General features: G+C 37.3%; 4 protein-coding genes across 7 annotated transcripts in view; 3 read left to right on the top strand and 1 right to left on the bottom strand.

The window, feature by feature from the left end:
- The first annotated feature begins 4,938 nt into the window (after positions 1-4,938).
- LOC144976151 (solute carrier family 22 member 19-like) lies at positions 4,939-8,370 on the top strand. The gene is made up of 2 exons (XM_078920334.1): positions 4,939-5,073; positions 6,645-8,370. The coding sequence occupies exons 1-2, from the start codon at positions 5,064-5,066 to the stop codon at positions 8,198-8,200; spliced, it is 1,566 nt and encodes a 521-aa protein (XP_078776460.1). The 5' UTR covers positions 4,939-5,063; the 3' UTR covers positions 8,201-8,370.
- A 15,687-nt stretch (positions 8,371-24,057) lies between these two features.
- Positions 24,058-28,932, top strand: LOC144976727 (organic cation/carnitine transporter 2-like). 3 transcript variants are annotated; one of them, XM_078921096.1, is made up of 2 exons: positions 24,058-24,076; positions 27,246-28,932. In XM_078921096.1, exon 2 carries the CDS (start codon positions 27,338-27,340, stop codon positions 28,847-28,849), a length of 1,512 nt encoding a protein of 503 aa, XP_078777222.1. In that variant the 5' UTR covers positions 24,058-24,076; positions 27,246-27,337; the 3' UTR covers positions 28,850-28,932. The 3 variants fall into 3 exon arrangements, with proteins under 3 accessions (XP_078777222.1, XP_078777219.1, XP_078777220.1); XM_078921093.1 differs by lacking the exon at positions 24,058-24,076 and adding an exon at positions 24,891-25,469; XM_078921094.1 differs by lacking the exon at positions 24,058-24,076 and adding an exon at positions 24,891-25,474.
- A 7,264-nt stretch (positions 28,933-36,196) lies between these two features.
- On the top strand, positions 36,197-55,140 carry LOC144976726 (uncharacterized). Its single transcript, XM_078921092.1, has 7 exons — positions 36,197-36,307; positions 41,302-41,611; positions 42,033-42,179; positions 42,746-42,890; positions 48,753-48,864; positions 51,137-51,292; positions 52,324-55,140. The coding sequence occupies exons 2-7, from the start codon at positions 41,380-41,382 to the stop codon at positions 53,752-53,754; spliced, it is 2,223 nt and encodes a 740-aa protein (XP_078777218.1). The 5' UTR covers positions 36,197-36,307; positions 41,302-41,379; the 3' UTR covers positions 53,755-55,140.
- A 10,839-nt stretch (positions 55,141-65,979) lies between these two features.
- LOC144976725 (uncharacterized) overlaps positions 65,980-72,089 on the bottom strand; it is an 18,278-nt gene continuing 12,168 nt past the window's right edge. For both annotated transcript variants that reach the window (XM_078921090.1, XM_078921091.1), the window contains 3 exons: positions 70,197-70,259; positions 69,346-69,534; positions 65,980-66,868 (listed from right to left, as the gene is read on the bottom strand). In XM_078921090.1, coding sequence (XP_078777216.1) covers positions 66,654-66,868; positions 69,346-69,534; positions 70,197-70,259 — 467 coding nt within the window. In that variant the 3' untranslated portion in view covers positions 65,980-66,653. The remainder of the gene's footprint in view (positions 66,869-69,345; positions 69,535-70,196; positions 70,260-72,089) is intronic.

Below are 72,089 nucleotides of genomic sequence, written 5' to 3'. Positions count from 1 at the left end.
GGGAATCATAATGAAATATAAATGAACAAAGTTCATAATTTACTCACATCATTTAAAATATAACACGGCCAAACTATCAACAAAAAATGCTGTAACTTACATACTTATCCATGGCATGCGCTTATACGCACGTTGCCTATTACATACCTCCACAACGATCTATCTTCTGGCTCCCTCATATTCTCGGAGAATGTAGGGATGTTGCTTGTTGACAGCCTCAAACTGGTTAAAAACGTCAACCTCTGACGACGACGAGCTCTTTGTCTTGTACATAGATACTAAGTGTTAACTCACTCGACCCTAACACCGACTATATCCGTAGTTTACCCGTATTACTTTTTACCCCATGTCTATTTATTACATTTTTCTGAGACAATTTATAAGCGTAGTATCAAAGCTAATGTTTTTAAAATTTTTACGTGTTAATGGTAGTTGAATAAAACTATCTATGTACATGCTCAGTTTTAATACACTTCTTTCTAAATTTGAAAAGTAGGAAAAATCTCTAGGATTGAGTGAGTTAATCTTTCCAGGTGCCCTGGTCGCCACACATGGCCAAGAAAGCCAATTTGTCTTTTTTTTTCTGATGGTTTTCATAATAGAGAAATTTTCCCTATTCTATGCAAAACTTCTTCGTTTGTTATTCTATCTGACCATTTGATGTCTAGCTACTGTACAAACACTTTTAAAAAGCCTCGCCATCGTCTACAATGCAGACTTCTCACGCGTAGAGGGGAGACAAGAGAACGTAAGATTGGATCACCTTGCATCGTCTCTACAACAAGTTTTGATGAATTGGTCTAAAACTTACGAAAGATGAAGAAAGAAGGGAGATTGAGAAAGCAAAAGATGAAATAATTGTGGGGAAGGGAAGGAGAAAGAGGTGACATCGCAGCCACTCAATAAGACTGAAAGTGAATACCGCTCAATGACAATAAGACTGGTAATCAATGAGAGTTTATGATGGTCAATGCCCACAACTTGGAATGGGTCAAATAATTTGTGACTAGTCGCTTTTACTTATTTTGCGGCGCTCTATTGCGTGATTGATAAAGAAAATTAATAAATCTAAAAAAAAAAGAAAAAAAAAAAAAGAAATGAACTATGAAGAACGTATCCTCGTCACTTAACGAGAAGATGCATTTAACGTATTCAAAATGTACATTTTTGAATGATTGAGGATCTTTCATTCATAACCAGCGTTACAACCAGATTTAGATATTTTGATGAGAACAGTAACAGCTTTAATTGATGCCTGTTACTGTAACCAGATTTAGTTTTTAGAAGTTTTAATTTATTCCTGCCGTTATAACCAGATTTAGATAGATATTTGATTAGAGAGCATTAGAAGTTTTAATTAATGCATGTCGCTATTACCATATTTGATGAGAAGATAATTTTGGCTGACGTTGACTTATTTGTTTAAAAAATACAAAACAAAGAAAATATTATTTTATAGAGCGATGTCAGCACAACGTGTTCAAAGCGCTTTACAAACAAAAAACTTGAACATTTATATAGCGCAATATCCACTAAACGTGCTCAAAGCGCTTTACAGGGGGTCCCTGGCCAACAGCAACACGTAACATATAGAACGAGACATGCCGCCTGTTAGGCAATATTACATTTTTTCCCAACATAGAGAACGCTGTAAACGGTCAGGTATTAATTTTTCACCCAAGTGCGGTGAGAGAATGTCAGTAAGGAGCCTTTTCCAAGGACTCACCATTCGCCGAGCGAGGCTCGAACCCAGGACCTTTCGATCCGAAAGTTAGTGTCATCACATAGCCGCACATAGGGTCCTTGAGCAACAGCAACTCGTAACGTGTAGAACGAGACATTACGCACGTTAGGGGATATTACATTTTTATCCGGCAGAGACAACGCTCTTAACGGCCAGGTTCTTATTTTACACCTAAGTACGGTGAGAGAATATGAGTAAAGATCCTATTTCTAAGGACTCGACTATGCGCAGAGCGAGTCTCAAAACCAGGACATTCCGATCCGAAAGCCATTGTCATACCACAAGACTAAATAACCGCACAATAACAAAATATAGATTTTTTTCAGTTTGAGGTTTGCTTGAATTAAGACAAATTAAGTTGAATCATTTTATGACTTGACTTAAATCAAACTGGTTTGATAATAAATGTCAATTACAATAATTATTTTGTAATACCTGTATGAAATTGATAGTCTATATCAGCTAGTTAATTGTCGTACTCTAGAAAGACATGTATTAAAAAATTTGGCCAGAAAACTCCTTCATCAAATATCGATAGATTTAACTAACCCTCGGCTTTAAAAAATTCGCGAAATCCCAGGTTTGAGAGGTTTTTATTGCCACGATTTGGGTCATTGAAATCGATAGATATTTGAAGGACGAGTTTTCTGGCCAAATGTTTAAATACTCGTACGTATCATTCCAGAGTACGCAGAAAACTGGGTCCAATTTTATGTAAGCGGACAAGATTTAATATGTCATAGTCTAGTAAATGACTTGCTAGTCTTAAGCTTAAGCGGAGCAAGTGACGAAATAAAATCGGATTTTATGAACGTTTTCTAGTATTTGACTAATTAGGCTCTTGCTTAGAAGAGGGCGTTGTAAAGACAGTGACTAATCGGCTATTTTTTCATGGTAACATCGAGCTCTCTAGTATACGATGGCAGGTAAGATACCAACCAGCCTTCAAACTTTCAACGCAAAAGATTTCCAAAGAGGAAATTAGCAACACATTCGGTATAGATAATATTTCGTTCCGTTTCAAATTTGAATTTACTTTTGCCACGATGAATCAAATCACGTGAAATTGACTGTTGACTCAAAAACAGAAAGTGTGTTCTAATGAATCACATAATGTCAGTCAGTTACAATGCCAGCAGAATAAATTTTGTCTCCACTATACTTTCTAATCTGTTTTTTTTTTGGTTGTTATTTAAAGCGAACCCTTCCACTTCGAGTCTCCGTTCACTCGCAACTCGCGAGCCGATTAGATCAGGGTATTTTAGAAGTTTTTAGCCACAAAAATGTTTACTTTCGTTCACCTACTCTTATCTTACAGTTTTTAAAAGCCATTGTCAATATCAATAGGACACTTTTGGCCTCTGCCATTCCTAACCGACGTACTTTCCTTCCGACTCGAAACTCTCTCATTTGTTTCCCTGAGCACTACAAACGACAACTCACAACGCGGTGCATGCACTAAACCAAAAATGACGCCATAAATAGGGCCTATAGTCCGTTCCACTACCTGTGCCCACGTTCTGGCGTTGATATCTTCACAACCTCCTGGTGTATTTTAATGATAATTGACTCGAATACTAGAATTGTTAGTGACGTTAGTTAAGCTGATAGTTTTTAATGCGGTTCGTCGCCATCGTTAACTTATAGCCGGACACTAGGACCCACTAGGGCTTATCTTTTTGACGTCATTTTTAGGATTATGCAGAGCCTAGTGAGATGTCGTTAGTTTTGCTCATGGAAACAAGTGATCCCATTGGTTTAACTATTGAATACAACTCATGATTTGTTTTCGTCTGTGGCCAAATACTAGAATTTTGACCTAATTTTTTGACTAGCGTCAGGTTATAAGTTAACGATCGGTTCCAGTATAATACTTTGGAATGGATTTCGATCCCTTTTCGCGTGAAGCGAGTGATCATCTATCAACTGAGCTATCGGGACTCCCTAGTGATGCTATGCGTTTAGGTAAAATACACACCTGTCCTGACAGCGAGATCAATCGAATCAAAACACAAAAATATGCCTGTCCTAATAGTTTTATAATCTAAAAACATTAACATAAAGCCGAGTGACTTTATCTTCATTCATTCATTCATTCATTCATTCATTCATTCATTCATTCATTCATTCATTCATTCATTCATTCCATAGAAAGCGGTTTTGAAAGTAATACGCGTGTATAAAATACGCTGCATGAGGACGAACCTTTAAATACTTTTTTTGGTATGTCAGTGGATATGTTGTACGAGTGCCATGTCGGCGGATCAAAAGAAGGCTGAAATTTGGATATAATGTTAATTTGACCGTGGTGATATTTGTAGATTGAATGAGTCGTGCCTGTTGTCTACGGAAATGAGTGGCAGCAATCCAAGGATCTTCATGTCGGTGTCTCTTATCTCTTGTTGTAATTGAATTTGGCTTTGAGTGCCCTTTATATTTTGGTGACAAGGTGTATCATCTGCAACGAGTCTTACGGTTGGATCATTATAAATATCAGGAACAACAGCGGGCCAAGTACGAATCATTGTGGTATGCTAGACTCAACTGGGATATTAGAGAATTTTATTCCATTTACTAAGACAGCTTGTTTACGATCTTATAGAAAGTTATTGATCCAGGAATTTTATTTTTCATCTTATTCCATAATGTAAGAGCTTATGTACGAGAGACTGTGACTGACTTTGTCGAATTCTTTGTCGAATGCTTTGCTGAAATCAAGGATAACCATATCTTCTTCTCCACCTGCATCTATAGCCTGTGTTATTTCGTCGTTCAGGCCAATTAGCTGCGTCTCAAATTAATGATATTTGCGGAACGCGTGCTTTTGTGGACAAATGATTTTGTTTTGCTCACAGTAATTTGAGATGCTACTGGCGATGATGTGCTCTAAAATCTTACAAGGAATTCAGGATAATGATTTCAGTCGATAATTTTCAGGTTTGCTTCTGCAGCCCTTCTTAAAAATCAGAGTTACGTTGGCGATTTTCCACTCAGATGGTACAGTGGCTGTGCCAAGAGAAGATTGATAAATTTTTGTAAGCACTTGATCCAGTACGGATGCGTGCTCTTTCAATACACGCGGGGATAACAATTGCTTTTTTGGTGTCAAGGTTTTGTAACAAGCTTTTGACATCGTTATGCATAATATAATCAGAGCTGATTGCTCCAGTGAAGTGGCTTCAACTGTATCACGTGATTTTCATCTAGAGATAATATAATTTGGATACCCGAATGCTTTGTCGGGATAGACTCTGACACCTGTCAATATTGATTATAATTGACTCGACTAGCGGATTTATTCAGATTGGATTCACAAAACATGTCTTCAGGTAACGCAAAGTAATTTCTGTTTTTAAAAAAATGATTTTTATGATTTCGACTTTAAAAAATATATTTATTATTCATTACCTATATAATGCATAGTCAGTTTATCGGGTGCCCAAATTCGCTTTAAAATGAATATTACAGCTTCAAAAATGACAAATTACTAAACACAGAACGTTTCGGGCTCAAACCCCTTCTTCAGTCAAAATTAAAACCAATAAAAACATAAGTACATTACTTTAAAATAAGATGCTTCATCTCTGTTTGGCATTGTCTTTGAAGCAATTATATTTATTCATTTTTGTTGATTACCTTTTTACAACCCACAGCTTCTAGGAGCTACTTAGTATCACTAAATATGTTTTAAAACTGAACATTAAATTTGTCCATGTCGGCCATTTTATAGTTTAATTCTCTCCTTACTGGCCTTTCTCAGGAATTTCTCCAATACTGTTCATTTAATTTAACAAACACAACCACATATATTTTTCACACAAAGACAAATACACATGAGATCACGCTAAGCAGCAAAATGAGCTCTACACAGTTTAACTTTTTTACAACTATAACCAACATTTTTCTTAAAATTTTGTGATATACAGAAGAAATCAGAATAAAAAATCCAAACAAATCTCTATTATCGTTTTGTGCAAGTTATTTGTTTGGACATTTTGCAGGATGCTTTTATTCACATCCAATTCTGATTTTTTAAAAACTGCATTTTAACCCTTATGAACTATACTTTGGACAACATGGGTGATTCCTGTTGACAACAGACATCTTGTTTGGTGGATTATCTGTATCCTATTATGAAATGCCTTGACGACAGTATCCAATGATGACGTGGCGGAAGTCGTGATTTGTTTTTAACCAACTATCGGACCATTTTCACATTCATAACCATTCAGCCAGTATTTTTCAAACTCTGATTACTTTTGATCTCAAAATTTAAAGAAATAAATTCTTTTAAAATATATTTGTATAAAAAAACATGACACTTTTGTACAGCTCGTATTGCGGAACAAAGTAAGTATAGCTTAGAATCACTGCTTTTTTGTTTGAGTGAAATTGTTTTGAATGGGTGTAAGTTTTGGGGACAATTTGAAAATGACCGTTAAAGGTAGAATCTAGTTCTATGTCCATACAAATCAAGAGTATTGTCTGGCGTTGTGAAAACTAAGGAGGTTAAAACAATGAAACTCTAGGAAACCTAAAGAGCTAAAGAAGTATATTAATTTATCTCTGTGGTGAATGCTAACACTTTACCAGGAAATCAGATCTGAAACAGTTTGTATGAAACAGTGCCAGGCAAAGCAGAGAGATAAATACAAGATTAAAAACATCTCCCATAAAAAAACAGCCTTCCTCGATAGGGGATCGAACCGTATACTTCATGTCTGTCTCCTCCCGGGATCGAACCTCAGACGTCCTGAATACTTGGTGTAATACGTGTTTTTTAAAGAGTCCGGCAGTATGGACGATGGCTAAACAGGGGCATTGTTGGCATTCCATTAAAAAAATTCTCTTCATAATTTTTGCATGATTTCATCCAAATTTATAATCAATTTTATTCTAGGAAATCAAAACACGGATGACCTTATTCGTCAGCTTGGTGGTTGCAGGCTATTCCAGTGTGCTGTGACTGTATTCGCCGCTCTGATTTATATGAGTGCCTCCATTAACACGATGTTCATGTCGCTTGGAATGCATAATCCTGGATGGAGGTGCTTGGACAATATTACAACGAACACCACTGCTCCTCATATCACCACCATTGACAACAACAAGAGCGTGAGTTCCGTGTCACAGGACGACGTCCCAGCAATGTTTAAGGAAATTGAAAACAATAAATCTGTCAGAGAAGGATTTATCCAAACATGTGTCGGTTTTGACGAGTGTGCCCACATACAATTTAACCAAGACGAATCTACTATTACAACAGAATGGGGTCTTGTCTGCGGAGGATCTTGGAAAGCTTCTACCATTACGTCCATTCAAATGGCCGGAATGACCCTGGGAAATATTGTCAGTGGCTATCTGGGCGATGCCTTTGGAAGAAAACTAACAATGGACATCCACGTGTTTATCCAAGGAATCCTTACCCTTATTTCTATTACCTCCGTATCTTGGGAGATGTTTGCAGTGCTGAGATTCTTTGTTGGTATTTCTAGCGGAATCGTATTCTGCTTGGCCATTGTCTATTCTATTGAGTTTGTGACTCCGGGGTGGCGAGCAATTATTCCTAGTTTGCCCATGTGGGGGTTAGGCTGTGTGATATTTAGTTTATGTGCCATGGCATTCAAAGACTGGAGATATCTTCTTATTGCCATCAGTGCATTTACTCTATCGTTACTTATTCCGTCATACTTCTTCCCGGAAAGTCTTCGCTGGCTTATAGTAAAAGAAAAAGTTAAAAAGTCAAACCAAACTGTAAAGAATATGGAGAAATTGAATATGGTGACATTCTCAGGACAAGAACTTTTATGTGATCTTATCAATCAACGAGCAACCTGCAAAACAGAAATTACAAGATTTTATTCGTTCATTCGTCTATTCGACAAAAAATTTCGAAAATACACTTTGATCTTGAGTTTTGCCCTGTTTGTGTCCGATCTCGTGTATTTTTCAAGTAGTTTTGGAATCGGATTGTTACCCGGTGATATTTACATGAACAGCATTCTCATTTACTCGACAGATTTTCCGGGAAATATCATTGCATGGTTTGCACCGAATCTGGCTGGCCGAAAATTGACATGTATTGTAACCTTTCTAATCAAGGCTCTATCTTTGACTGTTTTTTTAGTCTTCGATATTTTTACAAGTGGAACTATGAAAGAAATCGGAATGTTGGTCTTTGATATAATATCACGGATTTGCTGCTCTGTGAGCTGGTTTGTAACGATTACATGTGTAGGCGAACTGTTTCCCACAGCAATCCGAGCCGCTGCCACTGGGTATATGGTTTTTGTGTCCGGGGTGTCTGTTGCTGTATCTCCATATTTGGTCATGAGCAGTGAAATCATACATGTATCTCACCTGGTCATGGTTGTTTTTAGTTTGGTGTGTAGCTTTCTATTTTATTTCATTCCGGAAACCTTGGCAAGGATTTGCCAGATGACTCGTCGAACGTAGAGTAGAATTTCTGTGTTCGTTGTCAACAAAATACCATCAATTCTATCAATATGTACAGACAAACATATTTTTAAACGTTATAGTAAGCAACTATTCATAACACAAACACCCACACACACACACACACACACACAAACACACACACACACAATATATATATATATATATATATATATATATATATATACGGCCAAAGTGTTCGTTGTGGACAGGTGGCCGTTACATACAGATAAAATGATGGGGGTGGGGGGGGGGGGAGGGGCATGTACAGCATCTTAGCCTCACCTTATTAAAATATTGGAATTTGTCACCATCATTATTTATTATTGTGTGTTGTTATATATATATATATATATATATATATATATATATATATATATATATATATATATATATATATATATATATATATCGATGGCCCATTGATCTAACCTCTGAAGTAGCGTTTTTGCCAATCCGCATCTCCAACTTCTGATGTCAACTTCAGAGATACGAGCGCCCTCTTTTTCTTTTGTTTCATGACGATCAAACCTTTGATGTTAGCTCGGAGCTTTGATTATCTGGTTATTATTTCGAGGCAGACGGAGAAGTACTGCGCTATCCTCTTTAAAGTGATCGAAGTACGTCGTGTAAACGATGTATAGTGGGCTTTCGTGAATTCAAAAGATTTAATTGTGCCAATAATTGCAACCAATATGATTTGGTTCCCATTTTATATACAACCGATATGTTTTGTTTCCCATTTTATGGGGTTGTAGTGACAATGGACTCCAGGTCTAGCATATAATACATTATAATCATTTTGAGCACTCATTAACATCACGGCTGATGAATTATCTCTAAATCTAAAGCACGTTGTTGCTGGGATTAAAACCCATTATTTTCCGGTTGTGGTTCAGATGCTTTACTAGTTATAATGTACGAAATAATGATTGACTTAAAAATAGTAATAGCCCGACCATCTTTTCTCCCCCATCACTATTTTTTAAAACAACTTGGCCCCTCGTCGAGAATATGGAACGATTTTATTCTTGAAAATTGAAAAGAGTAGGTGATGTATGGCTAGTGGTGGACGGTATTCGAGACGAAACGGCTTGTCATCGATGACAGACCGTCGAGAAATCAGTTTTGCTTGGAATTTATCGACATTTCTCAACAAAATAAATGGATAAGGTGGTTGCTAAAAAAATTATAATTTTAAAAATGGAATGCATCTTTAAAAAGTTCAAATAACCACCATTAAGCTTTAAAATTAACTTTATTCTGCTCTTATCATACACAAAAATACATAATATAATGCCTGAATTTATGATTTCACTATTTTAAAGCTCAGAACTATTTCTATCTGCTATTTGGTTCTATTTTCGTCAATACTCCCTCGATACGAGAAGATTTCCAGTCTCGCCATTTATCGAGGAAAAGTGGCTAACAGGAGAACCAACACGGGGTAGCTAAGAGAAATGAATTCTAGAGAGGAATATCTCTGTCACATATCTTAATAACCAACAATAAGCTTTGTATTAGATTTAGTTTGATTAATTACATACATATATTCTTTATAATATTGCTTGAATTTACGAATTCACAATTTGAATTATTCAGAACTATTTCTACCTGTTATTTGGTTCTTTTACGATGGGTACGAAACCGCTTCCCGACTGGAATATTTCTCGATGCCAAATTACTGTTATGAGGTAACTAAGATTTTTTATTAATGGCGCATGTTTTTGCGGTTTTTCTCAGCTGTCCATCAAAAGTTGTAAAAATTTGTGTCAAGCTTTGAATCAATTTGTCTTAACTGATTATAGATATAGACGTCTAGACCTATAAAAAACTACTTTAAAACCGCTGTTATAAAAATAGAGCTTACACTGTAAAAAATGTTAAAAAGTTACGCACCACAAAATTCGACATGAATTCATAGTTTTTCCAAAAAATCTTGTGTTGAAACGTATCTAGTTCCGGCTAGTGATTATGAGATAACGTCATACTTGTTTCCGAATAAAAGCAATTCGCTTTAACTGCAATAAACTTATAACTTATGTAGTTGCCTTAAATTTTGAATTTATGATTTATTGCTTATCATCTACATCATGTCGCAATTACAGATATGAAATCTCTAGTTTTAAATCATTTGAAATACTGACTATAATATACTCAATATAGTCATATTAAACGATGAACGCTGTTTATATAACTTTGAAAAATTGATCTGTGAACGAACGTTTCACAGAACATTTAAAGGATTTTAAAACATATACGCTTTTAAACCATAAGATACGATACGACATTCTCGTAAGCTGCGAAAAGAAATCTACTTGTGTCTATCGATATGTCATTAAAGAGCCCGGCTATGGAATTGAAATTTCATAAGCAACCCCGAGAAGATGATTATCGAAATACGACGGAGAGACCATCAGTGTGGAACGACGTGATTGGAAAAGGATACAAGACAACCCTGATATGGATATTCATCCAAGGATGTATGGAACTATGTGAACGTGAGTTCTGGACAGAGGATCATTGATATTCTTGCAGGTGGTGAAGATACTGGGTATTTAGGAGAATGCCTAACCAAGTAATGGGAAAGATGAGAGGTGGAACATCAAATTTACCCTCACCGACGAGCAATAAATGATATAACAAGGGATTACTGGGAAAAGGCATGCTCCAATCTTAGCAAACTTGAGGAAAATTAGATTTCATTGGATAGAGTGATGCCATGAAATCATTCCATAGTCGTTTCATTTCTCCTTTTCCTCATCCTCGTCATTAGAATGTGATGATTGATGTCTCCAGTATGTCTTTATTGTTGTTGGTCGTGTTGTTGTAGTTGCTTTTATTGCTGAACACATGTACATATTTATATGAAAACAATGTATCATAAATTGATGAATTTCTATTTTTGATCAGTTTACATTAAATTTATGTGATCCTCTTTGGCAAAAACACAAGTTATTTCTATAAATTTTGCAATCAAAAAGATGTTGAAAGTGCGTTATGTTCACGTTCATTTGTTTCATCACTAATGTGTATTGATAGTTATAAAATGTAGATGTCTGATAGTTAAGGATTGCAATCCGTTCCTTCATAATCAGATTACTGAATGTATATCATTTAAGTTTCAATTAACCGAACTTTCCATTTTAACGAATTCCCTCATAATGGATAAGTGGAAAAGTCATAATTTTGATAGTGTAAATCATCTGTGAGTTACGATCCTTACCAGTTATCGATTTTAATATAACTGTTATAAGCGAAATCCTTTCCTATTGTTTAACGATTAAGGTAAAATATTATTTGATTAAGACAAATTGATTCAGAGGTTCATACAAAATATTGCAGCTGTCAATTGAGGGACAGCTGAGAAAAAGAAGAATAACACGCGACATTTATTAAAAATCTAACTATAATGTAAAACTTTCCCGGGTGCTGACATTGGATCGGACCATGTTCCCATCATGGTGAAAATAAAAGTTGAATTAAAAATTCCCAAACAGAAAAGGGACGAACACATAAAGTACGACCTAGCTGAACTTAGAAACGAGGAGCTAAGAGCGAAATATGCTGTAGAAGTAGAAAATACATATTATTGTCTTATGGAAGAACAAGAAGACACAAATAAAGAAACAGAAGAAACGTATAAGAGTAGAATTGATAAACAATGGTCCTCTCTTAAAGGTGCAATAACAACTACAAACGAGAAAATGCTAAACAAAAAATCTAAAGAGGCAAAGAAAGAATGGATGACGAATGAGATTTTGAATCTTATGAGAGAACGGAAACATTCAAAGGGCACCCCTAGGTACAATGAACTGGACAAATCAGTAAAGAAAAAGTGTATCCAGGCTAAAGAAGACTGGCTTGATGAAAAGTGCCACCGTATTGAGAAGCTATCACATGAGAGAAACCCTGGACCAATGTTTGCTGAAATCAAGAAATTCACATGTAAAAACGCTTAATCTGGCGGTTGCATCAAAGATAAATCAGGTAGACTCCTCTTTGAGGTGGAAGAAATCGCCAATAGATGGAAAGAATACGTGGAGGAGCTATTCAATGCGGACAGAGGTGACAACCATATACAGTCCTTTCTACGGGGACCCACAATCCTAAGATCAGAAGTAGAGAAAGCCCTATACTGCATGAAAACAGGGAAGGCAAATGGAATAGATGGGGTGTCAACAGAAATGCTGCAAGCACTGGGTGAATTTGGTGTTGATGTGATAACGGACCTTATGAATGATATATACGAGTCAACGCACATCCCAGAAGACCTTGGCACTTCTATCTTCATACTGCTACCCAAGAAAGCGGGTGCAATTGAGTGTTCGGACTACAGAACAATCAGTCTTATGTGCCATCTACTGAAACTCCTCCTGACAATAATCCTGAAAAGAATCTCGTCAAAAGTAGATCGTGAGATTTCAGAACAGCAAACTGGATTCAAAAAGAACAGTGGCACCAGGGAGGCAATTTTCGACTTAAAAATCCTGTCAGAAAAATACTTAGAGGTCCAAAAAGACATATATGCCTGTTTTATCGACTGCTCAAAGGCATTTGATTCTGTTAGTCATCAGAAACTTATCCAGGACCTTGTGGCAATAGGTGTGGAAGAGAATGATGTGGCTCTAATCGCTAATCTGTACTGGCAGCAAAAGGCTCAGATAAAAGTGCAGGCAGATACAACAGATGCAATTGAAATCAAGATAGGAGTGCGCCAGGGATGTGTTATGTCTCCTTGCTTGTTTAATTTATACACAGAGTCTATTTTTCGGCAAGTAGAAACAGCACAAGGGTTGAAGGTTGGTGGCCACAACATCAACAATCTACGTTACGCTGACGATACTGTCCTGTTGGCGGAAAGTAAGGAAGACCTACAGAAGCTAATTTCAAAAGTGAACGAAGAGAGTAAAGAAAAGGGGCTGTTCATGAATACGAAGAAGACAAAAACAATGGTGATAACAAAAAAGAAAGAGCCCATAGACATAGATATAGAAATAGAAGAGTGTCCAGTGGAACAAGTAAAGGAGTTCACGTACTTGGGGCAGTTGGTAACATCCGATGCAAACTCTGACAAAGAGATCAGGAGACGAATAATGCTGGCCAAAAATGCGTTCATGAAACTAAATCCAATCCTCAACAACACAAATATCTCCATCAGAACACGAATGAGATGCACCAAATGCTATGTGTGGTCCATTTTCTTTTATGGTTGTGAAACGTGGACACTAACCGCACAGACAGAACAACGTATTGAAGCTTTTGAGATGTGGACGTACAGGAGAATACTGAAAATACCTTGGATAGCAAGAAAAACAAACATCGAAGTCCTCGACCTAATGGGCCAAAAACAAAAAGAACTTCTTTTGACTGTGAAGCACAAAAAGCTGTCATATTTTGGACATATGCGAAGACATGATAGTCTCGAAAAAAGGATAATGGAGGGAAGAATTGAAGGAAAGAGGGGCAGAGGAAGACAAAGGAAATCCTGGACAGATGGCATCAAGGAAGCTACAGGACGGCGCATGGCAGACTGTAACGAGGCTGCAATGGACCTTGAAGGATGGAAGGCCATGACATCCGACCTCTGGAAAGAGATGAAACCCGGGTAAGGTAAGTAAGGTAACTATAAATCATTCTAATATAATAGTCGTAGTAGTAGTAGTAGTAGTAGTAGTAGTAGTAGTAGTAGTAGTAGTAGTAGTAGTAGTAGTAGTAGTAGTAGTAGGCATCCTTCCGTCTCAAGAGAAGATGGTTTACGCCCTGTATGGCTTTAGTCTCATCAGTCCTGTTGAGAACAACGACGGGTGTGACTCAGCAGACCAATCCTTGCATGGCAGTCTCTACCGCAGTTGTTGCACGCGTAGTTTGACTGTGTGTTTAATATTTGGATCTGCTGCCTCTCTTTCCTCCTTGCCCTCCTCTCCTCAAACTTCATCTTTCTCCTCTCGTCACCCCTCTTCACTCCCTCCATCACCACATATCTCCAGCCGCTGCGGTCGTCAGCAAGCGACTCCCGGGTGTTTGAGTCGATGCCTGTCAATTTCATGTCTCGTTTGCAGACATCATAGAAGCGCAGAGCTGGACGGCCAGTTGGTCGCCGTCCAGAAGCTAGTTCATCGTACATGATGTCTTTGGGTATGCGTCCATCGCCCATCCTGTGTACGTGACCAAGCTATCGCAAACGTCGCTGGCAGAGCATGAGATGCATACTGAGGGAGTTCGCTCTTTCTAGCACTGCATTGTTAGTGAGTCTGTCCTGCCACCTGATGCCGAGAATTCGTCGTAGACAGCGAATGTGGAAGTTTTCCAGGCGGTTCTCCTGTCTGGAATATGTTGTCCAGGATTCACTGCCATACAGTAGGCTGCTGAGTACACATGCCTGGTATACTCTGAGTTTGGTGTTCAAAGTGAGTTGGTTGTTGGTCCACACTCTCTTGCTCAGTTGTGCCATGACAGCGCAGCTTTGGCGATGCGCTTGTCTAATTCTGCATCAAGTGAGAGGTTGCTGGTGATGGTTGTGCCCAGGTATGTGAAGTGATCAGTGACTTCTAGCTCCTCGTTGTCAATGTAAATTGCTGGTATAGAGGGGACATCCTGACACATTACATTTGTTTTCTTGATGCTGATCGTCAGCCCGAATTCCCTGCATGCGTGGGAAAACCTGTCCATCAGCCGCTGAAGGTCTTCCTCGGTATGCGCGCATAGAGCTGCATCATCTGCAAATAGCATTTCCCTTATGAGGACTGTGCGTACCTTGGTCTTTGCTCTCAGCCGTGCCAGATTGAACAGCTTCCCATCACTTCAGGTGTGTAAGTGGACTCCTTCTGCGGACTCTTTGAATGCAAACTTCAGCAGTAAGGAGAAAAATATACCAAACAAAGTCGGTGCGAGGACACAGCCTTGTTTCACGCCGCTGCGCATGGGGAAGGGTTCAGAGGCTCCACCCGAAATCATCAAATGTGGAAAGCCAGCCCTCTTGAAACCACTACATAAACTCCTGTGTCTTTGCTGGAGAGAAGGCAAGGTACCCCAGGATATGCGCGATGCCAAGATTATCACCTTCTACAAAAACAAGAGAGAGCGTAGTGACTGCAATAACTATAGGGGGATCTCTCTACTGAGCATTGTGGGTTAAGTCTTTGCGCGTGTTGTCCTCGCTCGACTGCAAGTCCTCGCGGAACGTATCTACCCAGAGTCGCAGGGTGGCTTCAGAGCCAAGAGGTCGACAGTGGACATGATCTTCTCAGTACGTCAACTTCAGGAGAAATGCAGACAACAGCAGATGCCCCTCTACATTGCATTTATTGACCTGACAAAGGCATTTGACCTTGTTATTAGGAAGGGCATTTTCCAGCTGCTAAAGAAGATTGGCTGTCCTCCTCAGCAGCTTAGCATCATTGCCTCCTTCCATGAAATCATTCTAATATGAGGCAGAAAAAACGGTTTTTAAAAAGAAAAAAAATTCATATTAGGACTAAAGCAAAGTGCAAAAATAAGACACCAACGGGTAATCAATCATCCTTTGAATAAAGATCAGTACTTAATTTGGCATATATAAAAATAAATAGTGATTTCTATCTAAAAAATATAAATTTATTTATTAATTTGTTTATTTATTTATGTCTCTTTTTATTTATCATTTAATTATCTTTTATCATCAGCATCATCATCATCATCATCTTTACTTCTTCTTCTTCTTCTTCTTCTTCTTCTTCTTCTTCTTCTTTTTCTGCTTTGTTTCCTTTTTTTTAGCTAGTTTATATATTTTAAAAATCAATTTCTTCTTTTTTCGACGGTTTGGTGCTGCTTTACCAGATCATTTGGGTTTCGGGTTTTGAATCTATTTTGCCTTTTGAAAATTCATCGTGAAAAGGTAGCGAAAGAAAAGAGTTTGAACGATATTAAGATGATAAAAGCATCAGGGCGAACGAAAAAAACAAACGCGCGCGAGCGCGCACACACACACCCAAAACAGAAAATAACAACAAACCCCCTCTAAAAAAAAAACAATTGAAAGTCTGAAGACCAAAACAGAGTAGTAGTAGTAGTAGTAGCAGCAGCAGCAGTATCTAGTAGTAGTCGTAGTAGTAGTAGTAGTAGTAGTAGTAGTAGTAGTAGTAGTAGTAGTAGTAGTAGTAGTAGTAATTATAGTAGTAGTTGTAGTAGCAGCAGCAGCAGCAGCAGCAGTAGTAGTAGTAGTAGTAGTAGTAGTAGTAGTAGTAGTAGTAGTAGTAGTAGCAGTAGTAGTAGTAGTATTAGTAGTAGTAGTAGTAGTAGTAGTAGTAGTACTAGTAGTAGTACTAGAAGTAGTAGTAGTAGTAGTAGTAGTAGTAGTAGTAGTAGTAGTAGTAGTAGTAGTAGTAGTAGTAGTAGTAGTAGTAGTAGCAGTAGTAGTAGTAGTTGTTGTAGTAGTAGTAAGGTAGTAGTAGTAATAATAATAATAATAGTAGCAGTAGTAGTAGTAGTAGTAGTAGTAGTAGTAGTAGTAGTAGTAGTAGTAGTAGTAGTAGTAGTAGTAGTAGTAGTAGTAGTAGAGAAGGGAGTGGTAAAGGGCGATTTAAATAAATAGATAATTATGCTTGATGCGCCTATGTGTCTTTATTATAACAGGCTTTGCGGAGCTCATTAATATAGCCAAGAGGCTGTTTTGTTAAACCGACTGCAAGATGTTCAAGAAACCGATTTTGAACATCGAAACCTGAGTCAAGACAGGATATTAACGATGCCAAGTTTCGTCACGACCGAGGTTCTCGTTTCGAGAACACATCATCGAAACGAAACGGCATCGGTATTTTCGTCTCGTCGTAAAAGATGGCATCGTCAACCGGAAATCGTCGATAATGCCCCCTACTATGTTATGGCTCGATCATGACATTTTTAAATGTCATGATTTACATCACGTAATCCCTATGACACATCGACCGGATGCTATCCTGTTAGCGTACCACCTTTAAAACCCCTACTTCTTCCTGGTATCCAAACAGGTGTTATTTTGATTTTAAAAATCTAAAAAATCCCCCACACAAAACCAGCACCAAAGAAGATAATATAAAGAAAAAAAAATCATTGAGCATTTATATCGTGCAATATCCACTAAACATGCTCAAAGCACTTTACAAAGGGTCCCTGGCCAACAGCAAGACTAAAGTAGGACGGAACATGATGGCTGTAAAGAGATGTTACAATTTTTTTCCATACAGAAACAACGCTGTTAACGGCCAGGTACCATTTTACACTTGAATACGGCGAGAGAATGTGAGTAAAGAGTCTTTTCCGAGGGCTCAATTTTATGCTGCTCAGCGCGGGAGTCGATTCTAAGACCTTCTGATCCGAGGGTGAGTATTACACAACATGACAAGATAGCTGCACTACTTTGATTAGTGATGAAGTGAGGGTTTTTTAATGACATTAATCTAGGCCTATTGCTTCGATTCCAAATCCAAGTCAAAGACAAAAGGGAAAAAAATATGTCCGCTTCAAAGAGAAAGAATGATGGTGGAGATGACAAAACGGAATGCTTCGTCAGAGAGACCCTCTCCTGCATTAAAGCGATCAATTGAAATTATAGAGATAATGAATAGTGAGTGGAACCTCCAAGACATCAGCTTCAGTTCAAGCATGCTAGAAGCCGACCTTGATTTTTAGTTTTGTCTTTGGTTCAGACAAGGAGATCGACTACACCACATAACAGCTTTACTGGTGAGGCGGACATCCTTTTGTCTTTGTCTGCCTCAGTCATTTTTTTTGTTGATGGCGAAAAAGCGGGATTAGGTTGGGGAGAGGGGGCTGGGTCACCTAGCCACAGGGGGGGGGGGCGGCGATGACCCAACTAAGTTTGAGAGCCACTGGTCTATATGACAAAAGAGCAACGGGTGAAGATAACATTTCAGTAAAACTTCTAAAAGCCAGTGCATCCGCCGTCACCAAATATTTATATGATCTAATAAATGAATCAATCAGAACAAATGTTTTCCCAGGCAAGCTAAAATTAGCCCAAGTTACTCTTCTTTAAATAAACGGATCCCCTCGATATAAAAAAAAATTATCGAGCTATTAGTATTTTACCAATCATTTCCCAAATAAAATTGAAAAAGTCTCTTTCAACATTTATCAGATCATTTTGAAATAATCTTTCATGGGTATTCATGTGCATTTAGAAAAAAAAAAGCATGGGTGTCAGACAATATTTCTGAAACTAATTGAGGACTGGAGAAATAAACAATATGTGGCGGCAATCCTGATGGACTTATTTAAAGCATTTGATTGTTTGCCACATGACATATTAAATAGCAAACTGTCAGCATATGGCACAAAAATCTACAATATTAATTAAAAGTTATTTATCAAAAACAAAACAACAAATTAAAATTGAAGAAGTTCAGAGTCATAGGGAAGACATTCAAAGGGGGTGCCACAGGGATCAATTCTAGTTCCATTGCTTTTTAATATATTTATAAATGACATATTTTAATCATAAAAGATTCAGTACTGTATGATTATGAAGACGATAACACACTATTCTTCTACCATAAAGATTTTAAAACTCTAATTGGTGTTTTTGAGCAGGAGAGCCAGATCCTTACTAATTGGTTCCATATAAATTGCATGAAGGCCAATCCAGACAAGTCCCAGACTCTAGCGGAAGGCAAAAGAACGCAGAATAAGTGCCCAGTATTTAATAGTGACTCAGTAACAATACCTTGGAGAGACACGTTAAAGTTACTTGGAATTGATATTGACTATCAAATTAAATTTGACTGTCACGTCAAAGAAATATGCAGGAAGGCCTCTCAACAACTAAATGTTTTAAAAAGGATAGGAAGACACCTCTCCAAACTAAATATACTAAAAATTTTCCATACGTTTATTTTATCAAATTTTTACTTTTGTCCATTTATTTGGCACTTCTGCTCAATAGCAAAGTCTAAGAAAATGGAAAAAAGTAGAAGAACGTGCTCTCAGATTCATTACAGTGACTATACTGGCACTTACGAAGAGTTATTAACAAAGGCTAAAGTTATCCCCCTTGAAATCAAGCGAATACAAATTATGGCAACAGAAACATTCAAAATTCTTCATAAATTATCTCTAAAATGTCTAGAAAATTTGGTAACTTTCAAAGAAAGAACATATGATTTTAGGCACACCAATACTTTTAATGTCTCCAACATCAAAACAGCCCATGTCGGTAAAAAGTCCTTTTGTTATGCCGCTGCAGTCTCTTTGAATAATCTGCCAGAGCACATGGGAACGGAGACAGATTTGAATAGGTTTGAAAGACTCTTATGACAAAGGTGGCAGATACTCAAACTAGTTCAGGTCTATTTTCTGTTCCCGTAAGTATATTTGATATTCTATAGATAGTATGCGCTTGGCTAAGAAGCTCATAACATTGCCATCCGGAAGTATAACGGACCAACACATAAAACTGTGTGTATCCATGAACGTTTATAGTCAGGTTAATACAGTTCAGTGAGCATTACTCATAAATGCGGATGGCAAAAAAAAAAAAAAACAATAACAAAGACCTGAGTGACGTCATCTTCGAACTATCTATAGATAGTATGCGCTTGGCTAAGAAGTTCATAACATTGCCATCCGGAAGTATAACGGCCCAACACACAAAACTGTGTTTATCCATGAACGTTTATAGTCAGGTTAATACAGTTCAGTGAGCATTACTCATAAACGCGGATGGCAAAAAACAATAACAAAGACCTGAGTGACGTCATCTTCGAACTATCTATAGATGCTGTGCGCTTGGGTGAGAAACTCAAAGCTATGTGTAATCTTGAACGATTATAGATATAATGAATTTGACGTCATTCGGGTCTTTGTTATTGGTTTTGCCATCCGCGTTTATGAGTAATTCTCACTTAAGTGTATGAACCAGACTATAAACGTTTAAGGTTACACATAATTTTGTATGTTGGTCCGTTATACTTGCGGATGGCAATGTTGAGCTTCTCAGCCAAGCGTACACTATCTATACGGTTAATACCATTTAATGAGAATTACTCAAAAACATGGATGGGGGAAAAACAATAACAAAGACCTGAATGACGCCAACTTCTTTCTGTCTTTAGATAGGACCGAAATTGACGTCAGTCAGCTGTTTGTTGTTTTTAGACAGCCATTTTAATGATAAATTCCCATTAATTTCTTTTAACCAAACGATAAAGGTTACACATAGATTTTGTGTGAAGGCACGTCAACACAACAATGAGAAAAACTTCCTTTCACTATTTTCGTATACACACCCACAAACCAAACACACACACACACACACACACACACACACACAAACACAGCAACTGACACATAATGTAGATGAAAGAATAAATAATAATACTAATTCATTAATACCGAGTGAATAAAGATTGAATTTTTCAGTTAACCTCTCTCAAACATACAGCATTTGCAATCATAGTCAATTTCCAGTCAGATGTTACATTTTGTAAATAATATTGATGTTATCAATGTATCAACATCACCTTGGCTATATTTAACATGATAACCAGCTTTTTAATGTTACTTAATCCTCTTCGGGCCTTGAGGCACATAGGCATCCACCAGACATCTCCATTTTTTGCGATCGGCTGCTTTTGCGGTGGCTGTGTTCCAGGACAGGCCTGCTTCCTTTAATTCTTTCTCCATGGTCCTTCGCCAGGTTTCTTTGGGTCTTCCCCGCTTTCTCTTCCCATCTGCTGTCCAGTACAAGGCTGTCTTGGGAAGTGATCCTTTTTCCATTCTGGCCACATGACCCAGCCAACGCCAGCTTTTTAATGGGAGCGATCTATATTCATGTTTTCGTCCAACTAAGTCATCAATCACATGATTTGTTGCTGTCCAACGATTGGGTATTTCTTCAGAAATGTAAACACGCTGCTTTGTTTATGAAAGTTGTAAGCACACCCATGTGTCAAGCTGAACAAAAGGATCAATCGTGATATTAGATATTTCAAAAACTGTGAACACTTTTCACTATGTGGGTCACTTTGAGCACATATTCCAATGTAACCAGTGACCTCCTTGAGCACATAGATCATGCCCATTGCATTGTGGTTTGCTGAACAGTATTTTATTTCCCTTATTTGACAGGAGTGCTGTTCGGTAATAAAAAGCAAGAAGATCACTATTAATATTAAATTCTATATTGGATTCCTTTACCATTGTGTGGTGATCTTATGCTCGTGATCCTTAATACTTAAACTTCTGAATTAATCAAACACCAAATGTTATGGACCAAATTTCAAACTTATATGCTGCTGATGCTAGTATATAATATTTGTGTTTTATTTGGAGAATGACATGGGCCCAATTCCAAATTAAGAAACTGCTGATGCTAGTATATAATAATTGTGTTTTATTTGGAAAATGACATGGACCCAATTCCAAATTAATGTAGGGATCTCTAGCCGTAAACAATCGTACGGCTACAGTGACCATGGCAATGGTCATTCCTACTTCCGCTCTGCCTCGTCCCGAGCTGACCCGGCTCATATAAAAGCCGAGGGGACCTCTCGAATCTCTCTCTCATCTTACAGACACCAGACAGACTACTCACCCTTTTTTACAGACTCTCATTTTACTCACTCATTTTACATTCTATCAACTACCTACCGCCTAGATTCAGGGTAATCTGTATTTTTTATACTTTGACTTTATGTATTTAATATCTAATTTTAACTTAGTAATTCCGTGATTACCGGCCATCTGGAGACATCCAAACCATGGAGTCCTAGAGCCAGAATACCGAGTTCTGGCAATCACGATAGTTGCTACATTAATAAACTGGTGATGCTAGCATATAATAATTGTTTATTTGGAGAATGATATGGACCCAGTTTCAAACTAATAAACTGGTGTCTGCTGATGTTAGCATAATTAATTGTGTTTAGTTTTTTATTATACAGCTTTTGACCTATATTGGATTTTCGGACCGAGGGATGAGCCCACCTTGGGAAGGCTATGTCCGAAGTTACGAAATATTCAATATTAATCAGAAGCTATGTTATTAACACACCACAAGTGTACAATTTCCTATAAAAATATTCAATATTGGCCAAAAACTGCAGTAAAACACTCCATATATACAATTTCATATAACATCACCATTAAAGTCATTAAATTTGAAAATATGAGAAAAGTAAATATAATTTTCAAGTAAGTCGAGATTAGAAGTATTTCAAATTGACCAGTAAATTTTTGACCAATCAGAACATGAAATTTGTGACACGCTTTCACATGTGCTCAGATAAACCTGGTTGGTTGTTTATAAACAATAAAGTGAATGAATTCGACCATTCTCTGATCATTGTTATTGTTTTCATACAGCCAAAATGGTGGCAAATTATCACACGATTAAAAAGATAACGAAAATCACGATTTAATATAACAAGAGTGACTTTCACTTTACCATTTTCAACTTCAATTGGACCAAAAACCAAGGAACATCCAACATGTCCTCAGGTAAGGTAAATTAATGTTCATACCCTTTAGGAGTCTTATAGAGTTTTTCTGAATAATTCAATATACATTATCATATAGATAGAATGCGCTTGGCCAAGGAGTTCACAACATTGCCACCCGGAAGTATAACGGACCAACACACAAACTCTGTGTAACCGTGAACTTTTATAGTCTGGTTGATACAGTTTAGTGAGAACAACTCACAAACGCGGATGGCAAAAACAATAACAAATGCCTGAGTGACGTCATCTTCGAACTATCTATTATAAACGTTTAAGTTTACACATATATTTCTGTGTTGGTTTTATTCATCAAGCGGCAGAACAGTGGGTATTTTACTTAGACACATAACATCGATAGGAAAACATGTGTAGTTTGCTATAGATAGTATGCGCTTGGCTAAGAAGCTCACAACATTGCCATCCGGAAGTATAACAGGCCTACACACAAAACTATGTGTAACCAAGAACGTTTATAGTCTGGTTGAGACAGTTTAGTGAGAAGTACTCATAAACGCGGATGGCAAAAAAAAACAATAACAAAGACCTGAGTGACGTCAACTTCGAACTATCTATAGTTGATACGTCATATCTGGCTGGAGGATGCTTGAGTATTTCAGCTAAATGCATAGCATTAATATAAGATAGGCGACGCATTCTGTCCAATGGGAGCGATCTATATTCATGTTTTCGTAAAAGCAGGTCATCAATCACATGATTTGTTGCTGTCCAACGATTGGATATTTCTAAATAAATGTAAACACGCTGCTTTGTTTATGAAAGTTGTGAGCACACCCATGTGTCAAGCTGAACAAAAGGATCAATCGTGATGTTAGATATTTAAAAAGCTGTGAACACTTTTCACTAAGTGGGTCACTTTGAGCACATTTTGCAAGTTAATATAGATCATGCCCATTATTTGAAAAGATAGTTGTCATTGTTTTTATCTGTGTTTTTACTTCAATTTGAATGTCACGAGTAATCACGAGACAAAAGTGTGCATGGGAACATTTTCTTCCCGAACAGCTGTGCTGATAGACAAATTGTGTTTGTTTCAGAATCATCATCATCATCATCATCATCATCATCATCATCATCATCATCATCATCATCATCGTTGTCGTCGTCGTCGTCATCATCATCACCATCATTATCATCATCCTTATCATCATCATCATCACCATCATCATCATCATCATCATCATCGTTGTCGTCATCATCATCATCACCATCATTATCATCATCCTTATCATCATCATCATCATCATCATCATCATCATCATCATCACCACCACCACCACCATCACGGTACACTCCATTCCTCAGTGGGGACTTGCCACCTGTCCAACATGTTCCCGTGTTATGGTCAAAAGCCCGAAACCGCAGAGCATCTAGTTGAACTGTGAGTTGCGACGAAGTGTAGCGATGGTTTGCGTCCTGATGGATTATCATAACAAAGTAGCGTGACACCATTAGAGGCTGCTGCCAACATCAAAGCTTAACATGTATGACACTACATGACGCATATTATGTAATGTTACATTTTTTTCCATAGAGACAAGGCTGTTAACGGCCATTTATCGTCCTACATGTTAAGTGTTGTTGTTGGTTAGGGACCTCTTGTAAAGCGCTTTGAGCACGTTTAGTAGATATTACTCTCTACATGTGCTCTGTTTTTTTAAAGAGTGTCACATCCTTACTGGCTTGCAGGTGCAGAATATGAAATTTCCAAATTTTTTGCACTCTTGAGATTTAAAAAGATAAGGCAAAGTTTACTTTAACCAGTTATGTACCGTACTCCGGGGAAAAAAATACATGTTTAAAAATTTGGCCAGAAAACTCGTCCTTCAAATATCGATCGATTTAAATGACCCTCACCTTGGCAAAAACTCTCAAATTTGGGACTTCGCGAAGTTTTCATTACAGTCCCAGGTTAAAGAGTTTTTTAATTTTGTTACATGATGAGGGTCTTTTAAATCGTTTGATATTTGAAGGACGAATTTTCTGGCCAAATTTTTTATTGGGTGTCTTTCTAGAGTAGTCAGTTAACTGGTTGAACTGAACGTTTCCCTTAAGAGTGTTAACAAAACCATGCATGGTTCTATCTATCATGGTTATCAGTTGAATTAATTATCTCTTATAACTGACATAACCTCCCGCACGAGTCTAAACATAATACTTATAGAACGTTCCTATTTACGAGAGTGTCGTAACCGTACTGATTTCGGCTGCAAACCGAGTGCAATCATTTTCCTCTCCTGTCCGTCTTGCCTTCCATTTGACCTTTACTCTCAGTCAATCTCTTCTTTTATCATGGCAAAGTGAGTGGAACTCACTCGTTTTTAGTTGCCGAACCGAACAGGAACCGAACGCGAACATTTTATCTCGGAATTAAAATTCTTTCAGTTTTCTATCTGCAAAGTGTTATTGCTATTAGAGCACCTCTTGAATGATAAGTTCTCACTAATAAATGTGTGAGTAGAAATATAAACACGTATATTTATGTGATGGTATGTTTCGTATGTGAGTAAATTATAGAAAAGTCTAGCGTGTATGACACTGATTATTCCGTAACTGGAACCAAAACGGAGACGAAAATGAATGCACTCAGCTTACTGCCTTTCAGTTGGAGAATAAATAATTTCAAGAATGAAATTATTTATTCATTTGCATAGCTCCACTTGAGATTAAAAAGATAAGGCAAATCACGAGTTAATATAACAAGAGTGACGTTCACTTTACCATTTTCAACTTCAATTGGACCAAAAACCAAGGAGTATCCAACATGTCCTCAGGTAAGGTAAATTAATGTTCATACCCTTTAGGAGTGTAATAGAGTTTTTCTGAATAATTCAATATATATTTTCTTACTAGATCCCCTTGAATAAAATACTTGCGTATTGCAAAGTAATTGGTCAGAGCCTGCCTAAGACGAATAGTTTTGAAGTTAACAAATTATTATTATTATTATTATTATTATTATTATTATTATTATTATTATTATTATTATTATTATTATATTATTATTATTATTATTATTATTATTATTATTATTATTATTATTATTATTATTATTATTATTATTATTATTATTATTATTATTATTATTATTATTATTATTATTATATTATTATTATTATTATTATTATTTATTATTATTATTATTATTATTATTATATTATTATTAGTTATTATTATTATTATTATTATTATTATTTTTATTATTACTATATTATTATTGTTATTATTTTATTATTATTTATTTTATTATTATTATTATTATTATTATTATTATTATTATTATTATTATTTATTATTATTATTATTATTATTATTATTTATTATCATTATTATTATTATCATCAGTATTATTATCATTATCATTATTATCATCACCATTATTATTATTATTATTATTATTATTATTGTTATTATTATTATTATTATTATTATTATTATCATCATCATCATTATTGCCATAAGTTATCAAGTGTGCGTGTGTGTGTGCGTGTGTGTGCATGTATTTGTGTGTGAGTGCGTGTGTTTGTGTGTGTGTGTGTGTGTGATGAAGGAGAGAGAATGAGTCTGGTGCACAGCTGAGTACAGAGATTAAAGATAAGTTGATAGAAAGGAAGGTCAGGAAATTTTTAGGAGTTTGAGACGCTGAAAGAGTTTTAACTACTCCTGATAAAGATTACAACAATGCTGATTAAAGTGAATCAAAGAAATAAAAGGGGGTCCCAATAGCTCAGTTGATAGAGCATTCGCTTCACACGCACGTGGACCAAGATGGATCCCGGGTGAAGTCGAGATTTTTTCCAACCTCCCCCCCCCCCCACCCCCTGTCCACCCAGCAGTGAATGGGTAGCTGAGTCTTTTAGATTTGATGGGAAGTACTTTGCGATAGACTGGCGTCCTATCCAAAGGTTAGCAAGCAATTGCTATTGTCCATTTCACGCTATAGAAACCGAGATAAACTCCGGCTCCAATGGCCCAATGGCTCTGAAGGACTACTTTGAAAAGAGATAAAAGGATATTAATTTTTTTAATTTTTCGCTCAATAACTCTCTGAAGTTTGTTCCGCGGGCAAAGCGAGACAACAGTTGATTTTTTAAGGGCTTTTCCACACTGATTCGACGACGACACGGCACTGCCGTCCTCTGCTGTCTTTCGAATAAAGACATCGGGCACGGACAAAAAACTAATAAGAGAAGAGAAGAGCCGCTAGACCTACCCATACCAAGCACCTGACGTCTTCAGCCGTTTTTTTAGGTGCATGTTATGGGTAGTTCTGGCGGCTCTTCTCTTCTTAATAGACTCTTATAGAGTGCACGGTATCAACAGTAAGGCGCTTTAAATCACATCAACACAAAACATAGAAAGTACATGGTATCAAAAAACAAAAAAAAAAATGCTCTGCGACACCTTTTCTGACGTAATATTACCAGAATGAAGAGATGATTCACATCAATTTCAAGTGTACAACATATGAAATTAAATCTATAATATTATTTCATTAATTTATTTTTATTTTTATTTCTAATTTTTCTTCTTCTTTGTTTTCCTAACAGATGACCTCATTCGCCAGCTCGGTGGTTGCAGCGGTTTTCAGTTCGCTGTGTCCACATTTGGCGCCCTGACCTACATAGTCTCTGCTTTCACCATGGTCTTTATGTCATTTGGAATGTACAATCCTGGATGGCGGTGTCTTGACAATTTAACAACCAATACAGTAATTCCAACACCTGAAACATTCAGCTTGCAAGAAACTCCCTCAACTTCAGAGAGCACGAACTTAATGGTCAACACTTCAAATGACCTTGAATTAAGTTCCGCCTTCACCGACTCATGCATTGGTTTTGATGAGTGTACACAAGTCCAATTTAACCAAAAAGAATCTACTATTGTTACGGAATGGGCTCTTATTTGTGGAGGGGCTTGGAAGGCATCGGCCATTGCCTCAATTCAAATGGCTGGATTGACTGTTGGACATTTCATCAGCGGTTATGTGGGGGATGCCTTTGGAAGAAAATTGACATTGGGAATAAACGTGTTCATTGAAGGAGTTCTTACTCTTGTATCTGTCGCCTCTGTGTCTTGGGAAATGTTTGCCGTACTGAAATTCTTCATTGGCGTTGCCTGTGGCATCGTTTTCTGTGTGGCAAATGTTTACATGACCGAGTTTGTAACGCCAAAATGGCATGTGATCATCCCTAGCATTCCCATGTGGGTTTCCGGTTGTTTATTGTTGAGTTTGTTTGCCATGGTATTCAAAGACTGGAAGTACATTCATGTTGTTAACGGTATTTTTGCGATTTTGTTAGTCATACCAGCATTTATTTTTCCAGAAAGTCTTCGATGGCTAGTTGCAAACAAGAAAGAAAAGAAATCCGCAAAAGCTGTAAGACAAATTGCAAAGTTAAACAAGGTAGATATTTCTGGAATAGGTGTATTAAATCAATTCTTTGAACAAAAAGATTTACACAATATTAAAACCCCCAAAAAAGATGTTGGTGTTTTTGGAATTTTCAAGAAAAGTGCTATAAAAAACACTTTAATTTTTAGTTTTGTATTATTTGTGTCAAATATTTTATACTGGTCAAGTAACTTTGGAGTGGCTTCACTGCCCGGTGATGTATACTTAAACAACGTCATAATCTTTAGTACCGAACTTCCGGCCAATCTTATAGCGTGGTTTGCACCCAATTTTTTCGGTCGCAAATTGACAGGGTCTGTGACTTTGATGGTTCAGGGCATTTCTACGGCAATCTTTTTCATCTTTGATCTATTTACAAGTGGGAGTGTCAGAGAAATCGGAGTGTTGAGTTTTATCATCATTGCAAGGAATAGCATAGCCGTGATTTGGTTTGTGGTCATTACATGCACAAGTGAACTTTACCCCACATCAATCCGAGCAGCGGCAACGGGATGGATGATGTTTCTTAGTGGGTTGGCTGGAGTGATATCTCCATATTTAGTCATCAATGATCTTGTTATGCATATCACCTACATCGTTGTGTCGGTTTTCAGTCTAGCGGGTGGTTTCATGATTTGTTTTATTCCAGAAACTTCGGGAAAGGACTTGCCAGAAGAGCCGGTGGTGAATGATTCTTCTGATTTTCACAAGGCGGATTTCTACCCTCACGAAGGAAAACAACGATCACAAATCGTCTAGGGATGGCAAGTATCTGTGGAGTTGTTGTTTTTGATCCATACATTCATGAGCATCTATAAGTCATTAAAACTTTTTGAAAATGATTCCAGACTTCATAATTTAAAGGATTTTGAAGTGTTGTTTGTTCCATGGGGGGGGGGGGGGGGGGATTTGTTGATTTTTAAAGCTAACTGTAAAGTAGTCCTTCAGAGTCTTTAGGTCCATAGAGCCGGCGTTTATCCCAGTTTCTATAGCGTGGGACGGACAATAGCAATTGCTTGTACCCTTTGAATAGGACGCTAGTCTATCGCAAAGTACTTTCCGCCAGATCTAACATACCCAGCTACCCAATCACTGCTGGGTGGACAGTGGGGTCACAAAAACTTTCGACTGCACCCGGGATCAATCTTGGTCCCTTTGTGTGTGAAGCGAGCGCTCTCGGGACCCCCCAAACCTAACTATAGAGACTACAATTTTTTATTTCTTATGAATTACGAATTTTTAAATTTTCAATTCGGCATTTCTGCATACTGGTTTGATACAGTGATGCTAAAGTTACTTAAACACTTCACTACAGATCTCATTGCTATCCAGCAGGTGTTCAAGCCTCGCAATTTATAGAATCTTGCGACTCAAACTTAATTATTTTGGCTGGAAAGAATTTATTAAGGATGCAATTCCGTAATGCTTTATATTCGACAACCTTATGATAATTTAAATATACCACATCTTTTCCTACATTTTCTCTCTTATTTGTGCGGCTATCTGGTCCTGTGGTCGTACTCCTCTCTTTTATTTTATCTCTTCCGCACTCTTTCTTTCATTCTCTTCTCCAGTCTCTCTTTATTTTAGTCCGCAAAAGTCGTAAAATAAATACCTGGCCGTCAACAGCGTTGTCTCTGTCGGAAAAATTGTAATATCGCCTAACAGGCTTCATGTCTCGTTCTACATGTTACGTGTTGCTGTTGGTCAGAAAGACAAAGGTCGTGTTCTCAGACTGTATTCTCTCTCTCTCTCTCTCTCTCTCTCTCTCTCTCTCTCTCTCTCTCTCTCCCTCTCTTTTATTTTATCTCTTCCGCACTCTTCCTTTCATTCTCTTCTCCAGTCTCTCTTTATTTTCGTCCACAAAATTCGAATTTTTTATCCTTTTGATACTTTACTTGGCATATCATTGATGTCAATAGAAAAAATAAGTGGGCCTAATACTGTTCCTCGGGGTACACCTGGAATGACTGGAAGTGATGATGACATTTTGTTCTCAACCACGACTCCTCGGGATCGCATCGAAAGAAATGATTTAATCCATGCATGGGTGGTTTTTGAGATCCCATAGTGATCAAGCTTGTTCAAGAGGCTTTGATGGTGTACTTTATCAAATGCTTCGCTGAAATCCAGTAGAATGGCATCTGTCTAGATTCCTTCCTTTATTAATCGTATTAGCAAAATCATCACAAGTCGTGATCAGTTGTGACTCGCACGAACGATGTTTGCGAAAGCCATGTTGGAAATCAGCACGTTGTGATAATCAAGGTGTTTCATGATATTGGTGCATATTACGTTTCCAGCAGTTTACATGATATTGATATGAGCGGTACTGGTCTATAGTTTTCAGCACTGTGTTTGTCGCTCTTTTCAAATATCGGTGTAATGTGGGCATCTTTCCAGTCTTCAGGAACATGACCTTCGGTCCAAGGAGACGGTAGAGGAATATATGGATTGGAGCCAGTTCGTTACAAAACATTTTAAAGTATTTAGCTGATGTACCATCTGGTCCAGAGGCCATATTTTCATTGAGGTTTCTCATAAACATGAGAACACCCTTCTTAGAGACAGTGATTTGCTCCATTGGGTCTTCTTTGTTTCTAATGAGTTCCCCTCGACTTTGTTAGATGGTTCAGAGAATACTGATGAAAATTTCATTCAAGAGATCTGCCTTTCTTATTGGCTCTTGTGTCATCTTCAGTTTTTTGTCTTTCAGTGGAGCTATTTCAATAGGTTCTTTGTTTTTACTTTTAATGTACGACCAGAGTTGTCTGCTTCTTCCGGAGTCTTCGTCAATAATTTTATTAATGTAATACTCTGTATAAGGTGTTCGACACTGGTTTCTCGCAGATCCTTTAATATCTATATATTTCTTAAGAACAGTCTCAGATGGAGACAACTTTGCTCTTTTGAACCATTTTTGTTCTCCGTATTCAGCCAAGGTTTGTTTTTTGAGGTAATTGTCACAGTAACGATTATTCACAATTTTTTTATTAAAGTTTTATTTTAGCAAGTACTGAATTCATCTGACTCCAGTTATATTTCGGAAAAACGTTATCTTCTAACATATGGTCATCTTTCTTTTAATAGTCTTCTCTTTGAATTCTGTCACGTAGCCACTTATTATAAACGCTGATCGATCAAATCTTCTTCACTCACTTCTCTCAATAACCAATGCCGTGACGGCCATACTATTCCACCCCTCATATTATCTATGTTTTGGTGATTTTTATCTTACTCTCGGGACTTTGTGGAGCACTTCACTAGTTTTGATTTACACTATCAAGACACCGGATTTTCCTTTGTTATCTTTGCCAGTTCAATCACTGTCAAGAATTTATCAAGCCCGGGCCCGTCGGAGGAATAACTGCAACTTCTCTCAAACTGGAAGTGGAACCCCACAAGTCCGCCCGCATTATCTAACATTGTCTCATCAAGATCGCATAAGATACGTTTTATCATTATATTCTCATTTATAACTGTTCAATTCAATTCAATTCAAATATTTATTTATTGTCGGCATTTTAAAAATGTTTCATAGATAATGTAGTCAGGCTAATAGAAGCCTTTGATCGACATAGGTTATAACACATAGTGCATAAAAATACATAGTAATACATTTTCCTTTAAAACATTCCCTCATCAAGATTCCAATCATGACACACAAAGTAGCAATGACTATGAAAAATGTTTTTTTCTCTTTTTGAGGAAAATTTTTTGTCTAAAATCAAAGCCCTACCTCCACTGAGTAAAAATGTTTTTGAATTTTGAAAATCCATTCATAAATAAACAAGTTATGCAGTTGCAAAGGTGTCATTTATTTGGATGACCCGCAAAGAGGAAAAAAACGCGAAAATGTTGGACGCTTTTTCGGCATTTTTTTTTCGACCTTTGGTTGTATCTTGCATTAGGATGGTGTTTTGTAAAATACGGGAAAAGTACTCGTCATATTCATATGAAATTTTACAACCAAAAAGAAGAAATGTTCATGTATTACCTTGTCAGCGACAAAACCTCCACGCCCGGTAGTTTTAGAAATATTTTACTCCAAAGAGTAAAAATCTATTTTTAACGGTCTTCTGGTAATTGCACGAGTTTTGTCGCTTGACATAATCTAAAATGACCTTTTTTCTAACTGTGTGCCAACTTTCAGTCATATTCATCAATAAACAGCGTCGGAATTAATTTTTTAAAATAGCATATCCGAAACGGCTTCGTCCCATATTTTGACGCGAATTCGGGCACTTCGTATTGCGAAAAAGAGGCCCAAAGATTTGTGCGGGATAGTCATTGCTACACAAAGAAAAGTAACATAATATATATATATATATATATATATATATATATATATATATATATATATATATATATATATATATATATATATATATATATATATATATATATATATGTACGGTTAGATTAATTACAAATATTACATTTGCATGGCTGGCCATTCCATGAGAGGAATATGATTTTTGAAAACATTAAAATTTGAAATTTTCCTGATGTGCTCGGGAAGTTCATTCCAAAGCACAGCAGCAGGATATCTGAAAGATCGTTTGCCATAAGACGTTGTTCTGACCCTTGGAATATCAAGGAGGTTTGAATATCTAAAATTGTATCTGTTATTTTTCAAAATGACCATATCAGATAGACAAGGAGGAGCAATTTTGTATAAAATTTTAAACGTTTCCAAAGCAATTGTTCTCATTCGTCTTATTTGTAGGGAGGGGACTTTGGCCTTTGAAAGTAATTGGTCGTAGGATCTTTTGTCATCTTCATAAATAAAACGCAGTGCTCTTTCTTGTATCTTTTCAAGTTTATCACAATTTGTTTTAGAACAGAAGCGCCAAGCTAGTGGACAGAAATTGAAATTTGACAATACAAAAGAGTGAAATATTGTTAACTTGTTCAATTTTGAAAGGTATTTTCCAAGCCTTTTTAAGACATTTAATTGCTGAGAAGCTTCAGGGCAGATGGTTTTAATGTGTAAATCAAATTTTAGTTGGTAGTCTATGTCGATCCCTAGTAATTTTACAACTTCTTCACATGTAGTACTTGCAGTTCCAATATGGAACGTGGGTTTCTTTGTGTGTGTTTTTGTACCTACTGCAATTGCCTGGAATTTGTCCGGGTTTGCTTGCATGCAATTTATTTCGAACCACTTGATAAGAATTTCGCTTTCATTTTCAATAGTTTTTAAAAGCATATCGAAATTTGAATGAGAATATGACAGGGTATTATCGTCAGCATAATTATATAATTTTCCCTCTCTGATAAAGTAAAATATATCATTTATAAAAATGTTAAAAAGTAATGGTCCAAGAATTGATCCTTGTTGAACGCCTTTTTTAATGCCTGCCCACTCGCTCACAGCATCCTCTAATTTTATTTGTTGTTTTCTTCCGCTCAAGTAATTTTTTGTTCTAGCCCATAGGCAGCTAGTTTAGCAATAAGAATGTTGTGAGGCAAGCAGTCAAAAGCCTTCGAAAGGTCCATGAGGATTGCAGCGACATATTTGTTATTGTCTAATGCCTCTTTCCAATCGTCAATTAAACGCAAAAGTGTTGTTTGGCAACCATGGCCTTTACGAAAAGCACACAAGTAGTCATTAAAAATGTCATCGAAATATATTGATAATTGCTGAAATATAATTTTTTCAAATACTTTGGAAACAACAGGTAGAATGCTAACAGGACGATAGTTTTTCACATTTAGAGGATCTTGTTTTTTATATAAAGGCGTGACTTGTGCTAATTTCAATTGATCAGGAAACACACCAAAAGAAATTGATTTGTTAATTAGATTCGTTGTTGGTTCAGCCAGCACGGGGGAGCCAGCTTTAAGAAGTCTGGCCGGAAAATTGTCAAAACCAGTTGCTTTCTTAATATTGATATTGTTGATAACTTTCTGGACAGTGTGTGAATCAGTTTCTTTGAATTCAAATTTAGGAAGGTCAGGTAAGTTTTCTTTGATGGATTTGATGCTTGGGTGAGTTTCTTGATCAAAAACAACGTCTTTACCAATGTTATTTGCAACATTTACAAAGAAAGAGTTAAAATTGTTACAGATATCACCAACATTATTCAATATCTTATCACCATCTTGAAGTACAATCTTTTGTTGATCTTTGTTGTGCTTCTTCGATAAGAATGGTTTGACCGTTGGCCAGAAATCTTTTGACTTCTGCCCTCCGGTGCACCTTTCTAAGAAGTAAGGTTTAATTGAACTTCTTTTTAATTTTACCACATAATTTCGTTGTTCTTTATAACTTTCCCATGATATTTTTGTTTTGTCTCTCAAGTATTTGTTATGGAGCATTATTTTTCTATATATAGCTTTTTTTTAATTCACTGTTCATGTACGGTACTGGCTTCCTTAGTGGGTATCTAGTTTTGAAAGGGGCATGTTTATTTGAGATTAAAATTACTTTATCGATAAATTCTCCATATTCAGTATTTACGTCGTTTTCCGAATTACTGGTTTTGGTTAGAACAGAATGCAAAATCTTCCTGATAACTTTTCTCGCAAAAGGTCCTAAAGCTTCTATAACATATTTTGTTTTTCTTAATTTGTGGAACATTATGTTTAATATAAGTTGAAATCATATTTTGACAGTCACAGACACCTGTTGAAAAATTTAGAGGTTTAGAAAATAAATGGGGTTTGTTGGTGAGCATAACATCAATTAAAGACGGTTTGCAGTTCTTTTTAAAACATGTTGGTTTACATATAAAATTTACTAAATTAAAAACGTCACATATATCACATAGAGTTTTTGATTTGTTTTCACAGTTCATATCGTAATTTAGGTCGCCAACTATCAACAGATTGTCACTATGTTTGACGCCTTTGTCTACCATGGGACTGACTTGTTTGTAAAATATCTCGTCCTTTGTTGATGGTGGTCTGTAGATGGAATATATAATCCATTTAGCATCGCCTAGATTTATTTCATGGACGATGCCCTCTATGTTGTGTAATTCTATGTCCGGTCTTCTTCTGGTTGTAATGTCAGATCTTATCCATGTTGCTGTGATCACCATTCATTTATCAGAAGACTCCTTTAATTAAATTTCATCTTTCTATTCATATCATCTTAAACAAATCGTCATTTGTTCTTTATTTTTTAAAGTAACTAGTAAATTATGGGGGCTTATTCTTCACATCTTTTTTTAATACTTGTAGTCGAGTTAGCTCGTAAGAACTCATTTAGACCATGACAGTAATTGTTAGTTTTTTTTTTTGGTACATTTTCTTCTTGTATTAAAAGGAGGTTGTTCGTTACACAATTCCAAAGGGAGTTAATGGACATATTTTTGTAACACGTTAGTGTTGTATAGTCTGAATTTGTTTTTCAGTAATGGAATTGTTTAATTACATATAGGTGAAATAGCATAGTCCCAGAGCAGAAGTCCAGTAATTCGTTCCCGCCAGGTTCCTCAGAAGGTTATTGCGTTTCTCTATCTTTCGGGTAATACTTTTGAGGTAGGTAAGGCGGCAGTCCAGAGTACCCCTCACCCCCAGTGCTTCGGATACGGTTCATATGGGAGAACTTGGTCCCCAACAAGGACGTTCAGTTTCGTCAGGTCAAACGTCACGACAGAAACCACGAAAGCACAATAAGACTTGCTTCTCTTCAGAAACTATTATATTATCGGATTCGTCTTTATTTGTTTTCTTTTGTTTAGACTAATGAATGTATTTTGAAGTCTATCATAGAATACTACAGCAAACACAACATACTAGTCGATCATCAACAGCTTTGAATGCACTAGCTCGTCAAAGTAATCTGTGACTGTTCCCTGTTTTGATTGGACTGTATGTAACCGAACATTTGCAGTAATGGGCCTGTGGGGGCAAATACAAGCCATTGAAGATTGTAAGCTTGCCTAGGCAAGAAACGTGAAGGCTTTAGGTAAATAGTGCTTACTATGCTGCTATAGATGGTGCGTGCCTGCCAGTATATTGTCAGTTTCACTCATTCCCCAGCACGTTGTCAGTATCACTCACTCCCTAGCACATTGCCAATAGTTTTAACCCCCGCCCCCTTTCAAGGTACGTATCAATTTCTATCTAGGCTACTGATGTTACAGTTGGAACGAGTTCGATTATAACCAAGGGACACAACTGCAGCAAAGCAAGTTGAACAAACTTCACAAATCCCAGCAGATGAAAATACCAAAATGTTGGTAAACAGACGCTTCTTCAGAGGTAAATTATAAATCAATTCTTTATTCCCTTCACTCGTTGGATGTTCTAGTGATTAATAACATTGACTGTTGTTTAAGCAATGAAATAAGAAAATTGCACTTTTGGCGATTGCGGTGAAATAATTTTGACAACGGACTGACGGCTGCTTTATTTAGCCTACTCAAGACTGGCAACACAAATTACAAAACAGTTTGAATTTTGTTTCTATCTTGATTAGAAATGTAGTTCAAAGTGAAATTTTATACCGATTTTTACCCCAATCATTGCAGCAATTTCAAAGTTATGACCGAAATCGCGTGATGTTAATAAAATAACAGAGTGTCTACGTACAAGGTAGCCTTGCACCTAGCCCCAGAATCTACGTACAAGGTAACCGGGCACCTAGCCCCAGAATCTAAGTACAAGGTAAGTGGAAGTGGAAGTGGGCACCGGTAAGGTAAGGGGTCAGGAAGTCAGCACGAGTTTTGAAAAGAAGTATCGTCTTGAGTGACTTGTATTGTAGTCAAGGATAATGATTTACAGTATCCATTTATGTAGAGAGCTGCGCCGGGGTTACCAATACTTAGCTTCTTTATCCTTACCAATCATTCGTTTGGACAGAAAAATAAAAAAAACTTAACGCTTACCGTTAAAAGCAGTTTAGATTTGAAGATGCATTTGTTTTCTATCAAAAAACATTCGGTACTAGACAATCCTTGATGAATTTCAAAAGTAGTGTTTGAAATTATATCGTAAATTTTTTCATGATTCATTCCTCGCGAAATCGTGGAGGCTTACGTCTGTTTTCAAGGTGCCGTCGCAAAAAAAAAAAACCCAAAGGTTTTTTAAAAAGTTTATTGAGAAAAAGATATGGAAAAACGTGTCCCTTGATAGGTATGCAATTTGGTGCATAAATGCAGTAAAGATTGGTGCGCAAAATTAGTTCGTAGCGGATGCGAGACTCTGTGTGTGTGTGTGTGTGTGTGTCATAGCTCCTCTTTCTAGGGTGTATGGGGCATCTAGCCTCAGGATCTACGTACACGTAAACTGGTTTACCGTTGCAACAAAAACAATAGCTGGTCCTCGCTGTCGTGACTGTGCGAGCTCGTGTGTGTGTGTGTGTGTGTGTGTTATTTTTTTAAAAAATCAAAACATTTTAACCAGTAATGGTGAGATTCCATCTTACACTCCCCAAACTCCAGATCTTAGTCTTAATGTTATCATTAAAAGACAAGCCTTGCCATTTATAGTTTAATTGAAGCCCGAGTTGAAATATACTCTTACTTCTGCTCTCTTGGTGGAAACGATTTAATCTGCATAAGCAATCTGGAGAAAAAAATCAGTGTCACTGTAAAAGGTTAAAATTTCACGAAGTACGCTCCATGAACACCGCTGTAACAATCCTTTGACTATGTCATCAGGCAGCCCATTGTTTCTTTCATCTTTTCCCATTACCCCCTTACTATCCCCCCATCCCCCCATCCATCTCTCTCTCTCTCTCTCTCTCTCTCTCTCTCTCTCTCTCTCTCTCTCTCTCTCTCTCTCTTTCTCTCTCTCTTGTCATAGTGTTATCCCTTCCCCTTCCTATCTCATTGTGAAATGAAAACGTTCTGCTGTTTGCAGATACATGTATGATTGTTTTGTTTTTTCTCTCTCACTAGGCTAGGATTAAAAACCAAGACATCGGGTAATAGGTGTCTAATGCCAAAGTATAGATTCTCTCTTTGGCCAATTTAGTCACGCATATGGCAGCCAGCCCGGTAACCCTGTACGTAGATTCTGGGGCTAGGTGCAAGGCTACCGTGTACGTAGATTCTGGGGCTAGGTGCAAGGCTACCGTGTACATAGATTCTGGGGTTAGGTGCAAGGCTACCGTGTACGTAGATTCTGGGGCTAGGTGCAAGGCTACCGTGTACGTAGACACTGCCAATAAAAAATGGTTAAAACAGTCAATATGGAGTTCTTATCATATATTGTATACCAAATGTTCGTCTTATCGAGAACAATTCATTTTCATTAATAAAGAGGAAGATAAACATTTCAATATTAACACATTATTACATAATATGATGCAAATGTTAAAAATTAAAAGACGTAAGAAACAATTTGCTATATCACTTTGGATTTATCTCCAATATCTCACTGAAACAATTGCAAATATTTCCCCTCTTTGATTTAATACATAGAGAATAAAAAAAGGGTTTGAGAGTATTTAAATGAAAAGATATAAACATGTTGCGTAATGACATAATGAGTTTATTTTTACCTTTGGCAATTTAACTGTATATAAAAAAAATGGTAGATTGAAAAAGTTCAAATAAATTGAAATGGATTCTCTATTTTAATTAGAAGGAAAGTTCTGGCTTTTAATACTTTAAAAAATTGTGCTGAACCATTTTGGGGCCTTGGGTTTATTGCTATTGCTTCATTTGAACTGACAATATAATTTTATTCCCCCCTGTCACAAAGTGACAATGCCAAAGAGTGAGTCAGTGGTCTGCAGAACCTCTGTCCCAGTCAATGGCCTTAAAGGGTTGCTAACGTCCAACAAATTGACCAGCCCAACAGACTAACAATCAAAGAATGATGAGTAAATTTTCATATCTCATATTTATTGATGCAAGTTACTCTCTCACACACTCTCTCTCATTCGCACATGTAATGACGATCACTCAATTCACGAGACAGTAACGATGAACGTGGAACAATGAATAAGTATACACACAAGTCACAAACAGATTTCACAAGAAGGTGGGGCCCCTTACCTATACAGAACACATAGAACAAAAATATGATCTGTCCGTCACAGGTACGTCAGGGCTTCTTCCCCTAGTCTAGATGAGGCAGTCTGTCGTCCTTTCTCTCTAATGTCACAACTTGTAATGTCCAAACTCAAAGAGTGTTCTTGGAATCTAAGGCGTCGGCCTTATAACAATAATACGGTAATGTCCACGGCTTTGGCCGGATATCATCAATATGCACAGATGGATATGATATCGCTGGCATCGGCCAAGGATAAGGCTTTAGATTAAAATGTTCTGGCTTTGGCCACAAATTAATAAGACGACCCAAAATCAACAGGGTTAGTGTTCATTCATTAAATAGTTTCTTTGGCTTTGGCCCCAAATCAACAGGCCCACTAGAATGGGAAAGAAAACAATATATAATTAACCATAGAAAAACCAGAAGAAATAATACTTAAACTAAATCACCTTTACACATATCACAACACTATAAACTTCTTAACAAACGTGGTCACTGCCCCATGTGCTTGGCACAAACTATTGAATCAGAAAATCACTAGTATTAATAAATTCATAATATAAGCAGAAAGATTGAATCAAATGAATAATTCCACCAACCACAAGGCCTGTAACAATTCAAATCACGATTGATTTTAATAAACTGAAGTAAAACTCTTGCAAAACAGCATCGGCTGAACTTTGCCTTTAGAATATGGATACAAATAATAATAAACATATCTAAAATCAAAACAACTGATATTTTTAAAATATCGATATTATTAATATCGAATTTCACAAAGAGTAGAACATTAGCAGCTGCCCCTGTGCCAATAATCATCAGTCGCTATTGACAGTCCCTTGGCAGATAAATTTAATACGAATTCATCATGAAAAGAGTCAAAATAAACTGAAAAAATGTCTGTCAAATTCAAATGCTCAGACTAGACTGGACATGGAATTCTCATGAATCATCAAGCTAGAGGTCTATAGCATTTTTTAAACATTGTTGACAAAGACAGATTGTTCTATCTCGAATACTCCATGGCGCGTTCACTTTTGCACTTCTCGCTGCTCTATCAAAGAGATAATGGAAGTAAACCAAATAACAAAGCCTCAAGACGGGAACAGAGGTTAAAAGTATTAAAAGACATAGATAGCATAAACTCAGGACATAAAGTTGGGAATAAAAGACAGAGCGCCCAAGCACTGGCAAAAGTAACCCCACAAAAATGCATACATATACACCATACACACAGACACTCTCGCAAATAGCCAAAAAAAAATCTTGAGAATGGAAACCGTTTGGAAAAATAGAGAACAAGTTTATTTTTCAGAGCATTGGAGAAATAGTCACTTTGTTTTTATTATCCTTAGACGACAGTTCAGTAGTGTCTGTCACACTGTCAATAAGAAAAGGCCTACAGCAACACTTACATGTAGAAAGAAACGTGATGCCTGTAAGTGTTAGGCGATATTACCATTGTTTCGGACAGCCAATGCTATTAATGGGTAGGTGCGACTCATTTTACTCGTGAGTACAGTGAGGGAATGTGAGTAAAGAGACTTTTCCAAGGACTCAACTATGCCCGCTCACAGAGCAGGGCTCGAAACCCAAGACCTTTGCGATCCGAAAGCGAGTGTCATACCACAAGACCACACAGCCGCACTATTACTGATGATATCATTGTCTTTTGTCATTTACGATGTTTGATATTGTCTTTCAATCATATAGGACACAACTTTATATTGCTTTGATACTGGGTGGATTCCTTTGACCTCCCATGGTGGGCAAGAGGTCACTTGCTGTATCTTTTTTCCCCCTTGTCTGTTTTCTGATTTTCTATCTGTCTATGTCATGGAACGGGATTTCTATTTCTTGGCTTTGTCCTGGCCCTTGCTGGAGTCCTTGGCTTTTCCCTTGTGAATCATCTCTCTGTTGTTCTATGTATTGTTGTTACATTTTTTTTGTTTTGAATATAATTTAATGGTTTATAAACATTTGAGCGTGTTTCTTTTAGTGCGATCATTTGTGTTTGATGAGACTTTTAGGTGATCTTAAACTAAATACACTAAATATACTTATGCTCTTGGAATCTACATTTATTCACTATTTGAACTATTCTCCTTTGACTTACTTTTTCTTGGATGCTTTGATTTTCAGTCTAGATTTTTAAAGCTTTTGCCCCATTTTCCTCATTTTTACTGCCGCTGATTTGACTTAAAAACAAACATTGCATTGATGAATCTCTTTTTTTCTATACCTGTCAACAGATTGATAAAAACTCAAAGGTTTGCATGCTTTTTCTGGCAACACAGCTTTTTTAACACTCATCTTAACAAACTTACAAAATGGTACGGTGGTGTGCTGTGCTGGGATGCAGCCAGAAGAAAAAGAACAAGAAAGGAGGTTCATTATTCAAATTACCAGCCGTAATCAGGCACTCAGATGAGATGGCAAGAAAGATGAGTGAGAGACGGAGAATCAAGTGGCTAGCTAGAATCAATCGCAAAGATCTTACAGCCAGTCAGCTGTGTGAGAGCCGGTCCTCTCTATTGGTCTGTTCTCGACATTTTGTGTCAGGTATGACATTTTTTAAAATTAAAATTATTTTTTTTCGTACATTTTAGTCTACCATAAAATAATTGTAGATCTAGCAATTTGCTGATGTTGCTGAAATAAAGTGAAAAAGCATTTTGTAGTTTATATACATCAATATTAATCAAATAACTAAACATCAAATTTATAAGTTGTATTTGAGGTAATTCCTTTTTTACTTCTTACTTTTTGTAAATTTATATCCTATATTTTTGTATAGCTTTGTTGATCAGTTGATGTGAATGACGCGGAAAATGTGGTTTATTATACAGTAGGGTGAACATAAAGGGGTCCTCATAGCTTCACATGCAAAGTGACCAAGATAGATCGAATTAAGGTGAACATATAAAAATACCTTTTATGAATATGCAATTAATTCATTAATTTCACCCTTTCTTTGTGTTAGGAAAACCATCCGGTCTGTTTGAAGACAAAAACATTGATTGGGCTCCCAGCCTCTATCTTGGTCATGGACGCGATACCAAGGAAAAACAGGAGACAGAGGAATTGGAAATGGATTGCACCCCGGCACCAAAAAAGAAGAAAACAATTTGTATGTCTAAATCAATTTTCATTTATTTCTCATGGGCTATGTTTTCTTGAGTAGGGTCTTTTCACCTCTGATGGTTGACAGGAGGTCATTTGCTGTGTCTTCTATCCCCCTGTATCTGCTTTCTGAGTTGTTTCCTGTCATTGATGGGATGGGATTAATTGGTTTTGTCCTGGCCCCTACCAGAGTCCTTGACTGAGAGAGAAACAGTCAAATATATAATTATTTCCTTGTAAATCATCTCTCTGTTATGTACTGATAGTGATACGTTTTATTCTGAACATTTCTTGGTAAACATTTGAGTTCGTTCGTCTTAGCATTGGTGTCAGAACGAGACATTTAGGTGATCTCAAACTAAATACATAGATGGTATGCTCTTAAAATCTATATCTGTTCCCAATTCAAATTCCCCTTTTATCTTGCTTTTTCTTGGGTGTTTCAATTTTTCTACTACACCGTTTTCTTCCTATTACTGGCACTGATATGACCTAAATGTTTTGCAAATGGTGTATAAACCCTTAAATACGCCATTCATTTCATTTTTTTTTTTTTTCATGACCGCCATGCAGACGATGACATGGATTGGGTGACAGTGAGAGTGGAATTATCCAAGCAGCAAGCCAAACTACAACGTTGTGCCACTAAGTTGAAAACTCTGAGTTCCCAGAAAGACAAACTGATCGGGAAGATAGAATGTCTGCAGATTCTGGCTAAGTAAGGATTTAACACAACAGACATTTATTGGTAATCAAATGGGACCAAGATTTTGTTAATTTAAAACAAGTAATGCTCAAAACGTATTACGTATACACGGTTGGAGATTGTTCTCTCAGAAATATCAAGAGTATTCAAATACTAGATTTTGTAATCAGTATATATAGCATAGAATGGGGTCCCAATAGCTCAGTTGATAGAGTACTTGCCTCACACGTAGTGGGATTGGAATTAAATCTGGGTGCAGTCACGACTTTTTTTCTGGCCCCTTGTCCACCTAGCAGTGTTTGGTAGTTGGGTCTGTTAGATCTGCCAGGAAGAATAGCATCCTATCCAAAGGATAGCCAGCAGTTGCTATTATCCATTTCATACTATAGAAACAGTGATAAACTCTGGCTTCATGAGTCTTTTGGCTCTGAAGGACTACAATATATCCTAGAATAACGAACAAATTTATTTTTCAATCTCAGTTTGGGACTCAATTTCTTTAAAATCATATTTTCTGTTCTGTTTATCTGATGATTATCAAGAGAGCAGTGACGGTGATGCAACTCAGGTGTCATCTGAAGCTCGATTTGCCTCATCATGTCTTCATTGCTCAGCAGTTCAATGTTTCGTTTGATAACAAAATCAATAGATGTTAAGTATGGTCAGTGACTGGATAAGTGACAAAGATGGTAAAACTCTAGTCCTGGAATGAAAGTGATACTATGGTGCTGGGAGCTGTGGACTGTAAAAAGTCATGAATAAAAATGTTTAAAATGAGTATGACAAAAATATAGAAATTGTACCCGCTGATAAGATGTGCCAAATACTTTTCTGCCGATGTTTTTAATGTTTTCATAGTCAAGGCTAAATCCATCCATTCAATGCTTTGCTTTGAGACTGCCAGGGCCTGTGTCTTCCAGTATGATTGTGAATTATTTGTCCCCTTTTTTAGTCTTCAATCAATCTGATTTCCCCAAAATACATAATCTCCATGAATCCATGGGAAAAGTGATGATGGGAATCTTTTTTTTTGGATTTGTCAAGCCAAGTGCATGCACCTTCCCTTCAAAGGAGTTTTTGATGTTGATTTTAAACTCGATTACAATACCAAGGATGAAAATGATATCTTAATGGATAATGAGACTGAAAGTCTTGAGAAATTCTTGAAAGAAAATAACTTCTCAAAACAAAAGGAAATCACTTTTGTCAACTGTCATCTCGTACAAGAAGACTGTGTATAATTACCTCTTGGATAATCTGCCCCATCAGGGCTAATTTTTTGTAAAGGTTGAAGCTGCTGCTCCAAATAAATTAGTAGAGGATCAGGGAATTGCCAGATTAAAACATAAACTAATGACAGAACAACCAGCTTTAATTCCACTAGATGCTTCCATAGATGCTTCCATAGATGTTCTTGTTAATAATAATAATAATAATAATAAATGGCATTTATATAGCGCTTTACCCCGTTGTCACAGGCTCTAAGCGCTTTACAGTGATATAAAACAAAACATATTACAGTGAGACAAGTGTGAAGGAAACGTGATACGAATTCAATTTAACAACAACAAAATATGAAAATAATATTGCAACATTAAGACGTAAAAAGATAAAACTTTAAGCGAGATTTGAACGTTGTCAACGAATCCGAGCATCTCACGTGTGACGGGAGAGAGTTCCAAAAATGGGGGGCCGAAAATTGAAAAGACTGTTCACCTATTTTACGCAATGGCTTAGGTTTGACAAGGATTGATTGGTCATTGCTTGACCTCAAGTTTCTATTGGGGACATATATGTTTAGAAGGTCTTTAATATAGGAGGGACTGTTCGTGCTCAGGGATTTGTAGACAACAGTACAAATCTTATAGGCAACTCTTTTTTCAACAGGAAGCCAATGTAACTCACGGAGAAGAAGAGTTGCTGACGGGTATTTTTTGTTATTGCGTACAATGAGCCTGGCTGCGTTATTTTGAGCAACCTGAAGTTTGCTAATTTTGTCTTTAGTTAAATTCGCCCAAAGGGAGTTACAATAGTCCAATTTAGATAAAACCAAGGAATTAATTAAAAGTTCTGTTATATGCTTCGGTATTAAATTACGAATTTTGCTTATTTTTTTCATTTCTATGTACATAGATTGTATGGTGTTATTCACGTGGCTTGTCATGGAAAGATCTTTATCAATGATGACGCCAAGGTTTTTTGCTTTATTTGAAAATTCTATTGTGCTATTTCCGAGAGTAATTAGTGATTTATTTGCCTGTTTAAGGATACTCGGTCTTCCACACATTAAAATCTCAGTTTTACTATCATTTAATTTTAACTTATTGTGGTACATCCAAGATTTAATCTCATTAAAACAGCTCGTAATTCGTTGTATTAAGAACTGTAAATTACTAAGGGGTGCTGAATCATATATTTGCGTATCATCTGCATAAAAATGATAACTCAGATTGAATCTGGATATCACACTAGAAAGGGGCTGCATATATACAGTAAAAAGGACAGGGCCAAGAACAGAGCCTTGTGGCACTCCAAAATTTAGTAAAACTTGTTCTGACTGAACACCATTCACCACGACAGTCTGCCATCGATCCTGTAAATATGATGTAAACCATTTAAGGGCAATTCCTTTTATGCCGAACGTATTTTCTAGTCTTCTTAACAAAATGTCATGGTCAATGGTGTCAAAGGCAGCTGAAAGATCTAAAAGGCATAATACATTGATATTGTTAGCATCAGCATTACATAACAAGTCATTAAAGATTTTAAGAAGCGCCGTTTCAGTACTGTGTTGATGTTTGTAGGCTGACTGAAAGGGTTGTTCCAAACTGTTGTTCTTAAGATGAGATGTTAATTGTGTAAGAACTACCTTCTCCAAAAGTTTTGACAAAAAAGGTAAATTTGATACAGGACGATAATTGTTTAATATATTGTGGTCTAGTGATGGTTTCTTCAGAAGTGGTTTGACGAGGGCACTTTTAAAGCACGATGGAACTTCGCCAGTCAGTATGGATGTATTTATGATTGATGTAATGGATGGTAATAATGTATCGATGGAGCTGGCCAAAAGCTGTGCTGGTAGGGGATCAAGGTCGCAGGATTTAATGGGGGCTTTTTTTATCAACTCGTTTATGAAACTAGGTGAAACTGGTTGGAACTTGTCTAAAGGGGTACCACAGAATGTATTTGTATCTATAAATGGTTCATGCCGATCTAGTTCTGAACGAATGTTATGGATTTTGTCTTTTAAAAAGTTGACAAATGTGTCTGGCAAGTCTCTTTGATTGGTTGTAGATGGTAATGAAGTGCATCTTTCACGTCCAAGTAGATCATTGCAGATGTTAAATAATTGTTTACAAGATTTAGAAGTTTCAAATTTTGAAAGAAAATACGTGGTCTTTGCCTTTTTTATTGTTGTCTTCCAGGCACGAAATGCGCTCTTGAATATTTCACGATGAATCATGAGGCCTGATGTTTTCAGCCGTCTTTCTGCTCTCCGACACTTCGTTTTAGCTTCTTTAACGTCCGACGTATACCACGGAGCATACTTGCGGTTGGTGACGGTCCTTGTTTGGAATGGCGCATGTTTGTCAAGCGTTTCAATGAGACAACTATTCCACTGGTCTGGAGAAATAATTGAATTTTTAGTAAGTTTTGTTTCTAAATCGCCTCTGAAATTGTCCAAATTAATGCCTTTAATGTTTCTGGTTGATGTGGTGGTGGTTTCTTGGCATGGTTTTGAAACGTCAAGATTGAAAGAAATGAGGGAGTGGTCCGAAAAGGGGAGATAATCGACGGTGACGTTGGTTTTTTGGAACTCTGAATTTTCTACAATTACCCAATCTAAAATATGACCAGCAGAGTGGGTTGGCGTTGTTACGATCTGGCACATGTTGTTCTCTGATAATGACTCGTGCAATTTGGCGGTGTCTGTGACGTTGTCGAAGTGAAAATTAAAGTCGCCGAGTATAATTGAATGGCCAGGACGCGTGTGTTGCAAAGTTAGCATCTCGTTGATTTCCTTCCTAACATCAGGTAATTTTATTTTGTTTTTCTTGTTTTCTGGCGGTCGGTAGATGCAGTTGAAGTTGTATCTTGTATTCTGGAGGGATAATCTAAGATCAATGGCCTCCATTGTTTTGCAGCGCATTTCGATGATTTCCACATGTTTACATAATTTTGTTTTATAAAATACGCCAATGCCACCCCCTCGCTGATCTTTCCTTGGATACGATCTAAATTGGTACCCAGGGGGTGTCATAGCTTTTTCAACTGGGTCGTCTCCAGACTGTGAGAGCCATGTCTCTACTATAAATAGAATATCGAAGTTCTTCTCCGTTAATAAATCGTTGAATTCTTCGGTTTTGTTACGGCAGGACTGTGCATTCAGAAGACCAATAACAATGTTATTGTTGTCGTTTGTGAAACTGTTTGTGGTTGGTACAGTTACAAGTGTTGGTGGTGGACGGGGGTTTGTGTGGGGGCGGGGTGGACGACGAGTTGTTACCATTGAGATGTTATGTTGTTTCCGTTTGCCTCCCCGAGGCCTGTACTTATTAATATTATTGTAAAAAATCGGATCACTTGAGCTAAAAATCGCAGCTGGAATGTGACGTTGTTTACGTTTACCGCCTCGAGGCCTGTTGTAAAAATCAGCTTATTCAGCTCCAGCACATAATCCTATAAGACAGAATTCCAGACTCTGACAATCATCAGAATCTGGGCAAAGCAATCAAATGATCCTGATATCAGAATGATTTGTATTATCTTTTAAAACCTTTTAGGTGTTCCCTGTTCTTCTGCAAGCTTTAAACATGCTTGATTGCATGTTAGATAAAAACTGACCAATGGCCCAAGATGGCTGACAGCCTCTAGAAGCTCAAATCACTGTCCTAGTGTCTACTACCTCTATAGATCATCACAATTCATATGAAATGCTTCAGTTTTAAAAAGATCATGCTTGCAAAACCATTGGTGGAGATTATATTTTTTTCCCCTGTCAATCATCATATTATTTTTTCTTTTACATATATATAATGATTTGTAAACATTTGAGTGTGTTCCTCTTAGTGGGGACCTGTAGTTGTTTCAGGGTGAAACATTTACTTAATCTCAAACCAAGTACACTGATAGTGTGTTCTTGGACTCTACATCTGTTCCCCTCTTAAACTAATTCCCTTTTGTCTTAATTTTTCTTTGGTGCTTCAATTCTAATTCTAGAAGTTTTTACTATCTCATTTTCTTCCTTTTTACTGGCACTGAAGTGACCTAAATGTGTTGCAAGAAAACCCTTAAAAAAAAACAAAAAAAACAAAAACAAAACAAAACAAACAAAACCATTGGGAGGAAGGTGATGGTGATATGTAGGTCAAGTTCGACAATAGGTAGCGGGAAGTGTAACTAAACTTTGTCAAAGATTGTCAAAGAAGATTCAGGTCATCCTTCCTCCTGTTAGCCTGACATATCATGTCTATGCTAGACTCTAGTGAAAATAACCATTTTTCAGGGAAAATAAACATAAACAGGGTAAATTTTCATAGAAAATTAAAATAAAAACATCACAGAAGTATACCCAGGGAGCCAGATTTTATCCCGTTTCTATAGCATGAAAATAGCAATTGCTTGCCACCCTTTGGATAGGATGTTAGTCTCATGCAATTCCCACCTGATCTAACAAGACCCAGCTACCCAATCACTGCTGGGTGGACAGAGAGTTCCAAAAAAAACCTAACCATCTTGACTTCACCTGGGATCGATCTCAGTCCCTTTGCATGCGAATCGAGTGCTCTATCAACTGAGTTATCAGGACTCCCTGTGATGATTATAACTGAATTGAATTTTGAATCTTTTCTCTCTCATGATTTGACTTTCCAGTATTGATCTTGACCTCCTTGCTCGGAGAATCAAAATCAGAAAGCACCCAGAAGCTAAAGAAGAATGGGATAAGTTGTACTGTCTTGTGATGACCATCAAAGCAGAGGAAGATGTGAGTCTCTTTTTGAAAAAAAAAGTTTACTTTGATTAAAATCACTTGAGGCCCTTTTCAATTTAGACATTCTTGACGTTCATCTTGAGATTTAAAAAATATTTTTTTTGATATAGGGTAATATCCACTGACGGGCTCAAAGTGCTTTACAAAGGGTCCCCAGCCAACAGCTACACTTAACATGTAGGATGAGACATGACGCTTCTGGGTGGGGTTCCTACCTCCCATAGCGGGCAGGGAGGTACTTGCTGTGTCTTCTATCCCCTCTTATCTGTTTTCCAATTGCTTTCTGCCTTTGTCTTGGAATGAGATTGCTTGGTTTTGTCCTGACCTTGGTCGGAGTCCTTGGTTGAGAGGGAAACAGTCGAATGTATAGTTATAGTTTTGGGAGATGATATTTTTTTCCTTGTAAATCATCTCTCTGTTATGAATTGTATTATGTTTAGTTTACATATTATATTATATGATTTATAAACATTTGAGTGTGTTCCTCTTAGTTGGGACCTGTGCTTGTGTCTGGATGAGACTTTTAGGTGATCTCAAACTAAGTACTTTGATGGTGTGCTCTTGGAATCTACATCTGTTCCCTGTTTGAACCAATTCCCCTTTGTCTTACCTTTTCTTTTGTGCTTTAATTGTAATTCTAGAACTTTTTACTATCCCATTTTCTTCCTTTTTACTGGCGCTTATATGACCTTAATGTGTTGCAAGCGCCGTAAAACCCTTAAAAACATAAAAACAAAACAAGACATGACGCTTGTTAGGCAATTTTACAATTTTTTTTCTGAGAGTGACAACACAGTTAATAATAATAATAATAATGATAATAATAATAATAATAATAATAATAATATAATAATAATAATAATAATAATAATAATAATAATAATAATATAATAATATAATATAATAATAATAATAATAATAATAATAATAATAATAATAATTATTATTATTATTATTATTATTATTATTATTATTATTATTATTATTATTATTATTATTGTTTTTATTATTTTATGCTTGTATATCTGCTAAGTTTCTGTCACGACAGATGTGAATGCGGGTCATTCTGTATGGTGCTTATATATCACCCTGGTTTTCAATAACTCTAATTGTATTACAATCAAAAGGTTAAAGACAAAAAAGCAATGAAGACAACTTAGATATATCAAAAGGCATGTGCCAAACAAGGAAAGCTGGGTGGCCCAGCAAACATGAACTGTTATAATGAATGAAGGATGATATGTTCGAGGATTTTGCATGTGACAGATGTCAGCGACACAGGTCTATAGTTTGAAACATTGTCTCTTTTTTTTTCCCTTTTTTGTAGATGGCTGTATTGTTTTGCATGTTTCTATTTCTTTAATGCGTGGCCTGTGTCAAGGGATTGTTGAAAGATTAGGCACAAATATGGGGCTAAGCTAAACCTGTTTTCCACTTTTTCATAACTTCAGTACTGGTTAGCTTTGATGGGTTCAGATTCTGTACCTACTTGGTGGCCCCTTTTAATGTAACGTCCATCCTTGGCATTAAATAACAATGTGAAATTGAATGTAAGCTTCAATTTAATTACGAAAACAGATAAATGGATGTTTCGGGTTTCCCCTTCATCAACAAAACAGGCTTACATTCAATTTCATATTGTTATTTATTTCTTCGAGCTTCGAGCAGCAACATTTACATTATCCTTGGCATTATAAAATTATAGGGTGCTACTTTCCTCCATGCAGGGTAGAGTAATGTTTTCTTTACTTAATTGTGTTTTTGCATGATGAGTTCTCAGTGGGATCTATTGCTTCTGTTCCATCGGGTCTTTGTCGGGCGGCTATACCTTATGTATCCTTATGCATAGATTTAATGTATTTAAGCATATCAGTAACATATATCCATACCTCTTGCTATGAAATTTACAACTGTTTCCCTTTTGAGATGCACATATTATGTCCATCTGAAATCAAAATTATTTTTTCAGTTGGTCTCAGCGCTCAATTCAGTCCTGATTTTAAGTCAAGATCAATCAAACGTACGAATATCAACTGTGTAAAAATTCTAAGATTCACAATGACAACCTGAAGAACAAAAACACGACCATGTGATAGGCTGACTACACACAAAATTCTAATCTTAGCTCACTTTGTGGTGCTGCACTTACTGAGATTGGGTTATTCTTGTCTACCATTGGAATAGATTCTAAAGACGAATTTCCCCTTGGGGATGGATACAGGGAAATTTGTTCAATAATGATTTTGACATATTTTTTTTTCATAAGGTACAAAAAATGTGTGAGGATGAGGAAGATAATATTTCTGACATGGAGGACCTGGGCGAAAAGAAGAAAGGTGGTCTGAGGAAGAAGCATCAAAGAAATAATCCTGTAATTACTTATCAGGATGTAGCTTGCCAATGCCAGGAGAAGAAAAAGACGGTGAGTTACGAGGCCTGATCCCTAATTAACATTCTTTTTTTTTCTTTCTGTCAAATCTATAAATCTAAACTCATAAGTTTGGAAATATGCATATGTAAAGAACAACTTTTTAGAAAAATCCTGTGAAATTTTCAAGGCACTATATAGAAAGAATTTTAATTATAGCTGTTTGTTTACCCTCTTTGACAACACGTTTCCAGTAAAAATTGATGCCACAAATTTGAGAGAATCATTTTCCAGATGTGACACCAGATTAATCATAAAGTTTTTGCTTCTCTTTGGGGAAAACCCCTTTATATATTCACCGTGATCTGATCTATGCGATAAGAGATCCTGCTCTGACAAATACGAGGGTAAGAGTGTGTGTAAAAGAATATCAAGCGGTGACAACCAGTGTTGAGGATGAATCGAGATCTAGGAGACCAGTCACGGCATATGGAGATACATCCATTCTTTTTAATGCAAACTATTACAAAATGGTGGTTTAAGACAAGCTGACTCCTTGCAGGAAAAAGTGCCCTGAACTCCTTGACAAAGTCATGACTTTTCTTTTTACAACAATGCCCCAGTGCACACAGCCAGAATGGTGATAAAACTTTTGCTCTCATACGGATGGGAGATATTGTATCGCCCTTGACACTCTCTTGATCTATCACCAGTTATCTCCTTTTTTCTAATATGAAAGAAAATTTTCATGAACATTTGAAATCAGAAGAAGAAATTATATTAGCAACAAATGGCATTTTGAAAGAGCTGGAAAAAGGCGCATTCAGGGCTGTATTTGACAGCTAGCAAGCATTGGTAGGAACGATGGATGATGATGTGGACTATTTTGAGTAGCTAACACCATAAAAGTGTTTTGGTCTACATTTGATTATGCTGTTTTGTGGTTTAAGATATAACCAAAAGAAAGTTATTTATAGAATAGACCTCATAGTTTTTGTGTAGGTTGTAATCCAAGATCTGTGTGGTGCAGACAATTTGAGGGCATTATAACTGAAAAGTATTTGTTTATGTATTTTTTTCTTTAGGTTCAAGCTATAGGAGTTCAAACAGATGTCAATATTTTCACACAGCTGCCTGATTTGACCCCTAAAAACAAAGAGCAGGTTTATCCGGTGCTGGAGTATGGAAAAGAAGGTCAGAATCAGGAAGCTGTTATCAAAGTGAAAGCTAGTGATGACAGTCATGATAAGCAAAGGTTGCAAAGCCAAGACAGTGATATGACATTGGCATCTGATTTCAACTCAAAAGACACATCATGTTCGAAAAGGATGGATCACGAGGTCATTGAAATTCCAGGGGCCAGCACAAAGCCTGTCAGCATTATACCAGTGACAGGAGTGAACCAAAGAGTGCCAAAGGTTTATAAACGAAATGTCCATGAAAGAAAAGAGCAGAATGTTGGCAAGTTCTCTACAAGATCAACAGACAATGCATCATACTCAACAGAAATACTGTCATCAAAACCTTTTGATGCTGAAGTTCAAGATTCTAATATTCCAGACTTTATTTCGGAGTCTATGGACATGTTAGCTACAGCTGATGAGTCTGATCAGAATTCTGATGCTTCCAAGCAAAATATAACAACTAAACAAGAAGAACTCAAGAAAGATTCAGAGCCACCCGTCCCTCCATCAATCCCCAACCAATCCCAACCGACCCAAAGCAGAAGAAATAGGTCAAGACCAGGGAGTGTCGTGGAAAGGAAAGTGGTCATTAAAAAAATCCAGCACCCCTTCCTTGTCCAAAGTCCTTCCAACAGCACAGCCTTGGTCATGTCAAACAGCAACAGAGGGGGGCAGTACAAGGTCTTCAGAAGGGAAACTATATGCAAGATCTGTGGCAAAGTTTTCCCAAGCATGATGGATCAACAGATCCACGCCCGAATTGATCATTTAGGAAAGAAAGTCTATGAATGTGAAATATGTGGTAAGAAGTTCAGCTACGAAAATGATCTTCGCCGTCACACAATGTATCATAAGAAACAGAAAAACTATCAGTGTTCAGAATGTGGGAAGACATTTGTGTCCCAAACAGGTTTAGTCAGTCACATTGAGGGCATTCACAGAGGTGTCAAATACCGGTGTGAAATTTGTGGCCAGGAGTACAATCGGAAAAACAGCCTCAGATTACACTTGGCTGGGAAACACAACCCTAAAAAACATTCCGAAGTTCCGCAACCACCTCCTCCACCACCACCTCCACCACTACCATTAGTACAACATCTACCTGTACCAGACATTCCACAACTCCCCCCAACACCATCAGATTATTTAGCTGTATCAAATATTTCACAACATCCATCAGAACATCCATCCCTACTAACCATTCCACACTCATCACCGCATAATCAGCTTCCAAATGTTCCACCACCAAATCTACAGAATTTTCCACAACCGCCAGGTGACCTGTTAGACTTAGGACAAGAAATGCCCACTTACAGTGGAAACCTTTTATAACAAAGTAACAGTTTTTTTCTCTCAAAAAGTTTTTGTCATGACATTGGCTATCAGACGGTAAAATTTATTGTATCATAACAAAGGTCAATCAATGATCTATTGGGTGACAATACTCCAAAACTTTCCCCACAGGGGAGTAAAATTCTTCATACATTTTATTTACACCACTCAGCAATTGTCATAAATAGATGTTAGTGCTAAATAGCAATGACATCTAACTTGCAACTTGTACTGAATGAAGTTGAAATCTGTCTATAAAAAGACTGCCAGGGAAAGAAACATAACATTTTAAAGCACGTTTAGCACAGTGAAATCTCAAAATGCGGCATAAACTTGTGGAAATATTTATGGTACATTTATTTATAGTCTAGGCACGGTAAATAAGTAAATAAGATTGAGCATAGCTTAGGATTTTCTTTATAATCTGTAAGAACATAAACACCGATGGACTCTTTTCTTCATTTAAATCAGAGCCAAATCCCAGCCATGGGTGGGGTCTTCTGCAGGGTTGCCAGGTGGGACTTTTCGAGGCCAGATTCCACAATTTTGGCTTTTAAGAAATGTCCTGGGCCTTTTCTAAGAACTCTTGGCCTTTTAGTGCATTTTTGGCCATTTAATTCATATTTTAGCCTTTTTATGCACGTTTTAGGCATTCTTATAGTCTGAACTCTCTTGAAAGTCTGTCGATAATCAAAATTTTCATCGGATGGAAGCAAAAAGGGAAACCGAGCGGTGAAGTACTCCAAGTTAGTTACTGAGGATATCAACTTATTATCAGTGTCTGCAACTGAGGCATGAAAAAGACAACTCATCCTTCATATTGCAACGAACTTGCAAGTACTCCACAGAAGTTTGAAAATGATTAATAATTGAGCTGTAAAATTTCTCTCTCTGTGAAGACGACATTTTCTCAACTAACTACTTACACTTGTATCCAACATCAATGGCTGAATGTGGAAGAATGTTTCCTTTTGACATGGTGTTGACATCCACCACATCCTTCAGGGAAGATGTCATGAAACGCAAAGATCTTTAACAATAGAATTCAGAACTGACCTTACTTTATGTATAAGTGGACGATCTCCCCGGGGGAATGCATTAATTAGCATTTTCAAACAGAGGAATCACATTCACTATAAACAAAGCAAATGCCTTCACTTCATCCACAGCACTTTGTTCAATGCACTGTGTGTGGAAAATTGCCATTTGAAATCCCAAGTTTTGCCACAGAAAATAGAAAAATTTGCCACATTTTGCCGTAAAAATTGCCAATTTTTGCAAATTTAGTTAACTAATCTGATAACTTTCGTTCCCAGAGGCCCGGAATACTACATTGATCTAAAGATACACACAAAAAGTCACTCAGATGCATATCAGAAAGAAAAATGATTAAAAACATCAATCTTATATCAAAACAAGAGTACCAAAACCTGCAAAGAGAGGTATCAAAATTTAATTACACAAGATATTCATAGAAATAAAACTGTTATAATACAGGAACACCAAAGCCTGTAAGTTTTCTTCGCTGAGCCGCCTTCTTCTGTCTGAAAATGGAGAAGGACGTCTCAGCATCAGCAGAATTAAGGCAAGTGTATATGTATCTCTTTGCCAGCGTAGCAAGATGGGGAACATCTGATCTAACGCTGTTCCAAAAAACAGTCAGATCAAGTGGAATGACACCAGATGCCAGCACTGCTCCTGGACCAAGAGACTCTTCATATCGAAGTACTTCTGCACGAGATATTCCATGAATACCAGGAATGGTCAAAGAATCAATGTTAGAATCAGCAATAAACACTAAATTGCAAGGATTGAAGAAAGTTCAATAAATCCATCCCTGTTTGGCCTTCAGTCGGCGAATATTTCTCAAGCTTTTTATTGGTCAAAGCGAAAGCTTGACAAAAACTATCCTGGAGCTGAAGCTTGAGATGTTAGTCCAGGTCATGTGGACAGTGTCTTTCTACATCTTGTAGAGTCACATGGCAAGATGAAAACTGGTCCTTAATTTCCATGAGCTTTGACCATGCCTGGCGAAAATAGAAATAAGAACAAGATCTCTCTTGTGCCAAATTTTTCAAAGTTTTGGAAGAATTGGAATTTCAAGTACTTCACTTAATGACGTGCCTTCCTTCTTGCTGACCTCATCAATTGCACGTAATCAAGAGGTGAATAGACGTCAGCATTCTTCAGTTGTCTTCCAACTGTCGCATGTGTGCTATCCACCTCCATCTGTGTGTGACCCCACTCCAAGATTTTTAGGACCAGAATCTTTTCATATTTGATGCAAAACAATCTCAGAGCAGTGGCTAATACACGGTTACAGTTGTGATAAGTGCAGCCATTGGAGATCACGGTCACTGTATCAAAATGATCTTTATTTTGATTCGAGAAAAATCATAAAAACATGTCGCAAACTCATTAGCAGTGAGTGCCCCCTCTGCCTCATTCCAGAGATAGTGAAGACAGTCACCAGTCCCTAAATTATAAATTGAGTAATTGTGCACCTGCAGATTAGTTTTGTAGTACAGTTGCAGAAGCTTTCAGTGCAGGAGCAAGTAGCACACGCTGTACATCTACACACACGACCATATTCCGATCATCAGCTTTGGATTTATCCTGGCTCTTTTCAGCTCGAGCTTCTTCTTTTCGATTTATGTGGTCCTGCTATTTTTCTATATCCACATTTCTCTTGCTTTAAGCACAACAAAGATCACATTGGTTTTTCTTTGGTTTGAAAATAGAAATATTTTGCCGATGTACCTCCTGCATGAAAACTGTTTTTTGGTATCCTTTCCATTGTTGTCTAGCACACCGCTCAGAATATTCTCTATGAAATTCTTCTTAACTACAAAAGTGAGATTCCAGATATGATTTATTAGTGTCTTTTCGACAGTAGTGAGATGGCATCTTGGGGATGTTTGTCTAGAATTCACACAATTTCATTAGAGTCTCTGATGGCTCAGGATGAACTTCGGCCTCAGTCCCATTGTCAATCTTCTTTCCCAGTCACAACATTGTGTACCCACCAATTCTTCAACCCAGTTGTGTTTAAGAACAGAATCTTACATACCCTCAACATCAATGAAACTTTTAATATGTATTATAAGCAACAGTTCTTTCTCATCTTTTTCTCCCTTCCTCTGCTTGACGCCAAGCAAGCTAAGCCTGGAGCTCAAGACAGAGGAATGGTTGCTGAAGAACAGGCTTGAGTGCCTCAGCCATAACTTTATTGTTGCAGTCTCGTTCAGCATATTGTAAAAGCACATCCCTGTGATGAAATATGGTGCCTGTTAAATGACATGTAGGACATTTAAGCGACTGCCTGCATTTCTCACAAAGAGGCCACACGGAAATTTTCTCTCTTAAATGGGCCTTGAACCCAGATGGATCACCCTTTTCTTTTTACATGTGAAGATATAGAATTTAAAAAATAAAGTATTCAATATACTTCTCTGACAATTTTAAATGAGGAAAAAGGTCACACCATTCACTTTAAAAAATGTCACTAAAAAATCTCCCTCCTATACCAGGTAGCAAAAAGCATTAACCAAAAAAATATTTCCTTGACTGTTCGTTTGTAGTGCATCGGAACAAAGTATGTACTTCATACTGCTAAAGACTAGTTATTCCATACAAAGGCAAACGATTGATAATCTCTTTTGCAGTAAAAATTATCTGATAAAGTGAATGAAGGACACCCATTTTTAAGAACAAGACATGCAAGATAACAGTGTTTTTTTACTCCCAGACCAAATTTTAAGAGGAGTTGCAAACAAGACGGCGTGCTTCAGTGTAATCATGATTCAAATTACCGTAAACAAGACTGCTAATATCTCATTTAAAAAATAGGATAAATGCACACCATACTTATAGACGAGGTGGAGAACATTTGAAACTTGGTAGTCAGAACCAAATGATTTCGTTGCTAGCTGCATCTCACTCTTCAGGAATTTAAGCTTTATTCAGGCTGCATTTGCCAGGCCATCGAGGGGATGAATTTGGCAGTTCAACCAAGGAGACTGCGGCCGAGGTGATCTTCCATGGGTACTACTGTGTCATGGTTTGCAGCCAGTCTGTCCGTCAACGTTGACAGTATTTTCTAATACACACCCTGGAGCACTGTCTCCTGAGAGCCAGATTATTTGACGTACATACTACTGACCTCATCAAGAGTGTTGATGATGTGTTTTGCATAATCTGCGGCTTTACCACCAGGCAGGAATCGCACATTTAACGTGGCTGAGGATTCAGGAGTGTTCACTTGAAGTTCATTGGGATGACTCCCACACAATGTGTTGTGGCATCACAGGACACACAACAACACGAATAATTTAAGATCAATTCCACTGACTGTATGTCGGACAAAACTCCGAGTTCTCTCATCTTCTGTGAGCAGGTGATTGCGGATGATTTTGGCGAAATTGTTGTGTTCGTCAATGTCTGAAAAGTGTGAGTGATGGCAGGTCCTATAGCTTTAACCGGAACATTATGTAGTAAAAAAAAAAAAAACAACAAAACAATAAACAAACAAACAAACTTTTCTAAACTTTATATTACCTTCCGTATTTTTATTCACAGGAATGTGTCGTGAACGGATTTCCCAATCTCGTTCACGATATGTAAAATAAAGGAAAAAGTTCAGAAAAAGTCTCCACCGAAGTGGTCGTTCTCCATATATGTAAAGGACATATATGGGCTGTTAAAAATGCTCTAAAAGCACATCGGGAATCGTCCCGGTAAAGTCTAACTCTAAAACATACCAAAAGTATGGCGGCTCGGATCTCTGAAAAGATACAATGAATACAAAGTAGTAAGAATCAGGCTTGGTGTCGAAGAGAAAAGAATGAAGGGTGTTGCGAGCTTTTATAGGGTAGACACGATGACGTCACGTTTACGCGGGAGACAGTGAACAAACACAACATGAAGATTACTCACAACAGCTCGATCGAGACACGACAGTCATATCATAGCAAAACTCTTACAACAACAACATAAACCTTTCACAAGAATCAGTGACATAAAATCTTCCCCACAAATGTCTCTTGTCTCTGATCCATCAGTCCTTTGTTTTGTCTTCTCCAAGTCTTTTTGGTTGACTAATTTAGTTTTTAGTCCATAATTGTTTTTAATAAGATTTGAGCATTGTCTTCTTAATTCAGATAATTCATTCTCATGGCTGGTTAGAGTTGATGAAATGTATTAAAGCTGTGATTTCAGAGATCGAATCTTAGCATTCTGTGTACGTATAACTTTTATCTTTGTGTTCTAGCTGCAAAGACTCTTTTTTAAAACTGATTCACATACTTCAGATTCAATTTCACCCAAAGAGGGGAAATTTTTCACTCACTAATGAATTTACCCTGTTCACATAGTCGCCTTTTGTCTTTCTTTCGCAATCGATCACGAGTTGCTAGGCTCTTTGAGCAGTCACTTCTTGTGGTGGCAGCCGTGGATTGTGTCGTCTAGCAGCTGGTGATGTGCGAGGTGTGATCGTTATTAATTGTTGCGGGTGCATTGTTATAATGATCTGTTTTCTCCGTTGTGATTTTGAGAGGCAATGAAAGAAATGCTCTCATAAGAGCCTGATTTGTAAGGACTATGAGGCCTGGTGTTTTTTGTTGTTTTTTTTTTTTTGCTTGAAAAGTCTTTCAACGATCTCCGAACTCTTGTCTTGAGTGCTCTCCTACTAATGGGTACAGATATGCTAGTTGAGATATAGTCAAGTGTGTCCTTGATTGACAGTTGCTGAAATCGACCAGGTAAATTTATGTTCTCGATCCTTATGCGTGTTGGAAATGTGTCTGATCCGTATGCATTGAAGATAAAATCTTTTATAAGCGTCACGGACCTCGGTTCAGATTCATCTGGAATTACTTCGGTTTGCGTGTGATCGAAGCTTGTGATCTCTGTTTTTTTTGTGTGTTGACTTTCAGGTTTCAGAGATCTAATGTGTCAGAGATGGACTTCATCACTTGTTCTAGTTCCTAAGGTTTTCACATATAACTTATACTCATATGGAGACCATGATATAATCTCACCAAGTATGTATCCATTACTGTACTTGCAGCATGTACTAAAATCTTTTTTGGTATTCAAGGATGCTTTATTTCCAGGTTCTAAAGCATTGTTGAAAAGACATCCAACACACCTTTGGTCGACTGTTTACACTTATTTGGAGAAGTATATGTTGTCCTGAGTGCCTTAAGTTCAGTTGTCTGTCTACGATGAGTTGTCCTAACAGGATGTTTTATGTTAAGAAGTTTCCTATGATCCCTTAATAAACGACTAACAGCAGCTGGCGGGCGGAAGAGGGTATTTGCGTTGTGTCAATGGTACGAGGAGCGTCTTTTTGACGATTTGTGCGTGTGTTTGTATGTGTGTGTGTCTAATCAAGTCAACCAACCCAGTTTGCACAAGCAGGTTATTTTGCATGTTATTGTATTTTATTTGTTTTCCACGTTAATTTGTGTATTTTTGTGCTGACGAAGGGTTTGTACCCGAAACATCCATTGTCTGTCTCGTTCCTATACAAAGCCTCTCCATTTTCACTCTTTCGTTAGTATTTTCACGATCACAGTCACAGGCTCTACCGTTTTATCCAACCCAGTTTGCACAAGCTGTGTCTTTCTCTCCTGGGGTTGGCTATCCTATTTTATGTTTCTTCAGAATATTAAATTCTAACGCTTTCAAAAATGAATATCACAGCTGAAAGAAAGAAAAAAAAATCCAAACACGGAACGTTTCGGGCTCAAAACTTTTCTTCAGCCAACAACAACAAAAGCCCCAGTTAAAACATAAATACATTACTTACAAACCCAGATACACGGGTACAAAAAAAGTGGAAATAATGTTCACGCCTTTTGGTTTACATTCCAAGATCTTACGCAGAAAGGACGTGCTTTTTTTCCTATCTCGTTTTCCTGGGTTTTTAATATTAAGTAATGTACAAACTGGGGTGCAGGCACTGGTGTAAGGTAAAGATCGAGAATAGTATATTTATATAAACTTCCAAACAAAGCAAGACAAAAAATACAAGAAAAGTCGAGGAATTCAGATTTCTTGGGATGGTTTTAATCTTGTATGTTTAAAACTCTCTTGCTTTGTTTGACACTGTTTCATACACTCCTTGTCAGACCATTAATGAATTAATGATACTTTATAAAGTTTTGATTTCTAAATAATTGAGTGATTCATTAAATAAACATCAAATTAAAGAAAAATTCTAGATGTGTTGTTGGTTGATCCGATATGCAGTTGTCCATTATTCATTGTGTTAGATTGTTGCGCTCTCTCTCTCTCTCTCTCTCTCTCTCTCTCTCTCTCTCTCTCTCTCTCTCTCTCTCTCTCTCTCTCTCTCTCTCTCTCTCTCTCTCTCTCTCTCTCTCTCTCTCTCTCTCTCTCTCTCTCCTCTCTCTCTCTCTCTCTCTCCTCTCTCTCTCTCTCTTCTCTCCTTTCTCTCTCTCTCTCTCTCTCTCTCTCTCTCTCTCTCTCTCTCTCTCTCTCTCTCTCTCTCTCTCTCTGTGTGTGTGTGTGTGTGTGTGTGTGTTGAACATCATCAATACACTGATAATGTTCCCTTAGCCTGTACGCCTGCGACTGGATGAGGTCTTTTGTCCTCCCATAGTGGGCAGGGAGACATTTACTGTGTCTTCTATCCTCTTTTATCTCTTTCCAACTTGTTTTCTGTCTTCGTTTGGAATGAGATTACTTGGTTTTGTCCTAGTCCTGGTCGGAATCCTTGGCTAGAGGGTAATAGTCAAATGTATAATTATAGTTTTGAGATATTTTTCCCCCCTTGTAAATCGTCTCTTTTTAAATTTATTATTTACTTTTTTTGTTTTGAATATCATGATTTGTTAACATTTGAGAGTATTCCTCTTAGTAGAACCCCCTGCTTGTGACTGGATTGGACATTTTGGTGATCTTAAACTAAGTATACTGATAGTCGTGTGCTCTTGGAATCTACGTGTTTTCTATTTTAAAAACAATAATTAAAATATGGCCTTTTATATAGAGCTCAATATCCACTAAATGTGCTCAACGTCCCTGGTCAACAGCAACACTTAATATGTAGGATGAAATATGAAGCCTGTTAGGTGATATTACAATTTTTTAGGACAGAGACAACGCTGTTAAAGACCATGTACTCATTTTACACCTGAGTACGGTGAGAGAATGTGAGTAAAGAGCCTTTTTCAAGGAGTCAACTATGCATCGAGTGAGGCTCAAACCCATGATCTCCCGGTCCGAAAGCGAGTGTCATACTACTAGTCCACATAGCCGCACAAACATTCCCATAACCATTCCCCTTTGTCTTACTTATTCCCTTGTGCTTTTAATAAATCTACTTTTTGTTCTCTCCCATTTTCTGCCCTTTTAACTTTTACTGGCGCCGAAATATATAACCACATCAGTCGCAAGCGCCATACAACTGGGTGGGGTTTCCGACCTCCCATAGTGGGCAGGGAGGTACTTGCTGTGTCTTCTATCCCCCTCTATCTGTTTTCCAATTGATTCCTGTCTTTGTCTTGGAATGAGATTACTTAAGTTTTGTCCTGATTCTGGCCTTAGTCCTTGGCTAGGAGGGAAACAGTCGAATGTATAGTTATACTTTTTGGAGATGATATTCTTTTCCCTGTAAATCATCTCTCTCATGCAATGTTATTTTTTTATTCTTAGCATATGATTTGTAAATATTTGAGTGTGTTCCTCTGAGTGGGGACTTGTGTTGGTGTCTGATTGAGATTTTTAGGTGAACTCAAACTAAGCACACTGAAATCAAAGAAGGCATCGTTTCCTCATAATAGGATTCAATAGTCTGATGTCAAGTCCGCTCAGCAACGAGCAGTTTGGTTCTAAACAAAGAAAATCGGTACTTTTTATTGTTCATGCTGGCTAGAACTTTTTCACATGTCATGTGATCAGAATGTATAAAAGTCAAAACATGATCAGATTTATAATGCTTTTCTCCTCTGGATACATTTGTATGCTCGTCGGAGAAGTATTTCATTAGGGCGTCCGCCATTGTTCCGATAGTTTAGAACCAGTTAGTACGCTACTATGCATCATTTCGAGGGAAGTGACGTCACGACTGTTGAAGCATATTCTTCTAATTCAAGAGATACTAGGTGGGATTTATTGTTCTTCCACAGTGGACATGGAGGTCACTTGCTGTTTCTAACATTCCCCTATATCTGTTTTCCAATCTGCTTTCTATCGTTTTCTTGGAATGAGATAACTTAGTTTCGTCTTGGCTCTGGCTCGGGTCCTTTGCTGGAAGAGAGACAGTTAAATGCCTAGTCATAGTTTTGTGAGATTATATTTTTTTCCCTTGTAAATCATCTCTCTTATCTACCATTATTTTTTGTTGTTGTTGTTGTTGATGAATATATAATGATATGTAAGCATTTGAGTGTGGTCCTTTGTAGGAGTGCAAAGCCTTATCCACTCGACCATCTGGCCCCTTGTCCCCCCACCGGAAGTGCAATATCTAATCCACTGAACCATCTGGCCCCTTGTCTCCCCCCCCCCCCACTGGAAGTGCTATGTCTAATCCACTGGACCGTCTGGCCCCTTAACCCCTTGGTGGAAGGGCAATGTCTAATCCACTGGACCGTCTGGCCCCTTAACCCCTTGGTGGAAGGGCAATGTCTAATCCACTGGACCGTCTGGCCCCTTAACCCCTTGGTGGAAGGGCAATGTCTAATCCACTGGACCGTCTGGCAACTTAACCCCTTGGTGGAAGTGCAATGTCTAATCCACTGGACCGTCTGGCCCCTTAACCCCTTGGTGGAAGTGCAATGTCTAATCCACTGGACCGTCTGGCCCCTTAACCCCTTGGTGGAAGGGCAATGTCTAATCCACTGGACCGTCTGGCCCCTTAACCCCTTGGTGGAAGTGCAATGTCTAATCCACTGGACCGTCTGGCCCCTTAACCCCTTGGTGGAAGTGCAATGTCTAATCCACTGGACCGTCTGGCCCCTTAACCCCTTGGTGGAAGTGCAATGTCTTATCCACTGGACCATCTGACCTCTTCTACTCCCCTGTCTGTTTTCCAATTGTATTTGTCTTGGAATGAGATTACTTGGTTTTGTCCTGGCCCTGGCTGAGAGGGAAACAGTCAAATGAATAGTTAGTTTTGGGAGATAATATTTTTTTTCTATTAAATCATCTTTCTTATCTACCATTATTTTTTGTTGTTGTTGTTGATGAATATATAATGATATGTAAGCATTTGAGTGTGGTCCCTTGTAGGAGTGCAAAGCCTTATCCACTCGACCATCTGGCCCCTTGTCCCCCCACCGGAAGTGCAATATCTAATCCACTGGACCGTCTGGCCCCTTAACCCCTTGGTGGAAGTGCAATGTCTAATCCACTGGACCGTCTGGCCCCTTGTCCTCCCACTGGAAGTGCAATGTCTAATCCAGTGGACCGTCTGGCCCATTAACCCCTTGGTGGAAGTGCAATGTCTAATCCACTGGACCGTCTGGCAACTTAACCCCTTGGTGGAAGTGCAATGTCTAATCCACTGGACCGTCTGACCCCTTAACCCCTTGGTGGAAGTGCAATGTCTAATCCTCTTGGTGGGGATCCTGACCTCCCATAGTGGGCAGGGAGGTACATACTGTGTCTTCTATCCCCTTATATCTGTTTTCCAACATGCTTTCTGTCTTTGTCTTGGAATGAGATTACTTGGTTTTGTCTTGGCCCTGGCCGGAGTCCTAGCTGGGAGGGAAACAGTCAAATGCATAGATATTTTTTTGGGAGATGATATTTTTTTCCTTGTAAATCATCTCTCTTGTCATGTATTATCTTATTTATTTTTAATGTATAATGTAAGCATTTGAGTGTATTCCTCCTTGTTGGATTTTGTGCTTGTGTCCGGATGAGACTTATAGGTGATCTCAAACTAAGTACATTGAAGGTATGCTCTTGGAATCTACATCTGATCCCTATTTGTTCCTAGTTCCCCCTTTGTCTTACTTTCTCTTGGTTTCTTTAATTGTAATTCTAGAACTTTTTACTATCCCATTTTCTTCCTTTTTACTGGCGCTGATATGACCTTAATGTGATGCAAGCGCCGTAAAACCCTTAAAAACAAAAACAAAAACAACAATGTCTAATCCACTGGACCGTCTGGCAACTTAACCCCTTGGTGGAAGTGCAATATCTAATCCACTGGACCGTCTGGCAACTTAACCCCTTGGTGGAAGTGCAATGTCTAATCCACTGGACCGTCTTGGTGGAAGTGAAATGTCTAATACACTCGACTACGTGGCCCTTTGACCCCTTGGTGGAAGTGCAATGCCTAATCCACTCGACCATCTGACCTCTTGACCCCCTGGTGGAAGTGCGATGTCTTATCCTCTGGACCATCTGACCTCTTCTACCCCCCCCCCCCCTGTCTGTTTTCCAATTGTATTTGTCTTGGAATGAGATTGCTTGGTTTTGTCTTGGCCCTGTCGGATACCCTGGCTGAGAGGAAAACAGTCAAATGAATGGTTAGTTTTAGGAGATGATATTTTTTTCCTTGTAAATCATTTCTCTGTTACGCACTGTATTGTTTTCTTTATATTATATATGATTTGTAAAACATTTGAGTGTATTCCTCTTAGTGGGGATCTGTGCTTGTGTCTGGATGAGACTTTTAGGTGATCTCAAACAAGTACATTGATAGTGTTCTGTTGGAATTTACATCTGTTTCCTATTTGAATCAATCCCCCTTTGTCTTACCTTTTCTTGGGTGCTTTAATTATAATTCTAGAACTTTTTACTGTCCCAATGCCTTCCTATTCACTGGCGCTGATATGACCTTAATGTGTTATAAGCGCCGTAAACCCCTCAAAAACAAAACAAACAAAACGAAGTGCAATGTCTAATCTACTCGATCATCTGCTCCCTGGTGGAAGTGCAATGTCTAATCTACTGGACCATCTGGCCCCTTGTCCCACTAGTGGAAGTTCAATGTCTAATCCACTGGACTACCTGGCCCCTTGAACCCCTGGTGGAATTGCAATGTCTAATCCACTGGACTACCTGGCCCCTTGACCCCCAAGTGGAAGTGCAATGTCTAATCCACTGGACTACATGGACCCTTGAACCCCTGGTGGAAGTGCAATGTCTAATCCACTGGACCATCTAGCCCCTTGGCCCTCTGGTGGAAGTTCAATGACAATCGACCCTTCCTTCCTAATTTAGAAATTTAAAAAAAGAAACACACACACATGAGTCGTGTCATTTTTAATAAGATAATTATTGGCAGAAAAAACAAACATTTTAACACATCAAAAATAGGGAAACGGCAGGAAAAAGAAAGAAAATAATTGGTCGATGCTGTGATCAGTAAATGTAAACTTGGTGACCGGCCACTTGATAGGGCTAAACCAGCCTTCAACTTCTTCTAGATAATGTACATTTGACTTCGGACATCATATACGTGAAAATCCCTCTCCCCTCTCCTTATCAACTGTATGAAAATCATCACATTCGTTACGACTGATGTAAACAACCATTTTCTTATTCAGATTTGTCTTATAAATCACACATTAAAAAAAATGAATATTGGAATCTACAAGAACGTGGTGTTATTTGTTATAAGCTTGTTATGCTCTACAGAATTATAGAAGGAACGAAATTGGTGCCACTCAGCTTTGTTATTGTTTTTTTTTTCAGCCATTTTCATGATAAGATCCCAATCAATTTATTCTGTCAATCAGACAGACTATAAACAGTTAAACACAGTTTTGTGTGCTGATGCGTTGTTTCCGGCTGTTATGTGTATCTTAGCTAAACACATAGCATCAATATTTAGCGTGTTCATAATGCTTTTAAATTTGAATCCAAAATGTTTGAGAATGTCGACAAGGAGAGAGCTAAACCGCTAACATTGATGAGAGAACCTAAAGCGGTCTCAATAAGTACCCAGTTAACAGGCTGAAATAATCGTTATGGAAAATGTACTGATTGCCTGGGCCCCAAACAACAGGCCGTAACACGTCTCCTTTCTTCATAACCACCACTGTGCTGGTTGACGATTGGTCCGAGCTGTAATTGTCAATAGCGTGAATCGATGCTACGAATTTATCATTCACCGTCAAGTGGACGTTGGTCCAAACTGAAAGAAAAAAAAAAGATTTTGTCGGAAAAAAAGTCATGGCAGTCAGTCTTAAGGAGAAAGGGACGCCCAAAAGTAACAGAGTAGAATGGCGAATGAGAGGGAAAGAAATCATTTTGGCATATTTGGCAACTCCTGGCAGCGAGCAAGAAAGAGATAGGAGCAAATGAAGGGAAACTGTTCAGGCCTGATGCGCCTCCTGTGCGCTGAGAGAATTAAGGCAAGGTAAATCGTTTGTGACCACTCCTCTCAAAAACAATCTCGACTTCAAATGGAAATCGATGTCGGCCCCTTTGTTTGTGAAGCGAGTGCTATAATAATAATAATAATGATAATAATAATAATAATAATAATAATAATAATAATAATAATGATAATATATAATAATAATAATAATAATAATAATAATAATAATAATAATAATAATAATAATAATAATAATAATATATAATAATAATAATAATAATAATAATAAAAAAATAATATATAATAATAATAATAATAATAAATAATAATAATAATAATAATAAATAATAATAATAATAATAATAATAATAATAGTAATAATAATAATAATAATAATAAGAAGAAGAAGAAGAAGAAAAAGAAGAAAAAGAAGAAGAAGCTTATTTATCAACATCAGTCCATTCAAACCTCTCTTTCTCTATGTCTTTATTTCCATACCCCCCCTCTCTCTCTCTCTCTCTCTCTCTCTCTCTCTCTCTCTCTCTCTCTCTCTCTCTCTCTCTCTGTGTGTGTGTTTGTTTGTGTGTGTGTGTGAGTGTGTGTGTGTGTGTCTTTGTGTATATATTTATATGTAGGGTGCGAGAAAGAAAAACTGAAAAAATTACAACGTTATTTCAGTACGAAGTAGAAACCAAAAATATCCGAAAATTTACAAGCAAGAAGATCAAAATCTTAAGTTAATACGCTTCAACAGTCGTAACGTCACTTCCGTCGTAATGACGCACGTAACTTAGTAACTGGCTCTAAACTATCGGAACAATAGCGGACGCCCTTATGAAATATTTCTCCGACGAGCATAAAAGCGTATCCAGAATTATAAAAAAAAAACATTATAAATCTGATCATGTTTTGACTTTTACACATTCTGATCACAAGACATATGAAAACTTCAAGCCAGCATGAAGAATAAAAAGTACAGATTATCTTTGTTTAGAACCACGATGGTCGCCATTGCTGGGCGACGTGATATCGGACTATTGAATCCAATTCTTGCCAATTTTAATAGAAGTGCTTTATTGGTATAGAAACCATGAGAGTATACTAAACTCGTATAAAAATTACGATATCAGAAGTTTCAAAACTTGCGTTTTGTTTCAGCAGTGCAGTGTTACTACTGTAAATTACAAGAAGTTGCCGCGATAAGTTGAAAAACAAATGTCCGATCGGGTGAAAACTCTGGAATAATGTTTTTGCTTCTAACAATGATACATTATGTTCCGTACTGGCAAAGCTGACTAGTCTTCAATATACCCTTACTTGAAATTCATGGACTACAGAAGGATAGTACAACAGTTTAGACATAACAACGTTAACTCACTCAATCCTAGAGATTTTTGCTACTTTTCGAAATTGGAAAAAAAATGCATTGAAAATGAGCATGAAGATAGATAGTTTTATTCAACAACCATTAACATGTATAAACTAAAAACATTAACTTTGATACAATGCCTATAATTTGTCTCATAAAAATGTAATAAATAGGCATGGGGTAAAATAACAAGGATAAACTACGGATATAGTCGGTGTTATGGTTGAGTGAGTTAAAAGAGTCATTTCAAAATGCATGGGATCGACTGGCTAATCAAGGCAATAGAAAATAAATTGGATCATGGAAAATAATGCGACGGATCTGTCATGAAGCAAAATGAGGGATTGAAAGATCATATCAAAGTTTGAGAATTGCGCCAAAATCTTCGATATGGCATTTTTGCGGTGTGGTTATTAAGATAATCGTGGAATTTAAATATTTCAACATGTTTTTGTATTTTTTGAAAGTTGATTAATTGAGTTTCAATGTAGTAAAATTTCAGACTTGTATAATTTCTGGTCTGGCGGCTGCAGGCCTCTAAATTTTTCCGGTTATTTTTTATGATGATGATGATAATGAAGGTGATGATGATGATGATGATGATGGTAATAATGGTGATAATAATGATGATGGTGATGATGATGATGATGATATATATATATATATATATATATATATATATACATATTTATATATATAATATATATATATATATATATATATATATATATATATATATATATATATATATTAATATACACTTCCCAATCCGTCCCGCTCTCTCTCTCTCTCTCTCTCTCTCTCTCTCTCTCTCTCTCTCACACACACACACACTCATACACACATACACTTCCAACCATCAAACTTATCTACTTTCTACACACATCCATACATTTACAATGAGACAAAAGGTCAATCTTACCGCCATTGTGGTAAGTCCTGATGGCGATGTGAAACACGTAAAGTCCATCCATCGGGGCTATAAATTTTCCTGTTTTAGGGTTGTACGCCCCTCCCAGGTTTAGGATTGGCTCATTGAAGTGTAGCGTTCCTTCCGACTGAAACCTGGTAGTGTCGTTGTAGGCATAACTGAAGGCAATCAGAGAATTTTCTGGAATATAAATTCATTTACTTATTTATTATATATTTACTTTTTTTTGGTATATTGTTAAAGATGGTCATTGTGATAGATTTATGAATGAATGAATGAATGGTTGATGATGATGATGAAGATGATGATGATGGTGATGATGATGATGATGATGATGATAATGATGATGATAATGATGATGAAGATGATGATGATGATGATGATGATGGTGATGATGATGATGATGATGATGATGATGATGATGATGATGATGATGGTGATGATGATGATGATAATCATGATGATGATGCTGATTGTTTACATTAGATTAAAATATATATTATAAAGAATAAATCATGAAGATCGTGTTCACCCCGCAGAGATGAGTAATAAAAGACCATCCACTTCTCGAGTAAAAGGACGGCTATTTATTGGTGTGAAGTTGATCTGTCTTGTATGTATCCCTATCTCTTCACGCTATCCTTTCATCAATTGATTGGGTGGTTGGATTTGTTAGATCTTGCTAAAAGTAGTAGTTTATTAATAGACAAGCGTTTTCTCCAAGGGGTAGCGTGCAATCGCTATTGTAATGTCATGCTACAGGAACCGAGATAAACTTCGACTCCATATTTCTTATGGTTGTGAAGAAATTTCAATTTTATTTATAACAATATTTGACATACCTTTATCCATAAAATCTTGAACACGGACTAGTTGTTTCTGGATGTTTCCATTGTCTTTCATTACTGAAGAGGGGGGGGGGGGAACGAATTAAAAACTAATACAGAGTTCCTTTAAAAAAGATACTTGAACTTTTATACAGCTTAATTCACTCAATCCTAGAGAATTTTGCTACTTTTCAAAATTGGAAAAAAATGTATCAAAAATGAGCATGCATGTACAAAGAAAGTTTTATTCAACTACCATTAACATGTAAAAACTAAAAACATTAGCTTTGATACTACGCCTATAATTTGTCTCAGAAAAATGTAAGAAATATGCATGGAGCAAGGAATTTACCCAATTGGAAACCGTACGGTGCTCTTATTGGCTAACCAACCAGCGGCCTCGATGAGAAAAATATCCGCCATTGAGACATGGGCTGGGAATCGCGTTACTATAGTAAACAAGCGCTGATCGGCCGTTCATGAAATCTAAGAAAATAACTTCCTGCTCGCTCGTTTAACTCAAAATTATTCAAAACGATGTCTCTAAAATGATATAAATGTGACTTCTTATGGTTATCTTCACGGTCAAAACCACACAACATTCTGATATATAAACACAATGCCAAATACAATTCCGAAATTTCCTTATTTCAAATGAAGTGAAGCTCCAAAACCTTAAATGGTAGTGATTGTAGTACTGGTGGTGGTGAAGATGATGTGTTGGTGGTGGTTGTAGTTGTAGTAGTAATAGTGATGATGATGTGGTGGTGGTGATGATTGTAGTTGTAGTAGTAGTGGTAGTGATGATGATGTGGTGGTGGTTGTAGTTGTAGTAGTAGTGGTAATGATATGGTGGTGGTGGTGGTGGTTGTAGTAGTAGTGGTCGTGATGATGATGTGGTGGTGGTGGTTTTGTAGTACTAGTGGTAATGATGCGGCTATGTGGTCTAGTAGTATGACCCTCGCTTTCGGATCGTAAGGTCCTGTGTTCGAGCCTCGCGCTCGGCGCATAGTTGAGTCCTTGGAAAAGGCTCTTTACTCACATTCTCTCACCGTACTCAGGTGTAAAATGAGTACCTGGCCGTTAACAGAGTTGTCTTTGTCCGAAAAATTGTAATAACGCCTAAGAGGCGTCATGTCCCGTCGTACATGTTAAATGTTGACCAGGGACCCCTTGTAAAGCGCTTTGAGCAAATTTAGTAGATATTGCACCATATAAAGCTCAATTAAAAAAAATAATATTTCAATGATGATGATACGGTGGTGGTGGTTGCAGTAGTAGTGGTAGTGATGATAATGTGGTGGTGGTTGTAGTTGTAGTAGTAGTGATAGTGATGATGATGTGGTGGTGGTTGTAGTAGTTGTGGTCGTGGTGATGATGTGGTGGTTGTTGTAGTAGTTGTGGTCGTGATGATGATGTGGTGGTGGTGGTTGTAGTAGTAGTTGTAATGGTGATGATATGGTGGTGGTGGTTGCAGTAGTAGTGGTAGTGATGACGATGTGGTTGTGGTGGTTGTAGTAGTAGTAGTGGTAATGGTAATGATATGGTGGTGGTGGTGGTGGTTGTAGTAGTAGTAGTGGTCGTTATGACGATGTGGTTGTGGTGGTTGTAGTAGTAGTGGTAGTGATGATATTGTGGTGGTGGTTGTAGTAGTTGAGGTAGTGATGATGATGTGGTGGTGGTGGTTGCAGTAGTAGTGGTAGTGATGACGATGTAGTTGTGGTCGTTGTAGTAGTAGTGGTAGTTATGATGATGTGCTGGTGGTGGTGTAGTAGTAGTGGCAGTGATAATGATGTGGTGCTGGTGGTTGTAGTAGTAGTGTTAGTGATGATATTGTGGTGGTGGTTGTAGTAGTAGAGGTGGTGATGATGATGTGGTGGTGGTTGTTGTTGCAGTTGTAGTGGTCGT

The sequence above is a fragment of the Berghia stephanieae genome, chromosome 7 (genome assembly GCF_034508935.2).
Source record: "Berghia stephanieae isolate SIO BIC M18660-M18661 chromosome 7, UCSD_Bste_1.3, whole genome shotgun sequence".
NCBI classification, from domain to species: Eukaryota; Metazoa; Mollusca; class Gastropoda; order Nudibranchia; family Aeolidiidae; genus Berghia; species Berghia stephanieae.
The sequence above is the reverse complement of the archived record's forward strand: the minus strand, read 5'-3'. Positions and strand labels throughout refer to the sequence as shown.

Bases quoted from the DNA above. Each gene is read 5' to 3' on its own strand.
- LOC144976726 (XM_078921092.1), top strand. From the start codon at position 41,380: ATGGTACGGTGGTGTGCTGTGCTGGGATGCAGCCAGAAGAAAAAGAAC. The intron at 42,891-48,752 runs GTAAGGATTTAA...TTGACTTTCCAG, and splicing joins TGTCTGCAGATTCTGGCTAA to TATTGATCTTGACCTCCTTG. The intron at 51,293-52,323 runs GTGAGTTACGAG...TTTTTTCTTTAG, and splicing joins GCCAGGAGAAGAAAAAGACG to GTTCAAGCTATAGGAGTTCA.